The 72,089-nt window shown below is 33.9% G+C and overlaps 1 long non-coding RNA gene across 1 annotated transcript; it reads left to right on the top strand.

Moving 5' to 3' along the window:
• The first annotated feature begins 22,848 nt into the window (after positions 1–22,848).
• LOC144248886 (uncharacterized) lies at positions 22,849–42,392 on the top strand. Its single transcript, XR_013342061.1, has 3 exons — positions 22,849–22,895; positions 41,283–41,373; positions 42,298–42,392. It is a non-coding gene; the product is annotated as an uncharacterized LOC144248886 (long non-coding RNA).
• Positions 42,393–72,089: the final 29,697 nt, after the last annotated feature.

Here is a 72,089-nt window from a genome sequence, read left to right as displayed (position 1 = left end):
GAAATTTTGAGTTAGTATGTCTGAGATTTAATATTTATTTTTATTTATTAATCACACGTCTGGAGACATATTCTAGTACAAACCTCATGAAATTCAACAAGGGGAAAGATAGTGGTGTCCTGGGCTGTGTTAGCCTAAGTGTTAGTAGTAGACGGAGAGAGATGAACATTCCTGTCTATTCAGCACTGGTGAGACCACATCTGTGTCATGGTATGGACTCCTCAGTACTAGAGTGGCATGGATACACTGGAGAAAGTTCAACAAAGGGTGACTAAATTGATATAGCTTTTCTCCTTTGGGTAGGGTCTGAGAGAGATTAAGTGGTTTAGCCTAGAAAAGAGAGCCTCAGGGTGTTTAAGAGAACTGAACACACTGCTCATGTGAACCATTACTGGACCACTCATGTACAGTAAAGCCTCATGATAGGAATTCTGGATCCACCTAGGAAAAAAATAGTTATGTAGCAATTATAGAACACAGTATATAAATACTGAGCATATGGATACATTTATGGTGACAAGATACAAAGAAAAATAGTGAGGAAAGGTTTATAGAATAATAGCAACAAAATGGGATGAATTGTTTTTCCTCTCAGTACTTTGTGCTTTATTTGTTCTGTTTATCATATCCTTATACCAAAATTCTGTATTTGAAATTTCTTAATCAGGTGCTGCTTAGTCTGATAGACATTTAAAAGCTGCAGTTGGCTTAAGGGTGAGCATCCTGCTACAGAGAGGCATAATAAATTCCACTGCAAAAAGATTCATGGCTCCAAGCAGTATCTGAAGTTAAAAATTCTCGTGCAGCTCTCTGTACATCTTAAATGTACTGAAAAGCAGCTGATCAAAATATAGGAGGTTTAATGACTATGCAACAAAACCACAGGAAAGTGAAAAATCATCTTCCTTCTTTCTAATACAGTTAAGCTCTAGTTTACATGAAATTGTATCTTTTTCAATTGGAAAGATATTTTAGTGGAATAGAATAAAGGCACCACCCTGGAGAATACAAAACAATCCCAAAACACTACCAAATCCCAATCCTTCATATGAGCAATTTTAAAGCATTCGTTTTCTGGAAGGTTTGTGCCATGGGTTTACAAGGAAAGGTTTAATGTCTGTAAGAAGACAGCAGAATCTGCACAGATGGCAACAATAGGAAGATGAAAATAATTCTATGCCTGGTGAGGCAGATCTGGTTAAACTCTGCAGACAAAAATTCATATAGTGAAAAACTGTGCGAAAGGAAGAAATTTATTACACACATGCCATCTCAAGTTATGGGAATAGTCTCTACACCTCATGGATACCTGGGACTTGGAGTGCATAAAAATGGTACCTCCAGGATAACTGGGGACTAACCACCACTGAGGAAGGAGCAGGAGGATGCCACAACCACAGGGATCCATGGTTATCACTCTCTCTCTCTCCCCCCTCCCTACCTATCCTTTCCCTTCCTCCTCCCTTCCTATTTCTTTCTCTCTACCTCACATTTACTGCTAAATAAAATCCATGTTATTGACTTCGGCATGTGGTCTGTTTGCACCTTAACTCAGGAAGAGGCATCTCTTATAATTGGATCATAAGATCAAGAAAAAATAAAACTATAATAATAGTGAGATGTAAACGTTTGATGAAATCGTATCATGGCAATCTCACTTTGGCACACTTCTGTTATAACTGTCTTTTTGTCCAACATGCTTGGCCTGAGTAGAAGCAGCTGCCATGGCTTTCTTTAGCTTCACCTTTTCTGTTGGGGAGCATGATTTGTCTAGCAGCTTCTTGTTCATTTCCCAGATCTCAGAGTCCCACTTTCATAAGACTCCAAGAAAATCACAATTTCATCTCCTACGTGTTTTTAATGATATTTTATTTCCTTCTACAATAAGTTTCACATTACTGTAAGAAAGTGAAGTGAGTCAAATAGTTCCAATTAAGATGCTTTTGTTGTTTTGTCCAGTTCAGTACATGTTTCTAGAGGTGCACTGGGGTTTTTATTCAGCAAAGATTCTGAAGAGTCATCTGTTTTCTTGAGCTGACTTAATAAAGCTTTATTAAAAAAGAGCGGGGTGCCAGGGTTTTATTTAATCAATTTCTGGTTTCACCCACTAAGAGTTCATCCTTCTCTAGAGTAGCTGAATGAAAACAATCTGATTCAGCATTTCTGTGTTGGCTAGCTCATGCAATTAAAAAACAAACCAACAAACAAACCCGCCAAAAAATGTTCAATAGACCTAATGTTCAAAATATATCCTTTAGCAGTACTCAATCTAGAGACAGTCTATATTTGCAACTCTTTACCCTTAATTTCCATATTTCCTTTTACTATTTTGCAAGGTATTAGATGAATTAGCAATTAGGAAGGAGTGTTTTATTGCATGTATTGGCTTGACTAATGTGATAATGAAGACTATGTCAAAAAACAATTTAACATGTTTAGAATTACTTTTTGTAACTTTTCAACTTCAGCAGAAACAGAGTAAATGTACTGTAAAGAATACAAATCATAACAAGTTTTCTAATAAATTAATTTTATATTTAGATCTTTATCCTTTTTGTGATAGTTTTTACTTAATATTTGCTGAAAACAGAAGTTATTTTAAAATAATTTGAAATCTAGTGCTACCAATATTTTTTAAACTCCTATTAACTGGGTACTCTAATAATACTAGGAATAAATGTGTTTTATTGGTTGACTAATGTGGTATATGAGAGATTGAGTGCAAGTAAAAATACAAGGTAGGAAACCACGATATTACTGAACTCTACTGAAATTTTGTAATTTATTTCTGAAATAAAAAGCTATCTCCCAAGATGCTCACCATGGGTGACTTTAAAAATAAACAGCAACATATTGACAAAAGATTAAGAATAGTAACACTGATGTTTTGTATTTGCTTGTACATAATTTTTAAACTTGCATTTGTGTAGCATTCAAAATTTATTTAAAGTGGTCAATTTCCAACAAACCCTATTAGGAGATTCAAACACTGGAAAAAAACTCTTACAGTGTAATAGCATCCCAACAGACCAAGATAAAAAAAGTGTCATCAGCATTCAACTAAGCAGCCCATATGATGTTCTGTGAAGCTGAAAGACAAAATCTGTTTATGACTTCAGGCCATCAAGTCAAAGAAATATGTGTCCACAGTGATGATAGGAGAGGGCAGTGACTTGGTGGTGTCTCTGCTCAATGGTTGGGAGTGTTGACATTGTGTTAGCCCCTGACTGCAGGAAGAGCTGACACCCTCCTCATGCTTCCTTTTTTATTCATGTGCCTGCCAATGATTCTCATCCAGTAGTGCTGTCCTCTGACATCTATTTCAAAAACAGTGTAACCATCCAGCTACAGATAGAAATGAAGGTGGAGGTGGAAGGCAGTTTAACTAGAAAGAGGAGATTAAGTTCCTGTGTTAATAATGAAACAATATACAATGAAAGAAAAGTCATTGCTAAGAAAAACTGACTACATCAGCTGTTACAGTACAAAATAGAAACTTGGATTCTAGACTTGTCTTACAGAGTTGGTTGTACATTTTATAATGAACAGTTGTTGGATAAAATGGTGTTTATTTTGGTCTAGTGTATATTTCTTACTTTAAATTCTACATTGACTATTGAACAGTCAATGTAGAATTTAAAGAAACAATTTGGCTAGGAGAGCTTGTTTGGCTCTTCTCTGGAAGTTATCAGTGATGGAAGAGTCACAAATGATGGGCTATGAATTTCATTCCATATGGGGAACTGATGTGGAAGGAAGTTAGAACACTATGGCCCATGTTTATATGCAGAATCATAGTATCCTTTCTTATGTTGTTTTTTAATGTACTACTGCCCTCGTTTTTGTAAGAAAGATGAACAGTAAATAAATTTCATAACAGCTTATAGTCATATAAAGCTCATTTGTTCCACTTGTCACTTTACTCCATGACTTTTGCTTAAGTTTAATGTTTGTTATCTGCATTACTTCTTTTTCTTTCTCTAGGCCTAAAGAGTCACAGAAAATTTCCTTTAAAGCTGTTTCCAGCATGGAGAAATCAACAGCTTCCTATCAGGCTGAAAGACCATAATTTCTTTTCCTAATAAATTAAGAACTGTCTGGCATAACCCACTGACAACTAAAGGATTTCTAGGCTTATTAAAATTTTGGTTACACTGATAGACTGTGCTTTAAAAGCATGGACACCTTAGGTTCTGCATTGTCTTCCTTTTTTTTTTTGTTTCAAACAGCACATTGAGCAATTGAGTTCAAATACTGTGTCATTTTAATTGGTGCAGGAGAGCAATTGACTTTCAATGGCAAAATGTCAAGTGCTTCCTTTGCCTCATCAAAGCAAATTTGTCAGGAAAAGACTATCATTTCATATAAATAGCAATCAGTGCAATTAATTTGTATGTTTCAATTAGCTCATGATCTAATTATCGCATGGTCTAAGGATAACAGCTAAGGACTTCAAAGAGAAAAAATGTTTCTCCTCTCTACTTTGCTGTTTCCTATATTGTTGACTCATATTCATATACTTCAATAAATCCTCTGTGATAGTTTCTTGAACTTTTCAGCTTCATTTCACACAAACTTTCAAGTCACTTATACTGTGAACCTCAAAGCCCAGTTTTACTCAACTGCCAGAGGAATTAAACCTAGCTCAAAGTGATAGAAGAAAGGCAGATATTCCACGAAGTGTTGATTATATTTAAATTATTAATGTATTGAGAGTAAATCCCTAAGACCTCCTAGCACATTAAGAGTATTAAATAAAAACTGAAATGAGGCAGAATGGGATAGACCCAACAGAATATTAACATGTCTGCAGTGTTGTTGCTGTTGTTTTGAGATGCCAGAAGCCCATCTTTAGTATAACAGCAGACTATTCTAAACAGGAAGAGAATTTCAGATTTATTTTTCGTTTGATAAGATTCCAGGCTCGGCCTAGAAGAGGTTTTTTGGTACTTTTTCTATAGAGGGAATACTTTATTTCTGAGGCAAGAACTATATCACTGGCTCCTTTAGTTTTCAAATAATTCCTAGGAAAAGACTATAGGGCCTTGCTTCAGAATCTTTTGCTCAGTCAAGCTGAAACATATTTCTCATACTAACAGAAGCCAATACCTCATATTGTTTTCAAAATACATCTTGTTTTCAACCTTGCACCATTTCTTAAATTAATTATCAAAAAATATGCATGACTACATTGCAATGCAGAATAGTTTCTATTAATGATAGTTAGGAAAAAAATGTGAGCAAAAGATATCTTAATGCTAAAGACAGTATTTATCTCAGAATGCTAGAATTCTTAGGAAGAGTATAGGAATTAACATTTTTAAAAATTATTGCTTCATTATATAATTAAAATATTTGCTGTTTCATAATATCTTTTACCTTTTTTAGTTAGTCTTCTTTTTCCTTCTCTTTTCTTTTTATACCTTATGAAAAACAAGAAACGTGGGAAATGAGTAAAAGAAAATTGTTAGAAGTCTTACCTGACAATTTTCTATGTTAATTGGTAAAAAGTGAGTCTGTGGTAAATTCCAGCCTTCCTCAAGATGAGAAATGGGATTAAGTTATCTTGGTCAATATGATACAGAAGTTTTCCTCCTAGGCACTTCTATTGTGAACAATTGTTTCTTCTGTCTCCCGTGAATGGAGCAGACTTTTATATGGGCTAAGAGTTTGCAGATTTCTCCATGTATCCTTACTCTCAAAGAAAAGAGGCAAAAAAAAAAAATTAATAGCAGTAACTTATATTTCACGTTTACATCTTTCTGTCTGTGTCCCTGAAAGAAGTCATGCTCAAATGATCATTTTTCCTACTAAGACTGTAGACAGTCTCACATGACTGAAAAATAAAAGTAGAGGCATTTTATCCAGTTGCAGTAGTTTATGATTTGATTCAGGTCACAGCAGTCATTGAATAAATGAAAGAAATTCCACCTAACATGTACCAAACATAAGACTCTATTCTCTCAAATTAGTAGTTTTTAATGGGATTAGATTGTTGACAATGATTTTTGCACCTCCTCTATTATCAATCTATTTTTTTATTCAGTGTAACTTATTCTGCAAATGTAGACAGCATCAACAGGAAAAGAGATTTTGTTGTTCATAGTAGAACAGCATCCAGCTCACATTGTAACACTTTCTTAAGAGTGCAGAATTTAAACTTCTCTATGAAGCACCGCAACAAGAATATAATATATATATATATGTATATATATCACGAGTGTGATGTCTGCTAGAGACTTTTTCCAAAAGAATATTCTCTATTGTCTTTATGAACAAAAGAAGAAAACATTCTTTGCTGTCCTCTTTCAAACTCCCTAAGTTGTGGGCTGTAAGCTCTGTGCTGAAAAGCTTTTGCCTGCAGCCCACTTCTTTAGGCATTGAAGGGCTGATCTGGAGACTCTTTTTCATACAGTTTCCTTCTAGCTGCTTCAGGCAAATATAGAGCCACTGTTATATATTCTGTCATTCTGAGTGATTTAATTCTTCGGTGCATTAAACCAGGAGCTCAGGTTCTCCACCCTAACTGCATTTTGCTTTGGGACTTACATATGTAAAAGATACATTGTGAGATGCTTAGGATTACAATGACTTCTTTGTCTCTTTCATTTGCTTTTCTTTTTCTTACTACTACTACTAATGAATGGCTTTGCTTTTCATTTCACATTACTCTAAAATACTCCCCATATTAGGTATGGATTGTCCTGTTTCTCAGAGTAGTTGTGCCTTCTGTAGGCCTTCTGTTTTCTTTCAGGATGGTTTTGAGGAAGTATATTTTATGTCTTGTTGATCCTCTTGCTGACCCTTTTGTTTAAATATGTTCTATAGATTTAGTAAGGTTCTTCCTAATCTATTTTCAGTGTTTCACACCATTAAAAAGAAAGCAGCAGAAGTATTTAATTAGCAAACAGATACTCTATCTTCACAAATGAAATCAGTTTGCAACTCAAATCAGAAATATTTAAATCTCAGCTGGAAGTATTTACTAAGTAATGATTGATCTTTACAGTCCCTGTTGTAGACACCTGACTGGTTTTAAAGTATACTTTTGCATTCCTAGACTTTCAAATTCATTATGCAGTTAGTAATTCATAGCCATTATAGTAATAGTTTTTATTTTATCTTGTCATATTCTTGGTTTACTGGAAATCAACTGGTTGTACTTCAGCAGCATTATTGCCTCATTAGGAGAGTAAAAAAGAGAGACAGAAGTTCTCTTAGTCAGCTGTACTGTATTGACTATTTTCAGCATGCCAGAATCAGAGTTTTTAAAAAGTCAGCAGATCTTGCAACTTTCTACTTTTATACCAATGTCTAATTAAAATCAGAGATGTCTAGGAATGTATGTCTCTGAAGATGTAGAGAAACTGAAAATCCAGGACATATTGCCATTACAGTTTTCTGCAAAGGACAAAGAATTCAATCAAATGTATTATGGTTTTATTACTGTTATTTTAAAAGTCCCATCTGAAGCATCTATTTTTCTTTTCTTCAAGTGCAAGAAAATACTTTTCATCCATATCTTAAGCCTGTACTGCACACACACACACACACATGCACAAACTGCTTCTTCTCCAATTCTTCGGTAGATATAAAAAGAACCACATTGATTTATAAAAACGCATAGCACTTTGCAGTAGATGTCCTGATTGTTTCCTAAATTCATGTACTTTCACTTTCTTTCCATCTGGACTCTGAGTGAAATGACAGACACTGTATCCAAACTTTGGAGGGATCAGGAGCTCAAGGAAGACCATAGAATCAATCTCCCCTACAGCAGAGACACAGCTTAGCACATCTTTGATAGGGTAGATGCTTATCCATAGATCACTCCATCCTCCTCCACTAAACTCTCTTAGAAGAATGCAATTACATTCTCCAAGACCTAGATCATTGTTTACAGTCATTTTGTAATGAGGAAAATATAGAATTAAAAAGGTTATCTTTTATTGTGGAATCCAGTGATCTCTGACATCAATCAATCTTCTTAAAATTGTTTAGAATTTTTTTTGGCTATTCTGATGTGGAAGTTCAGTTCTAAAATAACTGCTTATGAAGGGTGGTTAAAAACCACCTTATTAATGTTCATTTTATGTTCATTTACTTCAGTGCTAACGTTGCTCATTAGCTTACATACCATTTTTTAGAGGTGAACAGAATTATCCACCTCAGTCCTGTAGTATTAAGTTTTCCTGTTCTACTAGCACTTAATTGTCTCATCCTGAAAGATTGAGGTCCCTTTTCTTATATATTCTGTTTTTAGAATGTAGGTGACCTGAATTGTCCATATCAATTTAAGTGTCATCCCACCAGGTGAGAGATATTGAAGTAAAGTTAGACAGTTATATATATTACCATCTATGCCTGAAGTAGCTCACACTCACATATTCTGAAAATAGGTTTTATTTTTTCATGCCTGCATCACATTAATGGGTTATTGTCATTCTGCTCTTAAGGGCATTAAAATTGCTGTATCTCCTCATTTCTGACTGATTTTTTTTTTTTTTTAATTTGGATAATTTTTTTTTCATATTGAATTTTCATATAGTTAGTCCACGGCTCTGCTTTAACCATAATATTCTATTATGTACTGAAGAAATGAAGTCCACTTGTTTACAAGTTGGGGCTGGAAGTATATGTGAAATTTGAATGATATGTGGAATTAAAGGGTACATGGTCACCTGAAAGATGGCAAAGACCTCTGATTTGTGAGAGAAGTCAACAAGGATTCAGCATTTAATAATAAATAAATAAGAGACAAGAAAATATGTGGCTGCTTGTGTTCATTTTTGAGTGCGTGTGAGTATACTGGCATCTCTGGAACACTTGCTAGAAATATAAACAAAACCAGCAGCAAATAAACTGAGAGAATAATTCTTCTGAGTCTTTCTGGAATCAGATAATCCAAGCAGCAGATCATTCCCAAGACACTCTCATTATGATTACTGAGACAATGTATTCTTCAATATTTACCTCTTCCATTTTTTTACAGAAAGATAATTTTCATACAGTTATATTTAGTTGCTTAAATATGGTGACATAAGCAGCCCATGATGCAAACATGACACTCTTCAAGATCACAGCAGTTTCCTAGTGTTTTGCACAAGATTTATAAATATTAAAGCTACTTAATATAAACGTTGGATATAGCACATGTAAATGCCTCTAGATGCAAACTTAGACTCTATACTTGCAGTTGCATCTTAAAACTGTCACAAATCATGAAATAATTTTAGACTTTAAAGCCATATCTTTGAAAATATACATTGAAAGGCTTTAAACAAAGATTTCCAAGCATTCTGGCTGATCAGCGTTTTGCTATTATTAAATAATGATACTTCATGATGATACTCTCAGAAATTACTGATAGCAGAATATCCACTCTTCTTTGAGTTGCTAAGGATCCATGTGCCCAAAGTGCACAAAATGAAAACTGAAGGAGCGTTAAATTAATTTTTTGTGCTTAAGAGGAAATAAAATTTTCAATTATACAACAATCTGTATAATGAAAAGAGAAGTCTCATCAATTTGACCTCAAATGTAGCTTTCTAAAAACCTTAGAGGCCATTTTAAATATACGTCAAAGACCATAACTGAAAACTTACAGAAAAATCAAAGGACATTAATGATTTATAGATTGGAGAAAATGACGAATTCTGTAAAAAGAAAATATAGGAAATAAAATTATTTTTTAACATCACTGAGGAAAAAAAAAATTTTTTTTTTTTTTTTAAAAACATGCCAAAGGATTGATAAGTACGTGTGAGAAATAAGACTGAATGTATATCATGGTAGAGCTTTTTGGTAATGGGAAATTGTTCCTGAAGTTAGACAATGTTAATTCTAAGCAAATCTAAACTATGATATCTTACTATATTTCTTATTTTATTCACACATAGTATGCTAATCAGACAAAATGACAACTTCTCACAAAATTCAATTTTTTCCTATCAATTCACTACATGTCCAAGAAAAATTAGTTCAAAATAAATATTTTTAAAAACTCAGATATTAAAATATTTTTGTATATATTTTGTGAAGTTCTATTTTTAAATAAAATTATATTTTCTGTGGTCAATTATTTTCCTAGTAAGAAAAATCTAGCTTGGAAAAAGTGAAACATGTAAGCTTTCAGTCATACCTGAAATTTATTGCAATAAAAATATAATAACCAACCAAATCACAGATAGCTATTTAACTCTTTGGTATACAAGGATCTATAGCATAAAATATTCTTGATTTTTATGACACTAAGATGTAATAATAAATGTGTCATTGATATTTGGCAGTATGCCAGACACATGGCACTTTTAAATCTCCATTTTATTCAATGTTGGAAGGTCATCATTCATTGTAATTCAATTGTTAATATTACACTGCTAATCCATAAAATCTGAAGACCAAAATTAAGTTGGGAAAATATTTCAGAGCAATTGTATGAGACCATATTGGAACACAAATTTGCTTTTCTCCTATGTAAATAGAATAAATAAGTTTTTTTGCATTCTATGGACCACAAATGACTGTATAGAAATGTTTACTTCTCACTCAACAAAGTTTTTACTATTGTGATACAGTTCTTTATTTCAGGTCTGCCAAGCATCCTATGGGTAGAAGTTTTCAACTCATTTCTTAATATAATGTGTCTACTGACCACAGTGACAATGAAAGAAAGACAATTAATTTTGCCCTGGCCCTTCTTGATTAAGAGACAATAATTCAGTAATTAATCAATTTCTGATTCCTTGGAATGTGGTCTACAAGTCTGTTTTTATTTTTTTTTTTATCCAGAGAGGTTCATGAGTCCTTCAAATCCTTTCCTCATTTTAAAGAAAAATTTAAACACTGGATATGCAGTATTATTACAATAAATATAGGTAGCATATATAATACAATTCCTTACCTCTATTGCAGTAAACAAAGCACAAATGTAGGACATTGAAACTGGTTAATTTATAACTTGTAGCTCCACAGTAGAATAGAGACAATGTGTGCACCTAATCAGAGCAGTTTCAGTCAAAATATCCTTTGAGAAACAGCTTAGCAAAGTAGCAAGTTGTTTTAAATGAAACCTAAACAAAGAAAAACGTTGCAAATTGTCAGCTTGCATCTTTCCAAAGTTATCTGTTTCTCACATTAACAACAAGGATATCTCCTGTTTCCTTTCCCCCCACCCTATGTTGAATTCAACATGGTGTAACATACCACAGAAAAAAGAAAAATTATACTATTTTTGCTACCTTTCTAATTTTTTTTATATTCAATATTTTTAAAGTCATAACTGGTTTTAGTCAATTCTATTTTCTCATTTACCTTTTTATTTTCCCACAAACAATAACTTAACAATTCAAGACTTTAAAATAATATTTCCTTTTAGCAAATGCATGTATTTAGATTCAATTTTTATTTTCAGAAATGGGAAACAGTATTTTGGAAACAGTTTTTGGGGATACTATTGGCATATCTTTTACTGGAAAAAAAAAAAAAGTGATTAAATGGATTTGCTTGTCATGAATAAGACAGTCAGAAACTCTCTAAAATTCTAAGGATAGCTCTGCCCAAATAGATACCTTTTATCCCAAAAAGACACCTTCAGTTTTTCCTATAGACTCAGCATTTGTCTTAAACTATGATGCACTCTACATGCAATCCCTTATCTCCTAGTCATCTTAACACAATTAATATTGTCTATGAACATGAAAACATAATTTTCACTAGTAGAGTTTTTTAGTATAATGCAAGAATGGTTATGATGAGAATTTAAATGCATGTAAGTTATAACATATTTTGAATTAGCTAACTAGCCATAGCACATTAACATCCACTACCTGCTCTTTTCTATCTTCCTCCACTTTTTAGTGGTTCCATTCTAGAAACATCTACCTTTATTACAGAGGAGGAAAGGAGATGAGACATTTCATTAAAAATTCTCGGAATTTATTTTGAAATCTAGCCAGTGTAGTTAAAGCTGATAGATATCACACTGAATCCACTTCGTTGAAGGCATTTGCCAGCAGAGAGGGATAGGGATCAGAAGCAGTTAGCCAGAAAAATAGAAGGAAGTGTAACTTGCTCATTTGTAACAGCTGGATGTGTAAGCCTGTATCTGTCAAAGTCTTAATGAAACCTAGACTAATAGCCAAAGAGCTCGAAGCCAGAAAGATGCCCTGTTAAATTAAAGGTCAGTCTTATCTCACACAGCAATTTAAGCTAATTAAATACAAAGTAGTAGTCCTAGATTATAGCTAACGGAAAGAATTGGTGTATCTATTTTAGGATGAGATTTCCCTTTGCTTTTTACCTCTTTATTAATTTCTTATATGGAATACCTTAACTGCTTAAATTTAAAAGTTAACTTTTAGGTCCCAAATTATGCAACATAAATATTAGCCGTTATGATTGGAAAAAAAAAAAAAAAATCCTATCCAGATCTGAAAGAAAGGTAGATTTCAGTAAGACTTATCTTCCCAAGGTGATTTTGCATGAAGCTTGAAATTCTAAGTAAAAATTAAATATAATTGAATAACATAACTGAATCATTTAGTATAGCATGAATCTGTAACTTATAGAAAGAAATCTCTCCTGATTAAGTTCTTTTGAGAAGAATGTAAGTATGAGCCCATAGAAACTACTACAATGTTATCTGATTTGCAGCGTTGATCTTGGCAGGATCAATGAATAAAAACTCTTCAGGTTTATTAAGCAGAACCAAAACAAATCCCCAAATAACACCCCCTGAGCCCCCCAGAATTATCTTTATTCCCTTTTTATGAAGTATAGTGTTTTCTTAAAGGACTTCCAATCCTAACCTGAGTGTAAAGAGTAAACTTCACAAAATTGCCCACTGTTTCTCTACTAGGTAGAGGCAGACAGTGTGAAGCCTTTAGCAATAGTTATTGCTGAGAATCACAGAATCATACAATAATTTACCCTGGAAAATATCCTTAATATCTTTGAGACATCAAAATGTATTTGTTTTCTCCTTTTACCCTATGAAGTTAGTTATTCTTTTAAAGAAGCAATCCAAAAAATCTTTATTGTATCCAATAGCTTCACAACCAGGTACTGAGCAGAACTTGAGAAAGTTGAAGAGTTTGTGCTATTTCTGCTGCTTTTCCTTGGTAGTAAGACATTTCCTCATTGTTTAACCTTTGTATCTGCAAATATTGTTACCTGGAATAAATATAGGTGATACAAACATCTGAAATATATCTGACTTATTTGACCATTCCACTATTAGTGAAAAGGCAACAGATATACATGTTATTCCTCTGGATCCTTCTGGAAACTCACTAAGACATACATGATATTTGAGAAGAAGCTGCTTCACCAGATATCTTAGTAAAAATTTTCTGAGATTTATGTAAAAGATTGGAGTTTACATGTAAGGTAGGATTACACAATCTTAATACTAGGACTTTCTTGCCCATAAATCCTAAAAGGTCACAGAAACAGAACAGTGCCGACCTCTTAGCCTATTTGCCACTGAAGATATATGATAGCAGCCAAATTAGAATGACAGATTCAATACTGTCAATAGTTTACAGTATTAGACTGATATTTTTTGATAAAATTATTGCTATTACTGAAATTAAGTCTTTCTGGGCACTGAGTTACAAGAAGCTTTTTTAATAATTCTCAGATCTTTCGATGCATATTGCCAACAAGTAACAGTGCCTTTGGTGTTTACAGTATTTATGGTACACAAACAACTTGTCAAACTTTTTCTATTTTGCTGTGCATTATATTTAAGGCCACCAGTAAGACCTACAGTATCAGCAACTTCATTCCAGCTGAAACTTTGCCATTCCTGGCTGTGTTTGACTTCTAAGACTAACTTGTTCACCCCAAACAAAATCTGGGGTAATACAAATATACCTGCTCCACCCTTGTCAAGCAAGACTAACAGCTTTCATACTTTCTAGTAGCTAATAATTCTGAAATCTACTTTGAATAATTTAGAAAATCTAGTTGCTATTAGCAAAAAAAAAAAAAACAAACCAAAAAAAAAAAAAAAAAACCCGAAGGAAATATGTAAGCGAACACATGGCAGGAAAGTCTCTAGGTCGTGTGGTTTAGAGGTTTAGATAAAAGTCAGTTGTTCAACTGCTCCTTTTCACATTTTGTTAACAAAATGCTTCACATATATGGTCAAACTAGACAATATGTTTGTATTCTACATTAGTTCAGGGCTCTGATTGCCTTCCTCCAAGGAACCAAACTCCAAGGTTTTTCCCTCAAGCCCAGGTTAGCAGCCTGAGAAGCGTCTGTCTGGTATTTTGTGTACACCTGTCAAAAGCTGAGTAAAAAGAGCTGCAGAATGATCCCACTCAAGCTCTGTGGACAGCTAAAAACCTGACCAAGCATTCCAATGGCAGTAGAGACAGATGAGTCTGCTGTTCTACACAGGAAAATCAGTAGGAGATTCAGTTAGAATCTCTGAGACCATGAGAGATACTGAACATGCATAAGTTGAACTGATAGTTGTACAGCCTTGAGCCAAACAGGAGGGAGGAATTTTGTTTCTGTCAGAATTATATTCTTTGGGAGTAGCATAGTAAACCTCTGGTTTTCAGAAGGGAATAACGTTTTTTTCTTCCAACTGCTGCTTCTTCTGTTTTTGATTGAAAATAACTTATTACCTATTTTCAGAAGCAAGAATTGATTCAGGGATTTTATGTTATGCAGTGGTTCTCTTAAACAAAATTATAGAAAAACTCTTATGATGTTCTGTCTTCTGCATGTCCTTTTTCTTGCAGCAAGAAATGAAATTGTGTTTAAATGGCTTGAAGAGTCACAGAACATTTAAATGCCATTTTTTTCCTGCTCCCGGCAGTTAAAATCAGAACTTGATTATTTTATTTTGCTGTGTTTTAGTTACATAGAATTTCTGTAATTTTTCACTTCCCCCAAGTTTAACTAAAACAGAAATTGTTGTTGTTGTTGTTTTTAGAAGACGTAAAACTATTTCTTTTTTATTCAGGATTTTGTGTCTTGACCATTTTCCCAGTCTGTTGTGCTGAAGTTGTTCTTACACCCTTTTGCATGCCCACTACTGTGTGCACCTAACTGAATTTCGACCATGTTAAATGACTCTTTTATTTGATTTGATGTTGATTGAGTTTTAAAGGGATGTATCTTAAAAATAATGATTGCCCCATTTCCCTTGAGCAATTGTTAACAATGTAATAGCTTAACTAGGGAATATAACTATTGTAACACCCTGACTTTTTATAATTTGTGAAGCAAGGTTAGAATATTTTAAACCATTTATTCAAAGTGTTTGTAGAAAGCCACTTTCAAATTTTAAAGCATATTATTATGTTTTGTGAACAACTATTCCTAGCTTTCAATTCAAACACTATGTTTAAACCTAACAGGAAAAAAATAGTCAGTAGTTTGGGAAAACAGGCTGTGCAACTCAGATCAGGGAATGTCTCAGTGAGAGTTTTTATGTATGTGCTTTTGTATATCTGCTTTTCACAGTAGTTGCAACACTTGAGAAGTAATCTCTAAGACACAAAGTATGTCTCAGCTTGGTCAGTGAAGAGAAGAATGGACTAGGACTTGATTCAACAAAATATTGCTGCTTTTCCTAGAGGTATCTACTAACATACTTCTTACTATATATATATATACCAGATAACATGGAAATAAAAAAATTATTTACATCAGCCCTTCCAAACATTACCTGGTTGCATCAAAACATATCCTTATCATACTGAGGCCAGGACATATGTGAAAGATTTGGTACCTTTCAGAAAATAACAGTCCAGAATATATGTTTTGGTCTATTCTGCCCCCTTTGTGATATTCATACTTTGCAATGCTTAGAAGCACAAGCAGCAGCTCCTTTCTTAGGTGTGTAAATGATCTGATAGAACAGAAGAATCAGTAACTCTCCTCCAACCTGCTATTTGCTGATTATTGTGTTATTTGTTTGTTTGAACTTGGCTTTTATTCGTTTCACTTGATGGTCCCTGTATCCTGTACTGGGAGGATTTATGTACTTGAACATCTGCACTGAAATTAACTATCTGAATTTATGTATTCCTTGGAGCTCCAGCCAATGCAGCCTTTTTTCTTTGCCTGCTGACAGTATTTTACATTTGTAAATGCATACCAACCTGAACATTAAAATAGAACTGATAAATCTTTCCCTCTAACTGAAAAAGAAATCTAGGAAGTTTAGCTCAACTCCAGAGATCTTCATTACAAACAAATTAGATATGTACAGTAAGTGGAATCACACTTACTGACCAAGTTACTCTCCTCTGAAGAAATTATTAATTTCACTATCACCAGTGTCTAAAGACATTCATTTGATGGAGTGTCAGCAGTAAAATTGTCAGTTATAACTGATATTTTGTAGGTTCTGAATATATTCAGTCTCTTTTAGTCATAAGATATTATGAAAGGGGTGATAAGTATATATTTAGATGGTTCAGATACTCTCTTGTAATGTCCATTTTTCTAAGGCCACAGGATTTCCTAAGTGGAATACATCTTCTTGCATTTTGGGATAATCATATCTTCTAATGCCCAAGGGCTTAGGATCTTTACACTTTTTGCCTCCACCATTTCACATAAAGGCATGTTTCATTATAAAATAATGTATTTACTTTTTTTAATATAATAATTTCACCTGCTTTCACAGTTTTTTTTTCATTTCCCTGACTTCATGCATTGGAATATTAAAAGATAGTCCATGTTTGCCCTCTTTTTAATTTGTGATTTTATAAAACTCTTTCAGAACATGTACTGAATACTATACTCGAGATGAAGTTCTTTCATGTATTTCTACAGTAATAATTAATCAAAAAGAGGAGAGCAGCAAAAAATAATCTAGTTTAGCTTTTCATTAAAATATTTTCCTTTTTTTTATAAGAAATAATTGCCCATTTAATTTTATTAAGATTACATGTATTAGTTTTTCAGCATGTTTTTAATCAACAGTCAAGAACACTCATAATTGTTAAGACATCCTGCAACAATTCACAGCCAGCTCTTACAACCTATGTGCACCAAGAAATTAAAGAGTTGTGATTGGAGTGCTTAGAAGACTGAAAAATCAGGTCAGTCTCAAACTGTTAAAACAACACTTCACTAGTTTGACATTAATTAACATCACATGTTGATAATAATTAGTTATTGCACATTGTCAATCATTATTACTGCGTACTGAAAGCAATTCTCTCTTAACAATCATGCTGCACCAGATGCTAATATGCAAAATCACAAAGATAATGCAGTGCAGTCAGCAGTAGTGGCTGCAGACTGTGATGATTGTATTCACTGAGCTCAATATGTTCTCCACCCGGGGTCCTCTCCCTGCTTCCACCTCCCCATACCCTAATTCTCCTACCCACGTATGCTTGGCTACTTCTAGTGTTTTTTAAAGTCAAACCTGTCCTTATCCAGCTCTATGGCATGCACACAAAACCTCAAAAGGTCTTCAGTCCAACCTCCTTCTGAGAAAAGGGTCAGATCCGAGTTTGCACCGGAAAGTTCTTGCAAACCTTTGATCCAGCACAACATCCCTGGGCAATCTGCACCACTGCTCACCTGAGCGGAAAAGCTCTTGACCAGCATGGATTTGTTTTGGTTCCCAGAGCCTCGCCGCTGTCAGCCTCTGCTCTGGCAGGACCACGAGAAAATCACCCAGGATAATGAGCTACTTGCTGCCAAGTTCACACAGACAGTTCCCATAACAAACTGCTAACAAAAGGCATGCCTGGACCTTACAGTGTCAGGCACAGGTACTATAAGGCCTGTGGGATGTCAGTAGTAGTGATGATATTAACTTTTTGGGTCACTGGGTAAGAAAAGTATCTCAAATTATGCAATTGTTGTTAATATTTTAGTTTAAAATAAGCTGAATATAAAATCTGCCCACTCAGCTTCATCTTTCATGGGTAAACAGGCCTCCATATCTGTCTAGATAAATGTATTTATTCTCTTGAAATATTTTAATCTATTTAATTAATTTTCAAAGTGTTTTGAAAATATAAGGCACAGTATAAGCATCAACACAGAATCTTATGGAATGAAGCCACTAGTGGCATCCTATTGTACATAATAATCTTAACTATAACTTAATAGTAAATTAGTTTCTGCAAACTTCAGGAAAAGATATTTTCTGTAAGTCTAAGCATACTGTAAGAACCTAGTGGAAGGTAGCTGTATGTTTAACTACTTCAAAACCCTTAATTTTGTTATGCTTTAAACAGCAATCTCTGAAAGAGTCATTAATGTTAGTTCCTATTGCATGTTTTTCCACATATAAAATAATTTTACTCATGTCTTAATTATTATAATTCCTATTAATTTTACGTATATTATGGAAGGACTTATTTTTGTAAGGACTTCTTTAGTTTCTTGCTTGTCTATGGGGGTTTTGCACAATTTTAAGTTCTATGTTTCTCCTGGGTCTTCACACCTTCCCATCTCATATCTCATTGTATCTGCACAGTTCCTGTGGTGATTAATTACATTTTTATATTTCTCTCAGGTTTTTATTTTGCAATCAACTTTGGAAGAAGAGAAAAAATAATATGCTAGCCACAGACATTTATGCTTGGGTTTGTCTATTTATAAAATAAACTGAAATCCAGAGTTTCTTTCATCTCTTAGCTTGATGTTGGTTTCTAATTGCACTGAAATATAACACAAGAATTTAATTGTGGATTTCAAGAAAAGGAGAGAGTGATATACAACTTTTAAATCACTGATACTTAAACTTTTATTGTCTTTTTCTGTGAGTCTATATTGCTATCCAGCTCAATATTGCAATTCAGAAAACATAGAGACTAATGTCAATGATGAAATTCCAAGTGATCAAGGAACCTCTTTTTTTCTCCCAATATATATTTTTCCCCCAATAGGTTTTTTTCGTATTTATATATATTTATATATTATTTATTCTTCCATGTACTTAAATTTTATAATTTTTTTCTCTAAGTAAATAATATTGTACAAGAAAAAGCAGGAATATTAGTATAATATTTCTGGTATTAGAATAACACATCCAGAACAGAATTACAGAGAGAGATTATATGAAATTTATTCTGTTTAGGAAATGTCTTCTTTTTGGTAAAAAAAAAAAAAAAAAAAAAAAAAAAAATCAACCTTTCTACTATATTTGATTATCTCTTTGTTTCCTGAAATAGACACTGTTATATGGATTAAGGTTTGAAAAGAAATTCAAGGATGAAGGTATTACATAAACCATAATCAGAGTGAGTTTCTGTGTATTGTGCTGTGTTGGCATATCATAGTTTGTATCAATTCTAAGTTAACTTTGATGAGTTTTCAGAACATTTTCTTATAGTCAAGTTGCATTAAAAGACACAGGTATTCTTACCGTTGCTTTCTAGTTTCAAAATTCAAATTACTATGGTGTATTAGCATTTAATATACTGATAATTATTGGCTGCTGATTTGATATGCTGACTACTAGATGTTAATTTCTTAACAGCTTTCTTCTTTTTCTCCCAGTTATAAATCAATTTGTTTATTCTCTCTGGAAAAGTAGATGGCTGGAAATAGTCATACAAATCCTACCTAGAACTACATAATTTTGCAGTAGACCATACAAAAAAAATATTGCTTTTTTTCCTATGTGGTTATATGAAAAATTCTCCAAAACAAAGAACACTCTCCTAGTTTTCTTGTGAATACAAATCTTTATATGTCTAAAAGACTTTTCACTGTGCATTTATGCTATCAGAATACTTAGGGCTGTAAAGTTCAGCTCTTCTTCATGACAGCAATTTCCTCTCTTAAGCTAAGATGGGCATTTCAGGCATTACTTCACCACCAATCGTTGGAGTCATACATGGTATATCAGGTGTCAATTTACTGAAAAACAAAGTAATCAAATTAGCTGATATCTTACTTAGCAAGCACAAAATATTGATTTAAATATTAAGATGATATTTGCACAGGAAGAGAAAGATCTGATCTCTAAGTGTGACTCTGAAGATATTAAAAACTTCATTTTTTCTCTCTAAGCAGCACAAAGAAATCTGTCATTTGACTTCATCTACTATCAAGGAGTTACTCAAGACCCGTTATCTCATTACTTCATCATGCTAGACCTAAATGTAAAGTTTAAAATTAAGCCTCAACATGGGGATAACAATGTCACACTACCACTTTCACCAACAAACTGCATTGTCTGCCCACATTTATGTAGCTTCACCAGAAGATGTAAGTGCACAGCTAAATTAGACTGCAGTAATCATTGTAATAATATGTTGAGAGGAGGTATCTGTGGATCAAAGCCCAGGGAAAACACAGATTGTTTTGTCAAGGTGAATTTGCACTATTCGTCTTTTTGGCATTAGGTTCTGAGGTGAAGTGACCCTTCATAAATAAAGGAAAGCTGCAGGCCTCCACCTTCAAATGCTGCTTCAGTCTGTGAATATTAATCTTTCCTTAATACCTCTACAAATGAGAAGAGCAGTTTTATAAGAACTTTCATTATTTGACATTTCCTCTTGGCTCGCTAAGGCAGTGAATTTTTCGGCAATAGTTATAATATTTAGTGCTTAAAAAGAAACCAAACTAGTTTCCTTCACTCAGTACATAGAGAATTTGAGTTCACAACCTGAGTTTAGAAATTTCATTTCCCATGTACGTTGTAAATGTCAGGCATGTCAGTAATGTGCTTGACACACTTAAATTGCTATTTCTCTCAAATGCTTTCTTCTATTGCAAAAAAATACCATTCCTGTAATATATTTCCTTATTATTTCTTTGATCACTTATGCTCTCAGCTCTGACTTTGATAACAAATGGCAGGTGTTGTGGCTTTTTCTGCACTGTGATACTGTCAGACTGGAGAGAATTTTGTACAAAGCAGCACATTTGCCTTTATTTAGTAGTGTTGATACACTACCTGTTTCATTTTTTGTAGTTATGTGAAAGCATAATGGGAAATTCAAGTGTATTGTCTTGTATGCAGTGTTTCAGAAGGTAAAAACTGAGTCTTCATATGAATAACCCAGGAAAATTAATGAAAGACATGCTGGAAAAAATGATCTGAAAATATTTAGTGGGAAAGAATGATGTCAAATATTAAAATAAAAAACCCCAAAGCAACAGAAACAAACAAACCTTGAACAAAAACAGATAAATAAATAAGACTGCTTTGTATAAGATATAGACAACTGAAGTTATGGTATCACAGACCTGAAACTGAGGAGTGTGAAGCTTTGAATTGCATTTCAGTGGCAAGGTTTTTATCAAAATATAAGAAAAATAAAAGGCAATATTGCTATTGTCTTACTTGTGGGAACCAGGAATCAAAGCAGTATTTTATTTATTATATATATATTTATTTCCATTCTGCATTCGTTCTGGTTTGGTACTCTTCATCTGTCTCAGACACATTTCAATAAAAAAAAAAAAGGTCTCCGGTTTGTGTTCAGGTGCTGTTAAGTATTGCACAACAGCCTTGGTTTTCTATAGTTTTTAAGATACCACAAACAGATTACTAGTGAAACAAAGGACAAGTTATAGCAGATGAATATAATTAAATAGTAAAGTAACAAGGATATTTATAATGAAGATAACTCTTAAAAAATTTAATATAAGTCGGACAATTACCAAAATCAGATACCATGGGAGATATGAAGGAAGCCTTGCAGCAAGTACAGCAAGTGTTGTCTTCCCCTTGACAACAGAAAGTCAGGATCAGTCCTTGGACATGAAACCAAGGACTGTGGGCTGGCTTGCATCCAGGCTGCTCAATACCAGCTGCATTAGGATAAAAACAGTACATTCATTATTTGTATCATTTGGGTCCCCTGACATGCCTCTGCAAGGTTGTCTTGTATCTTTTACAAGAAATGGGATACAAGAAAGGGGTGTGCTGTACATGAACAAAGTGCAGTTTTTTACCTGATTTTGGGAGGCAAAGTTTCAGTCTGGATTTGTAGCAAGGTGGAGCAGGGGGAGCAAAATTGTCAGAATAGAATAGAATAGAATAGAATAGAATAGAATAGAATAGAATAGAATAGAATAGAATAATTTCCTTGGGAGGACCTAAATCCACTGGGATTGAGTGTTGATTTCAGTCAGCAAAGTAAGATCCAAACCCTTATCTTCTTTCCTGGCTGGCTGTTTATTTAGCAACATAGATGTACTCATTATATTTATTTACTTTCCTCCTATGGAATATGGTGGGTTGACCCGGGCCAGCTGCCAGACCCTGTCAGGGGATAAAATGGACTTATAAAACCCCTGGGTTGACATAAAGACAAGGAGTTCACTTATAGCAGCTCCAAAGAAGATTGACAATCTGTATTCCAGTCAAAATTCTTTGTATGTTCAGAAAGGATACACTTTCCACATAATTTATAAATTAGCATTAAAAACCATTGGTTATGTCCTCAGAAGTTCTAATAGAACATGAGACTGAACTCAGGCTTTATCCAGTCTTATCTGTGCAGGATGGCTCTAAGGTATATCTTAGCAAGTGGCTCCATGAACAGTCCACACAAAGCAATCTTTGAGTTCCCATTTCTTCAGCACCATAACACATTTATGTCTATTTGTACTCTTGCCATGCCAGCAGCAAATATTGTCTTAACATGCTGCATTTCACCTCGTAAGGGAATAAGAAAACTTATGAAGTTCCTTTCTTGCAAAGAGAGGAACTCCAGGGCTCAATTAGTTCAAGAGCCAAGGTAAATTCAGTGCATTCAGATCAGAAAACTGGAAAGAATTCTTAGATGTTGTAACTTTGATGTATTCTCACCCTAGGAAGAGATTCAGCCAGGATGAACAGGCCAAACTTATCTCTCACACCTGAGTACTGAGATATGATTGTGACAAACCCTAATGGAGAATTTCTGAAAGATGGCAAGTCCTGCTTTATAAGTGAGGCTGTAAGTAGGTCCATTATCATAACATGTGAATTATTATTTGTCCTTGGAATGTGCCTGAAAAAACCATGATTTATAGTCTCGTACTTTCTAACTGAAAAGGTTCAGAATTGGTGTCTTGAAGAAAATTGCATATAATTGCAGCTCTTTTATTATTTTCTTTAGCATTTTTGATTGCTCTTTTTAGCATGATGGATAATTCAAACTTAGTAATTTTATTACAATTTTAAAATTTTAGTCTTGAAATGAATCTGTTTAGGCTGATAGACCAGAAATATTTAATGAAGTTTGGACAAATATTCACATGATTTATGCTGCATACTTGGATCTTCCTAAAGTGTATTTTTACAGCATTGCAATGCTTTATTAGTTTTAAGGCCCTGTAGAGGTGCATCATTCTGAAGGAGATTTGCAAAAAAAAAAAAAAGAAAATACTCTTTTTATTTCATCATATTGAAGTGTAAATAGGAAGCTATTAACTGTAATCAAGACATTTTTTCCTGTGTTTAAAAATTAATTCAATCAAACTAGCTGTCCGGAATATATTATTCTCTGATTATCTGTGTGTAGAGAGGTGTTAATAAAAGCTTTATTTTCTTTGCCTTTACATTTTCTTTTTTCCTTAGGTTTTCTTTCTTTGTGTGATTGAAAAGGCATTGTTTCTTGTACCTCAAAGAACAAATTAAAGAGACTTTCATTATTAAAACAATGAAGTTACATACCTGCTAGTTAAGAGCTTTAGATAGCTTTACAAAATTACTTTGTTCTTTCTCTAGACAAAACTTTTTGTTGTTTTATCTCTTTTAAAACCTTTTTATATACTCTCACATCATGTTTGTCGTTGCCTTAACACATAAACAACTCTCTGAAATTACTTTCTAGATTATGCTTTCAATAGTAACCCAAGCTAAGGAGTAGGAGCATTTTAAATTATGCTAAGCATAGCCATCTGACCATAGTCTGATTCAAATCTGTGTTGGGACATTTTTAGGACACACTGTCCTTATGATATCCTCTCTCCCTCCACCAGTTTTATACTAAGCTCCAAAGCAGTCTCAGAGGATAAACTTCTGAACTGCAGCTTCTTTTAAGGACATAAGGCAAGTCCTGATGAGTTTACTCAGAGCCTGTGTCAGAGTCTAATACTTTACTCTTCCTATTTAAAATCTGTCTGACTTGGGGTAACATTTACCTCACCAGTTGATCCACTCAGCTGTTGATAATGGTTTACCTACAGCAGAAGTGACCCTCTGGTCCCCTTTATGCTGAAATTAAGTCATCTTTGCACTGCTATGTAAGATGAACAGGCATATCAACACACTTGCTCATATGAACCTTCTTCCTCTGTTGGGTTTTCCTCAGTGAATCCCATTCCAACCCTAGGGGTTTGGTTGTAATAACCTGCTATTGACACTGAAAATTCCCCTGGTCTTTTCTATTCCCTTTTCCATTACCCTCACTAGGACTCATTTTTCCTTATCCTTGTTGTGTTTCTATATTTGGCTATATAGTTATTTTGTAGTTCAGTAACATATTTTTCATAAGTATATCAAGATTCAAAATCACCAGATAGTTCAGGAAAGGGCCTCAATCTGCTTTTCTAGGCCAATAATTTTGGACAAAAAAATTTTCTTGATTCACAACTTTTTTGAGGATTATATTGAACTGTCTGCTTCCTGACTAAAAACCAATATGGAATATATTAATATTTTAACGGTGAAAAAACAAAAATATATCATGGTGAATTATGTGTACCTAAAATATGATTTTTACTTGTCATTGTGTAGCACAGTATTAATTCTAATTGCCATAATTTCTTAATTTCTTAATTAACTTCTTAACAAATGCACTTAACTAATAACCTAAAATTAAGGTAACGTATTAATATTTAAATTCAATATTAATTTTACATTTAACATGATTTGCCTAACTTAAAATAAAAATACCTATGTTAAATTCCATTATCATAATTCTAGACTATGTTGTATTTAAGTCACGGAACTGTTCCAATGCCCTGAGGCATACATTTATGTTTGGGACTAGATAATCTCCAGAGGTGCTTTCCAACCCTAACCACTCTCTGATTATATGATTTTGTTTTAAATGTACTTTTCCAGTGATTCTTAATAACGTTTATATTTGTTACTTTGTTTTTCAGTATCTGAACTGAAACTACTATTCAAAGATAATTCATGATTATTCCATTTAATTGGAATTACATGTTATGGGAGGCATAGACCATTCTCATCACTTGACTGTGAAAGTACATCCTGTACTATGTAAAGCAGTAAAGCTCACATCTGTTAGACAGGGCTCATTCTTGCACTCAATTAAACTGAAAAAACATTTATACAATGATGGGGTGGGAGATTGTTTGTTTCTCTCAATCACTGGAATTGGGATCATGGCTAGAATTATAGATCATGTATCCCTGAGAAAAAGAAAAAATAAATAAGATTAGAGCTATGCACTTTTAGGACAGGATGATTTTTCTGAATTATTCCCTTCATTCCTGCTAAAATGCTATTGAAACCTTAACATTTTCAGCGCTTAGAAGGTAGAATCCCTCTTTTGTATAGCCAATAGGTCTCTTATGGTTGCTACTGTTTCTTCACTTTGAGTGAAAATCAGATTGCTATATCCAATCTAACTTTCCTCAGTCCCATTTTCTTAATAGCCGATGTTCAATCAGTTTATGTGATTATTTATTCATAGGGTCCAAGGTAAAGAGTAATCATCTAATAAATTCTTCAGCTCTTCTTTTTGCATAGCAATTAAAGGAAATGAGGTTTTTCATTTAAAATGTATGGAATATGTAATGTTCAGTGACACAAATCAACTGAAACACTAGCTGAGTTTTCTTGAAAACACTGCTCTTGAATTCCTCTTACTTGGCCATTATGTTTCATATATTCTCTTCACGTATGTATCAGTTGATGTAAATCCAAGTTTTATCTATATAGACTAAAATATTCCTTCAAATGAAAGTGTCAGCACTTACTGCATCTCAGCTCCTGTATTTTCCTGACTTGCAATTTTATTTAATATGTCCTACTTTATGTCTCCATTGTCATGTACAGCTTGAGAGGGCATTTATGTATGAAAGAATATTCAAAATAGAAGTAACTCCTTAATAATTTGTCATTCTCAGCATTTCTTGTGGTTTTATACATATGAAAAATGCAAACAAGCATTAATTAATATTGTACAGTTAATGAAGAAATTAGAATCTAAAACCAAAATACTTTTCTTAATTGGTTACCAAAATTTAATGGTACTTTTAAAGTCTTTAAGCCCCAGATAAAATGGGGACAATTTCAAGTATATTGTGGAAAATACAAATGCATGAAAATGACATTGTCCTATCATATAAACAGAAGGTTTGTGCTTTAGAGGGAAAGCTGATCTGAAATCTTTCTAGTACAGTGCTCATTCTATTGACTAGATTAAACTGTTCTAGGGCTTTTCAAGATTTAGAAAAGCAAGGAAAGGCAATTTAAAGCAAAATATTTCTAGAAGTGTTTTTAGTAAATTTGAAGTTATTTTTTCCCATACATTTAATCTCTAGTGGTTATTTTTTTTAATTCCACATCAAAATTTGTACTGCTTTCAGTCCAAACTATTCTGTGATTCTATATTTCTATGATTAAAACATTATTGTACAAGGAGTCTTTTCTGTCATTTCCCTATGCTGTTCTTGCCTTCATCCTTCTCTTAGGTTAGAACTACTTCTTGTAGACTGTACGGTGAACCTAGTTTTTGCTTGAGCATGAAAGATTAATTTATTCTCTTTTTTTGTTTATTTGCAGCTATCTTCTACTCTGATTCATCATGCAGTCTTATAAGGACTTACATTGCTGTAATGGTGTAAGACAGTAAATGATAAAACTGAGTCACCAGAATGAAAAGAGGGCTGGGAACTTTGTTTTTTTGGTTTATGTGTATGCTGAACTCCAGCTTAGAGTACTGAAAACAATATGATTTTATTGCCACAGCATTTCAGTAGCATTTCTGAGATTCGAAGCATATTAATAGTGGTTTCTTGCCTGTGTTAAGTGCTACCAAATTGAAATATCCTTTATAGTGTAGGTCTTGACCACAGAAATGCAGAATGTGGTACTTGGTAACCATGTTATGCAACCTTCTTTGTTAATTTATTTCACACTCATTTAAAATCTGTTAGATTTCTTCTAATTTTTTCTTATGGAAATTATTATTTTAAGCTTATCAACTTTCAACTTATTTTAAAACATATTTATAATGAAATTGTACTAATTTGTTCTTTTATTGGTACTGTTCAATAGCTTTGAGTACTCCTGCTTCTTAGTGACATCCTCTTTGTGATGCATTTGAGAAACATTTGGTTTCAACCTTTTTCTTTTTCTTCTTCTTCTTGTGCTTCTTCTCTATTTTTTGTAGTAGAATAAACTACATGGTATCCTGAAGTAAAACAGGTTTTCTATGATACTCCTTATTCTTTACATCAGTTTGAGCTCATTTTCCTGGAATGAGGATCATCAAACTGACACACAGGACTTCAGTTTGAATAGGCTCTCAGACAAGGTCTGTGAGCTCTATTCCTGTTGAACATAACCCTCCTGATGCATTCTGACATTGTAACTCCCAGTTTTGTGCCATCTATAAATTTCATTACCTTGTGCTTGGTTTTGATTCTGATGTTAGAGAAAGATTAATCTTTGAATAAATTTTTAGTCAGATTGACAGAAATTTCCTCAAGATTAATTGTTCCTCTTTTCAGAGACATTTACTGTTGTCTTTTCTTTACTATGGCCTTGCATATCACATCTTTCATCACTTTGCAGCTGTTTTCTTTTAATCCATAACTGTTTAAGAAAAGAAAGAAGCCCAAATCAGCTAACCAAACTATTTCTAAACTGTCACTTTTGACTAATATTTATACCTATATATATGGACAATAGAATTAATTAAATCTATATATTTGTAATTCTTGAAATGCAGATTTAGCTAACAAGATGCAATTTTACTCATGTTAATGCAATTGCCAATTATAATCTGATTTAAGAAAAACACAGCTCTCTGTGTTCTCTTTTTTATGTGTCTAAAAGGAGATGTTGCCAATATTCTGACCACATTTGCAGAACATTAACTTGCTTAGTCTTGAGCAGGCAGAATATAATAATTATGTCATGCCTACTGAGTGCCTTGTTTTTCCTAAATTGAATGGCATATATATCACACAGAATTGTTTAGAGTCAAGGGGGAGTTGCAGCTGGGAAAGGCTTTGACACAAACATGGGAGATTACAGTTATTTTACACCAACAGAAGGAAATGCAGATCTCGATGGATAAAAACTCCATCTTCAATTTGCAAACAAAATAAGTGAGCCTAATAAGATGTTGACTATTTCAGCTGTGAAATAGAGCCAATAAGGGTATGGGTTTTTTATGGACCAGATAACTCTGGAGGTTTTAGACACTTATGTATAACAATTTTTTTGTTTGCTTTATCAAAAAGTAATAGTTCTACAAGACACTGTAATCGAGATATAGTTACCTTCTATTTCCTCAAGGGACAAAAAATATGCAGCACAATTTTGCTAAAATCTTGTGCCAACATACTGCTTCTTTTCTCCCATATTGTTACTCTATTATTCTCCATAGGGAGCCTTCAGACCTCATGCTACAGTGGCAGTGGGACATCCATTTATTAATGCAATGCTGCTCAGTCTGTTTCTTCAAGCATAGGCCAAGTAAAAGCTCTCTGTCATGCTGTGCAACTGGCTGTTCTACCCCTACCTCTAAAAAAGTGTCAAAGGAAGAAAAAGTGAGCATGAGAGCAACAAAAACAATAGAATAATCAGAGGTATGAAAATCATGATTACTGAAAAAGGACTAAGAAACTATCTTGCCCATTCCAAGAAAGAATGAAACAAGAAACTAACATCAGTGATGAGTATCGAGTGTTCACCAAGTTCCTCAGGCATTTCTGAATGCAGTGTATTAGACTAATATAGATGAAGGATTTAGGATTATGAAACAAGAACTGCAGCATTTATACCCCAGTTCCTAAACTCTAGTGAGGCAACTCATACCATCTAAGTTAGATGCAAAGATGGAATGAAAAAAATCAATAATCTCTGAAAAAGGTAGAGGGCACCAGCAGTAAAGCTCTCATTATGGGGAGAACTACTTTTACTACTACTACTTTTACCATAAGGTTCTACAAAAACTGGAACTATCTGTTGTTACCTTGCTAATAGATGCATTGAAAATCAATCAATTAATTGTGGTAGTCAACACAGGATTAAAAAATAAGTCCTTCAAGAGACAAAGGTTGGTGCCTTTGTCACTAGACCATGAAGCTCCAAATCATGTTCAGAACCCTTACTAGAGATGTGGGGATGATTAGGAAACCCTGCTGGTCTTTCTGGGATCTTAGCTTTCTGCATCCTTTTAAAGTACAAATTTTAGAATATCCACTAACAGTTTTGCCCAGATTAATCCTTAACAAAACTAGTGAACTGAAGTGTATTTGCAAATGACTGGGCTTTTTGGTTTGTGGGTTTGTTTTATTTTTGTTTTCATTTTTGTTTTTGTTTTGTTGGGGGTTTTTAAATTGTTTTCTTGTTTATTTTTGTTGGTTTTGTTTTTTTGGGTTTTTTTTTGCTTGTTTGTTTGCTTGCTTTTTTGCCTATATATTGTTTTTAGTTTAAAAGGTTATACAGTAACAGATTGCTATCTACATGAATATATACTTCTGCCTGGACTTTTAGTTTGGTTTTTCTTGTTTTAGTTTTCTGCTTCAAATAAATTTCACCCTAAATTCTTATAACGATAATGATAGTGGTGAAAAAATCATCTCTTTTGAGCATCTGTCTGAGACATAACTGGCTTGTGTATTACAACATTTTTAGTTTAAGGAATTAGAAATATACTGAAACAAAGGAGTATTATTTTCATTTTGTTCCTTTTTTTCTGAAACATTATGTATAAGCACATGCTACTTTAGTTCTTGCTAGAGATGAATGGTTGATCACTTACCTTTGCATTGAAACTGAATTCTTCTCACTATTGCAAAGACAGGGTATAAGGCCAGCCTATAAATAGCTTTTCAAGGAGCTGTCTCAGTATCTCAGCAAAGATATGGAGAAATCATTCTTCTGTAACGAATGGAAGGATTATGAAAAGAACTTTAGCTACATCATTCCAGCAAAATTTCCTGTCATAGCCTAAGCTCAGGACCACTATGCGCTGTGTGATAAAAAACAGTTATCATGATGTTCCTACATGTGGAGATAATGTTGAACTACTGGCCAAGGACTAGCAAACATGTCTGAAAGCACATGCCGATCTTCTTATGACACACGTCCCACAAGCATTACTGATAGCCAACACCTGCTCTGAGATGCTGGAGGCCAAAAGTCCTGGTTTAACCTGAGTGCATTATAATCGAAAGAGGCAGCAAAGATATAACAGACAAATGGATGCAAGTTAGATGGTTTGAAAGGCAAGGCAGTAGAAGAACACAGAGTAAAGAAATAAAATGGAAGTCAAAAAATATCCATGTGGAAAGAAAAAAGAAATCTAACAAGAATATAACCAGAATAAGCTTAATAATCCAAAGAATATATCCTATTCAAAAGTCCTGTGCACATTATCATCTGCTATCTAAGGTATTTTGACTCACATAAAATATTTTTCTCTTAGAACAAGAGCATGGAAGCTTTCCTTCATGCTAATACTTTTGGAATATTATTCACCAACTGGAGCCAAAAGATATTTCTTATTCATCCTGGATAAAAGATGAGAACAACTTAGTTGTTCTCTTCTGTCTGCTATGTTGTTTTTTTTTTTTCACCTGGACACTTGTGGTTGCACATTGAGACATTTAGAGCTAAAATGAGTTCTTCAGTCTAACAAAAATAAAGATTGAAGTCAGACTTCTGAAAAGCAGATGTTTTGTTCCTTCTTTTGATGTATGTATAGTTTTACCCTCCAACAAAAATGAGTGTTAATTGACAGACCTATGTGTATGGAATATATAGCAAACATTTAAATATTATCTAAATTATACACATGCTTACATCTAAATATACTAATATATATTTGCATACATATTCACATACATAGATTCCCATGCATGCATCATTCTTTCTCATATAGAATTACACGAAAAAACTTATATATATATCTGTGACTCAATATTGTTAACAATCACATCTACACATTAGACAGCATTTACAAACATCAATTCTCCTCTCTGTTTATAAATATATAAAAAGCTAATTTTCTCATAATTTTAAAGTAAAACATTGCCATATGAATTATTTATAAAACTAAGTATTTTACAATTTCAAAGTCATTCTAGAAAACTCCCACCGATAAAGGACCAGATAATGAATCCCTGACTGAAAATGGCAACCAGATCTTCACATGAGCTCATACTAACAGATTTTATTTATGTAAGCATGATTGATTATTCTCAATGATCTCACAACATAACAACGAAGTAAATAGATTCAGTTTTTTAGAATCTAACATGTGATTTAATAATTAGTAAGCAGTTTCATGGCACTAGTATGAATGTTTATATGAGTAACTTGGCTGGACCAAACTTCTTATATTAAGAAATACTGCCAAGATTCAGTTGAATGACAGCCTGAAATATTAATGTGTTTAGCACTTAACATGTGTGCAGTGTTTTATACCAAGTTAATTTTCAGATTCAGGAAGACACAATCTGAAAATGAGGACACACTTCCCTGTGAGCTGAATGTAAGCTAAAATGCTGCACTTGAAAAATGCAATAGAAACTTCAGAGGTAGTTCTGAAAAGTGCTCTGTAGCACTTCTCACTGCAATATGGCCACAATGTTTTAATGACAGAGTTTGACACATATATTTATTGGAATCACAAAGATATTAGATAACAATTATTAACTTCAGTAAAATCAGAAAGGCAGTATAACCTTGTAGTGGCTATGGTGCTAAGAGGAATTCAAGTAACTAGACACTCATTTAGAGACAGAGATTTTAAAATCTAGTAAATTTTACCTTTGACTTATCATAAATCTAAGCTTTTAGCGTGCTTATATATTATCTCTGAAATTCATTTTGCAATGAATGGCTCTTTGACGTCCTTTTCTTTTAGGTAGGTCTGTATATGTTGTGCACTTTGTACTGTTTAAGTATGAGGCCATATACTTTTTATTGGGTTTCACTTCCAGTAAATCTATTTATGAGACACTATTTGATTTAGGTGTTATTTTCTAGTACATATAAGGTAAGTTGTAAATATTTTTAAGGTCTTTTGAATGCTTTTATTTAAACTCATTCAACATTGGATCAAATCTATCATCATAAACTGACTCACAAATGTTTTTAGCAGTAAAACTTATAAGGAAGTGACTCTTTCACTTCCTCAGAATTCAAGTGATTGTTTTACTTATCATACCATCTGCAATGTGTCTGGTTGGTATCTGACTCTGATCAGAGACAACAAAGCACAAAATCCCTCCATAATTAATTTTCCTTCCCTGTTTGACACTTTTTCCACCAATAAAAAAAAAAAAAAATCAGCTTTCTGTCTATTATACACTATTGATACAAGATTGAAATTTCATATAGATTTTAAAGTTTTCATAAGCAGGAATCTTCATCTGTGAAAATAATTTATTCTGTATATTGCAGTTTTCCAGGATATTTTCCACCAAGCCTTATCAGCATTGTTATGCACCCCAAAATACAGAGAATATCTAATAAAGTTAAATCTTTTTGCTACAGTTTTAGCATTTTTATCCAGTCAGGAAATAAATCTCACTAATAACATCACTGAACATCTAAACTTAGCAAGTAGTTTGATTCTGTTACCAAAACATAAGTGTCCACTGCCAGCAGTCATGCACCAGAACATCCTGTCATTTGTCCAGCTGCTACTCAGAACAAATTTTGTTTGTAGTGCTACCCTTTTTTATATAACCGTATAACATTAAATTGTTTTGAGAAGAAGCAAGAGATAAATAAATAGATCTCCTCGCCAAGAATTCTAGCTCTTTTACTTTTTTAAAATTGATTTTACTGAACTAAACTCAAAGACTCCAGGATTTCATGTCCAAATTAGTCTTGATAACTATATAATATAAAACATGCCATAGATCTGTGAGTAAATAAAAGAGAAGTTATGAAGCTTGTGTAAGCTTTTACACCATGCCAGCTTCAAGGCATCAGTCTTTAATCAACATTATCTATGTGTGAAATGATGAAATTTTATTTTGTCATTTTTCTCTTCCTCCTAATAATTCTCTAGGATCTTACCTGAATTTGACTCAGAAAAAGTTTCAGCATTCATTCTAAATCAGATGCAGAAAAGAGAGAAATCTCCAAGCACATTTCAGATGTTCCCAAAGAAGAATTTAAAAATATATTTCCAAAGCAAAATACTTTCTGTGTGGGCTGCTGGTGTACAACACAATCAGTCTGCTTTCTGATTCGTCCCTTTGCTTTATTATTGTGTGACATGTTGATTCTGAGGCTGAAAGGCTCACTCTTTTAAATTGCTAGTGATAGAATTATTATCAGAAACCCTATCATTTGATACAATGTCTTACTGGACACAGAATTACATTCAAATTAAAGCTCTCAAGGAAGCTATGTGCACAGCCTAATAACAGCAACTTAAGGGCAATGGACTGAATACTTTTACATTGTGTCAGAAAAAGAAAGAGGTCAAAACCCAGAATTTTTTACTGCAGGAAATATTAAAATGTAAGCAATCAAAACCCTGTCTTGGAGTTTGCAGCCCCAATAGGCAAGAGTAGTTCCTGAGAGAAAGACAGAATATAAAAAAATCTAGGGAGATCCTTCTGATGATTTAGCATCACAATTTTTGTCACTTCATAATTTCAGTTTGCAAATGTCCTGAGTATTTGGACTTCTGGACTGAACAACAATACTTGGGTAAATATTAATTATATAATTAAGTAAACACAATCATACTTCTGGCTTTTCTTTAACCAGACTGTCCATATGCATTTTGATGGCATCAAAATGTGGGACTAAAATTTAGGAGTTAGTTATTGTATACCATTAAGGTCTCTGTAAAATGTGTTCACTTTTAAAAATTCTACAGGTCTTCACAATTATAAGGACTGTTGGAAACCCATGCACCCTGGTCAGAAATCAGAATATTCTTTTTCATGTTTGCTAAAGATACATGAATTAAAAAGAGGCTCATATGAAGCCTTAGCTTATGTTAATTGTAAATGATACTGCTATTAGATGTATTTTCAACTTATCAACACTGAAGAAAACAGTCAGAAGGCAATGGTTTTATTCTCTTGTTTATACCTTAAGAAAAAAGATACAAAATTGGTAAATTGGATACATTGATGCCCTGCATTTTCTCTTCCTATGATAGCTTGTCAAACACCCTCTCCTTCCTCTATGATTTATTATTCCCATATGGTAAAACTTGATTGGCTTCTCCAGAAGAAAATTAGAAGCTTGTACACAGTCTTTGAGACATGCTGATGAATCCAAGGGAAATTCTAGATTTCAGACTAACACAAATATGATTAATCTGTTTGTGAAAGCAAGAACATGTGACCAGCAGCTCTGTTTATCACCATTATAAAGAAGTTTCTGAGCAGCAGTTCATATGATTCAAATTACTATGTATCAAATAGACTTCAGGATACATGGATAGAATTAAATCTATGTCTGCATTCATTATCCACCTTCTGAATAAGTGCTTTTTTCTTTTTCCTTGCCTTTACAATAGTAGAAATAAGAAAAAAATTCTTTCCTGACCTTGAGGTAGTAGCTTACCAAAGCCTGGCTAACCAACATATTTGAGGAGCATGTAGAGGACTATTAAGGGGATTTTCTTTAACATCTCTTCAGTAGCTGACAAGGCCCAAATAAATATGTCTTTGGAATTTCCTTATGACAATGAAATGAAATAAAATCCCTTACTCTGTATTCAACTTTGCTTTCCAGAAAAAAACAGTAGGCTAATATTCAGACTATGTAAGAGGGAAATATATTCTAGAGTAAAGAAATTAAAAGAAACAACATATTTTGTACCATATCCTAGAAAGAAATTTGTATTTGTTAGTTTGTCAGAAATGGCAGGAGATTTAGATTCACTTATAATACTAGATAGTGAATTATGAAGTTGTGGCCAAAGATACCTTTCATTTTTGAAAGTTGCATATTTTTTAAGGTATTCTTGTTCACATGTTCTTTTCAAAAATAAAGCTACTTTGGCTACTGATTTTTTTCCCATTTCAAAATTAGGTAAAAATACACAGTTTTTATCTACTCTTAATTGTGCTGACATCTGCAAGAGTGATCCTAAAGACAGATACTGAATAATGAAGTGTGCCCTAAGGAGAAGTGCAGATATTTGATTTAGGAAATCAAGAGTCTCTAGATTTTTTATTATTTTCTGTTCTGGGAAGATGGGGCTAGACTTAACAGAGTGCTTTCCAATATTTCCAGTGAAGAATTTTTCATAAGGTAAGTATGAGTTTCCTATTTCAAGGAATCACAGGCATTGCTCAAGAACAGAATACTAATTGCTTTCATGCAATGTGTACAGTCAGGGATTAAGGATTTAAAGCAAATCAGAAAGTTAGCCAAACAGCTAGTCTAGGTAACACAAAGAGAGACATCTGTTTACGGCAATTTATTAATTTATGGCAGGCATTTGATTTTCTGCCTGCCTCTATTAATAGTTTGTCACAATAAGAACACAGATATTTCTTAAGATATTATTTTTTACTGAGAAAGCATGTATAGCCAGAGTGTTTCTCTTTGACAGTTCATAATTTTCTTGATACTCCAACTGTACTTAGTAAAAGTTTTGCAAAATGCTTTGAGCAGTCTGAAAAGTTAAACATTTTTGAAGTGCTCTGTGTTTTGTAGTTTGGTCTTGTTCCCATTTGTACGCTTAGTGCATATAGTGGATCAATGTACTGTAGAATTATTCTTTCAAGGTTATACTGGCCTTTCTGAAGTGTGTCTACAGATGGGTACAGGTGTACTTTATTTCTCTCTGTACTTCATATTGACAGTGTTCAAGTGAATAACTAAAACTGCATAACTCTTACAATTCTTCTATGCCCATTTTGCAAAGTCATGGCTCCAGTACAAGTAGAAATTCAAGATGTCCCACTTCAAGTCATCCCATTCAAAACTTTTGACTTTGAATTACCCTTTTATTGTCATCCTTTGCGTTCAACAAGAAATTTAATTAATATTACTAGTGGATACTGTCTACTTCACATTTGCAACAACTTGACATCAGTGTTCGTTGTGTTGGTAAAATCGGTTGCCTCTTGCTTGTTTCAGAACATTAAGATTTAAGAAGTTTCATATGAAAGTACCATGTAGAACATCCTATCATGAGCATGTTAATAATAAAAGCTCATTTCCTTTTTTATACAAAATTATATGACAATCTATTTATTTATGTTAACATTCTTCTTTTTTACAATCACAGAATCACAAAGCATGCTGATTTGGAAGAGACCCACAAGAAGCACCAAGTCCAGCTTCTGGTTCTGCACACCATTTCCAAGAGCCACATGATGTTCCCAAGGGCATTGTTCAAACACTTCTTGACCTCTGTCAGGCTGGTGCTGAGACCACTTCCCTGGGGAACTGTTCCAGTGTCCAAACACCCTCTGGGTGAAGAACCTAAACCTCCCCTGACAGGCCATTCCCTTGAGTCCTGTCATTGGTCACCAAAGATGAGATCAATGTCTGCCCTTCCTCTTCCCCTCAGAGGGAATTTGCAGACTGCAATGAGGGTTCCCCTCAGTCTCCTCCAGGCTGAACAGATGAAGTGACCTCAGCCACTCCTCATGTAGCTTCCTCTACAGACTCTTTACCATTTTTGTTGCCTTCCTTTGGACTCTTCCCTAATAGCTTAATATTATTTTTATACTGTGGCACCTAAAACCACACACAGCACTCAACAGGAGTCTGCACAAGTGCAGGGCAAGCGGGACAATCCCCTCCCTTGCCTGGCTGGCCATGCTGTGCCTGATACATCGCTGGACACAGTTAGACCTCCTGGCTGCCAGAGGACTGCTGACTCATATTCTACACAGTGAATGATGTAATTAAGCATTTATTGACAAAAAGAAAAAGAAAAAAATCCTTCCCAAACTGTGTAGTTCAAAAGCGACCTAGCAATTAGATTTCAAGCTGCTCAATCTTCTAATTAAATCTGTGCTTTTTTTTTTTTTACCAATGAAAGCCTCCTTAATATGTCTTTGATTTGCTATAATTTTTGTTTATCTGTGTAAAGGGATGGTGTCAGCAACAGGGTAAATCAAAATCTTAATAATTTCTTCTCTCATTCTCTTGAGTTTGCAGGTACAGTTACAATTCATTACCTTGAAAATCATAATTTGATTTAAAAAATCAAAATATAAAAAAGGAAGAGTCTCAAACCAATCAAGTATGAACATTCAGTTATATTGAGGTTAATGGGTCATTTAGTGTAAGGGTCAATGTTTTTTAGTCTAAAAGGAAAGCAATGCTTTATTTTTTCCCCCTGTAATCTACCCATTGCTAAGCTGCCTCTACTGTGTAAAAGCACTGCATTTCAATGCAGTGATATTTTATTTTATTCTTGTAGCAAACCTATGTAAGAAATACAGATACAGGAAACATAAGCATTCATCTTTAAAATTGATGCCAAAAGAAATCCTGGGCTACAGAGCAACTAAAATTGCAGGAGACAGACAGATTTTTTTCTCACTATATTCTTTAAGGAAAAGATCAAATTGGACTCTTTTATTTCTCTTCTCTATGTCTACCTTTTATTGGCAGAAAGAAGAGGGATACAGGCAGATAGAAGGTTACAGAATATTTTTATTGCTTCTTTAGCTCACTTGTAAAGCTGGTAAAGGAGTAAATCTCTGCTGAGTGATTTCACAGCTCAGCATGACCATCATGTAGGAAGGCAGAGAAAATGTTTTTACTGGGTTTTTTTGGGGGTTTTTTTAATGCTATAGGCAGAGATCCAAAAAAGACAAAGGCTCTCAAGTGGTTAAGCACAAGGGGGAATCACCAGCTCGTAATCAAAATACTGAATGACACTGAGGCAACAGTGTACAAGAAAAGTAACTTAATTCCCTACATAGGAAAGAGAACTAAGTTTCTGACTATTTATTAGAGAAATTGTGAGCTACAATGCAAAAGTAGTGACTTTGTTCTGGTGATTTAGAAATAATTGTTTGCCTAACCTAAGGCTTTATGCAGATCTCACAGGATTCCAGCACTCTCTTTATGTTTTTTTTGTCTTGGTATTGCCCTTAGAGATTTACATATTTGAATTTTTAATCTAGCTATATTTTTACTTTAGTTTGAACTTTAACTCATAAAATCATAACTTCAAGGTAGGAGTCAGTGGTTTTATTCAGCTGGCCTGAATGCTGGAAGGTTTACAACATGTTCAACATAATCTGCATTACATCTGTTCAGCAAAAACAACTGATATTTCCTTGACCAGAAATCCAAGTACACAGCTTCACAAAGATCCTGCTGCACATGCATGGTTCTGGTATATATGCATAGAAGGTCTGATTCAGTATATGTTGGACTAATTCTGCAATTGGCAGCTATGACTTGTATATATTCAAAAAATCCCAAGCATTAGCCTTACTGCATGTGCAGCTTGATTCCACATTCATGAAGAGTGAATTGTCTGGTATAAATCTAAATTGTTCTTCATATGTTGGATGAAAATTTATTATCGAGATTTTTATGTATAAGTAAGATTTATAAGTATTTTCAAAATGTTAATTGAAATAATTTTTATTTATAAGAATGTTGCTGTACTTCAGACATACCAGCCTTTTAATATTCAAGAGACTTTTTCCTGCACTTTGAGCTACAAAACTTTCACATTATCAGATATATATCTTCTGATTAGCACTTAATTCTCTTTCTCACTGTGTTACAGATCATGACAGAATAATGAAAGTAATATGAAAAGCAGTTCTGCATATATTTTCCATAAAGAGATAATCATCTAAGTAACTGAATAATTCAAGAATAATGGAAGGTTGCTTGAGTCTTGACAGGAACTAGTTATCTTTCTTCCTGAAAAGGAGGAACAGGATAGTAGCAATCCCAAAAAACAGAGTTGTAGTCCCTAATTGTATCTATAAACTAGGTCATCCATTACTAAATATCTGAACTCGTATAGTATTACTTGCTGACACATCCCAGGTAGCAGGAATTTTATTGTGTCTTAGTTGTCTACCATACAGCTGAGCTAGTCACCCTGGGTTCTCTTTATAGTCAATAGAGAAAAAGAGGCACTATTTAGGGAGAAATCCACCTGACCTATTTCTGACACCTACTTTAAGATGAAATGAATCATGCCCTAGAAGTGCTTATTTCTCTTCACTGAGCAGAGATGGAGCATAGAAAGACTAGCTCACCTGTAGAGACACACACTGAAGAGGTCTGAGAGGAGCCTTATCATTTGATTCTGCTCCTTACTTTAATCAGTAAATGACTAGTTCTACAAAAGAAGAAGAGCTTTCAAAATATGATTGAAAACCTTGCACTTCTGAGTGTTCTGCTAACTGGTGCCATATGCAATTCTCAGTAAGAACAGTGATTTCAGTTAGATGGAATGGAAAATGAACTTGAAACCAAATGTTTTCCTACACCGCGGAGACTTTCTGATCATGAAGTTTTGAACTAAACAGAAATTACATCAAATACTTACACATTCTTCTTTAGCTCTTACTTTCATCGAGCATATGACAAACCTGGTTTTGCTCTAATGAAATATCTGATCTAAATATTTTGAAAATATTTTTTAAAGAAAAAATAATGATAAACATGAACACTCTATTGATACCTTTTTTCTTTCCCTATATCAGAAGTAGTTTGACAGATTCAACTTAAATTTGTACATTGCTTTGAGTATTTCACACTAGAGATTTAAAAAACAGAGAAAGTTCATAGTTTATTCCCTAGCACTAATTTTGTCATATCTTCACTGAAAAAGTTTTTTATCTTCTTCTGAAAAAAATACAACAAACTCAAACTTTCTACAAATACAATAAGACTTAGTAGCACTAATTCTCCATTTTTTAACATTTTCCCTATAAAGAAGATACACATAGAAGATCATATAAATATTTTTTTAAGTGCCATTATTATGTTTTTTGGTAAACTTTCACTTATTTTACAATGGGGAGATGAAGGAAGCATGTTGTTTTTTATAAACTTCTTGAATTTCCTTTTTATTTTTTTCTTACTATCTTTTAATATTTATCTGTTGGTGACTCACTGCTTGACCTATTCTAATATTCAAAAGCCAATCCCTCAATCCTTTAGGTATTGTACTGTAGCTGTTACACTGGAAAGCAAATTTCAAGGTATATCATTGAAATCTATAGAGACTCTAAGTGCAAAAAACCAGATGAATGATCATTGATATTTTGTAAATTAATCCTTTCTATAATAGATAGCCATTATACTCTTAGTAAATTTTTCATGTTCTCTACATGCACTTCAACAGCTGCACTAGAAACGATACAAGAACTCTGGTTACTGTTAACAGATAAGAGCTGATTTTGAGTTTCTCATTAGTTTAAGTATGATTAAAAGAGCTAAATGTTTGGGCCACTCAGATATTTTAAATGCACATAGTTTTCCTAATAAATTTAAAGAAAAGGTCAGTCAGTTTCAATTTGAACATACATGCTTCTTTTAGTATTTTTTTCCCACATGCATATTCATTCCAACTGTTATAGTTCAGTCAAATATTTGTAGCAGGATTTGGAATTGGTAATTATTTGAATATGATTGTTTTCCAGACAACACATGTATTCATAACCAGAGTTACTAGTAGAGTTATGCTTAATTTAAGAAAAGGAAATGACAAAGAATATATAATCTAAAACTCCCCTAAATTATTCCTAATATATGACAAATTTACTATAGAGCTTTCAGATATTTATGTTTTTCAACTATGCCAATAGTGTAAAGAGTATTATTGCACTGATTTCAGAGATAGAAAATAGCACTTACTTAACAAAAAAAATCCATTACAAAAAAAATTGATCTTTGTAAACAACCAAAAGCCTAAAAATATTTTTTTTCTCTTATCACATATTGTATCACATCTAGTTGCAAAATTTAGATCATTGAATTATTTTTGTAGATGACATAGGTACTGACATTAAGTCTTCATTGGCTATGCTGGCTACATCACCATTGAATATAAAGATTAGGTATGTAATTCATATATAAATAATTATGTTCAGCCATCAACATTAAAGGCTCTACATCTTTGGAGCTGAATGCCATTCCTTAATAAATGGATGTTTAGATTGTATTAAACTGTACCCTTCCTCTCTTTGTTTCAAAGGCTAATTCATGACAATGATAATAATCTGCAATGTGGCTGACTCACCTGTAGTTCCCTGAATATTCCTTCTTGATCCTCTGGAAGACAGGAGGTATGTATGTTTTTTTCTAGTCCTCTCAAACCAGATCATTATGTCACCATGTTGCCATTATTTTTTATGGATAATCACAGGTGAACTCACAGTGATATCAGCTGGCTGATGTCAGCTCCTTCATGCTACCAAATCCCATAGATCTGTGTGTGTCCAGTTTATTTTTTAAATGGTAAAACTTTCCAGGTTCAGACTTTTTCACAGGTTTAAGGAACAAGGGATCATTGAAAGTCAGTCTTAACAATAAAGATCATGATAAAAAAGATATTGAATATCTCAGCCTTTCCTATGCCCTTTGTTGCCATGCACTCTGCACCACTTAATAACAAGCTCACATTTTCTAGGTCTTTCTTTTGCTGATGATTTATCTATAGAAGCCCTTTTTTGATATTAATGGATCTTGCCAGATGCAGATTCAAGTGAGTTTTGTTGTATCAGGTATATCAACAGCAAAAGCAAGACTTATCCTGGACTGCACAACCTTCCCAATAGGATAAGGAACTTGTGCCAGTAACCATGACAACAAGTTTTCTTTCTTGGACTGCACCATCCTTCCCAAAGAATAGAAAATTAATGTAGTTCATCAAATTTCATATATATATGTGATTAAAATGCTTTTCGGCCTGAGTCCCTCTACTCTCTGCACTGTTATTTTTTCTTAAACTGTAATACATTTGTAACATCATTACCTTTATCTCTTTATAGAAGGAATGAGAAGGGTACAAACATTTTTGGGACATTTTTCAGCATTTTCGACCATACATAGCATGAATGATGTTCCAATTGACTGTATTATAAGGTGCAAAAAATTATGCCTAGTCTAGAACTGTCTGGTTAATATCTACATATGCTACATTAGAAATATTGCGTGCTTTAAGCTTCATTCACCTGCCCATGTTAGCTGGTGTTTGTCATTACCTGCAGGCAAGTCAGTTGAGCTCCAGATGCCAGAAAAAATGACACAAGATGAACTTTTATTGAGATGAACTACTAAGCAAGAAGTAATGAGATAAAATAATAATTTTAAAATACAAATCTTTCAAACTATCTGTTTTACCAGGTCTTCATTGCTTCATTTTGGTAAGTGCAAGTCTATTTTTAACCTAAAAAAACATTTCCTATTTTTTTATTTTTGGTTTTTTATTTTGTTTACTATATCTAAGCATTGAAGTAGAACATTGACTGCTAACGTGTTTTGAAGGTTATGTTCAGTTTCCTTGTTGTAAAAATGAAACCTCCAAAGTCAGAATAAGGTCTCTCTGACCACAGAATTAAAAAATATATAACAAAAACCTGAAAACAAGGTAATATATCAGTTGAGTTACTGGTCAGGCATATGAAAGCATATATATGACCCCTTAAGTGTATTATATTTGCAGGACAAATATGAGCAGGTAGATTGCTTTATATTCAAATGGAACAATTATTTTGTTTCATTTAATTTAAATTTTGGTATAAATAAATATTCCTTTTTACATCCACAGCAATAAAGTCATATTTTAAAAACTTATTTACTTTCGTGTTTCCTATTCCTTATTTAGGCTGTTTTTGCATTGTTGTTTTTTTGGTTTTTTGGTTTTCTTTTTTTTGCCTCTCAGTTCTGTCTGAAAAGAAATAAGATTTGGAATCTCTAGCCTGTTGAGAAAAATAGATCTGTGCAAGAATTGAAGTAATATTGAGCAGTTTAATAAGTATTTCATATTAGAGAGTAGTATATTTTTATGATATGCACTGGACAAGGACTATAATGTAGCATGTATGAGCTGTTTGTAGTACTAATTATTATTCATAAGCCAATTAGAAGGGGGAGAGAATTGCTATTCAACATTAGTATTCCATTAAAATGATAGGAGTACCTCTAAACTTGAATAGAATAAACTAATCTAGCCCATAGATCATAATTATTTTTTCTTAAATAAAGTAATTATTTATGGGCATATATTAAAATATTTCTACTTTAGTAATATTAAAAATACATAACATAATACGTTACCTGAATTTGAGGTAAGTAGATAAATAACCAAAAAACTCCTAAACTAAATGTGTTCCTAGTGAATATACTAATAATTCAGACATTTAAAATTAAATAACTGCTTCTACCTAACTGGTGAACATTGCCTCATAGTGCCAGACAGATTAACTACTTCCAGAAAAACCTAGAAAGAAATAAATATTGTGTTTATAAAAGAAAAAAGGAACTTGTACGCTAAAAAGCTCAAAAAATATCTTTCCAGCTTTTGCTTCAAATCTCTCTGCTCAGTTACCTATTCACCACTGTCAGTAACTGTGGTTTGCCTGACAGGCTTACAAATTTTATTTTCTTTCAACTCTTCCTTCACCAGTATCCACACTGATACAAACTCCTGACACTTCTCTCTTTACAATATCTCAGCCTTTCCACTCAATATGCTGACAGCATTGGTGCCTTTTGGTGTTCCCTCTTTTTAGCTGCTTTGCCCCCATGCCTCTTTGATCTTTTACCATCTTTCTGCTCTCCCTACCAAGAAATAAGCAAGAAAACTAAGTTAATCTGTTTTCCCTGCCCTTTGGATACACTATTTTATAAATATCTTCAGCATCTTCCAGAGTTAATATTTTTATCTTCTTTGTCAGGCTTCTATTGCTTAAACCTTTTCCTTATTATTTCAATAATATTTTCCTTGTTTAACATTTCTTGCTTAATCACTTCTTGGTAGTACTTGGTACATTTTATTGTCTCATTTTCACTCTGTGTCTCAAAATTCTACAACTTAGTCCTCTTCTCACTTTCTTTTTATCATGATTTTTGTGTATCTTTTAGTTTTGAACATAGATTCTTGGATAGACCCGGTCTATTAATATACAACTCTGTGGCTGGTGTTACCACAACAATTAGGGTTTTTTCAATGCTAGGACTGTCTTCATCGCACCAGGTCTACTGGCACCAGATAGCATTCAACTTTCTCATCTTTATGGAAGGTACTTTAGGTCATTTAAGTCCAACTCCCTGCATTTAGTCAAAGCAGCATCTCCTAGAGCAGGTTATACAGGAATACGTCCAGGTGGATTTCAAATGTCTCCAGAGAGGGAGATTGCATGACTTCCTTGGGCAGCCTCTTCCTTTACTACATTCATTGTTGTGCACATCCAGTGTAAAGCAGCTCTCCCTCATGCTGAGGTGGAACTTCTGTGTTTTAGTCTCCTGTATCCCTTCTTGTATTGCGTGTGTAGAGATTCCTCCCTTGAGTGGAAGGAATAATAACCCTCAAGGTTATTCCCCAGGGCTGAGCAAAAGAGGTTTGCCCAAGGTCTTTGGTATGGGTGAATAACATCAATCTCTACTTAATAATTGGCTTTACCAGGTTTGATACAATTTCTTTAATAGAATTGCTTCAATATTGCTTTATAGTGCACTATATATAATAGTTGTTATAGCACTCATATTGTGTAATAAATAGTTCTGATTAAAATATTGTCTTTTATCATTATCATAATACAAACAGATTGCTCAGAGAAGTAGTAAATGCACCATCACTAGAAACATTTATGATCAGATTGGACAGCAATCTGAACAACTTGATCTAATTGAAGATGTCCTTCTCCTTGCAGAGGGTTAGACCAGACGATTTTAAAAGGTCTCATCCAACCCAAACTATTCTGTGATTTTATTATTCTACGATTCTATTTCCCTTTCCTCTAATCTTCATTCTTCTCTGTTATATATGAAGATATACACATTTCTTTCTCTTTTCCAATTTTATTCTTGCTGCTTGAACAGAAAAATGCACAGAATTCAGGTGAGGGAGCAAAAGCAAGAGAGGTGAGACAGTGATGGTGCTGTCACAACCTCTTGACATCATGAGTACTCAGATGTTAGTGAACAGGGCTCAGCTAAGCTTTAAAGTAAGAAAAAACTCTCATAATTTATTCAGTACTTTTGATCTGTGTGCTGGCTGTTTTAATTATGAAAAAAACCCTAGGTTTTCTGTTGTACAGGTATTTAATTTTTTTTTGCAAAAATGCACAGACATACTTGCTGAATTGCACAATACCCAGCCATTCAGCACACCTCCTTCAGTGACATTTTGCCTGGATATACTCATTATCACCATAGTAACTGAAACCCTTCTTTCACCCAATTCTACATGCCTTCTTTTTCTCTCATCCTTCCTCCTACTTCTGAGGAAGAATTTATATGAAAAAGCTGTTATATTATAGGAACAGTTACACGTTGTGTATTCAAAGTAATTGACATATTTTTACTCACTTCCCAAATTTAGGATAAGATGATTTTTAACTTTTTACATATGTGTGATCAATAACCACTTGTCTAACTATTTACCAATATTTTGTGATTGGTTTTAAACTGAAAGATGTTGTCTGGCAGATTAGACAGCCACATCTCAAGAAGAGATTATCAGCACAAAATACTGAGTTCTACAAAAGAAGTGGACAGCAGAAATTATTCTCAACCAGCAGATGGGAATGGGCTGAAGTGAAAAGGAAGCTATCTGGTCAATTACCAGTGAATTACACAAAGAAGTGCATTCACATATTAATCTAAGATAATATTATTAATAACAATAAAAATATATTCCAAAGTTCAAGAACATTCAGACATATTAGTCTCAAGTGGACCTTTTTCTGGATTTTCCATCACTTCAGTGTGATGCATAGACATTCTGAACACTGGCAAACTTTTTATTTTAGTAATTATTTTCTCATGTGGTCCTTAATCATGTGAATGTATTTAGACATTTCTCCCAGGATGAATAATTTTAATTTATTAAAAACTCTCAAACTAGATGAATTACATAGAGAAATATATGTCCAAGGAGAAGATCTTTTTACTACTGTTCACTATTTATCAGTAAGTGTCTTCCTGACACTGAAACACAGAGTCCTGCCCCCAGGAAAACTGCTTCGATGGAAGATTATTTAGAGAGACTACTTTGAAGTATTCCACCTGAGGCAAAGCTGATTAAACACTCTCTTGGGATATCTTGAATTTCCATGAGAACCTGCATGTCATTGATTGCCTGATATTAGTCACGAAGCCAAAGGAAATAGCAGGAAACAGTGATCAGATCTTTCACAAAAGTTTGAAGCACAACTTGAAAAACAAAGTTATTTGTCAAATGTTGAATACATTGGCCTGTGTCAAAAGTCATGGCACAGTGGTTTTTGTACCCAGACTGAGATGGCTTAAGGCTACTAAGGCTCAATTTATGATGCCTGAGAAGGTGGAATATGAATAGAAAACTTAGGGGGTTCAGATAATATTTTTTCTAGGTCACATCCATTGTTCTTCCAGCCATCTGATTGGGTCATATCAGAAGGCTATTAACCGTTTTACTTGTTAACATTAACAATGTTACTTTTCCCTATGATAGCTACCCCTATCTAATCCAGATCTGTCAAGAGCTGAGCTAGTATCCCTGCCCATGTCTTGTCTAGCTATTCAACGATTTGTGAGCTGCTCCCTATTCCATTACTGAAGTACTTCCCTGGTTTGCACCAGCCCCTGTTCAGTCAACCCACCTTGACTAAAAATCCCAATTTTGTCACTCTCTCATGTCTTCTCTTTGCTGGCTGAAGCTTTGGGATAAACTACATGAAACATAGTTTCATAATGGTGGCTGGAGGTTCCTAGCATGTCCAATTAAGATTCAAGCTGGAGTTAGGCAAAATTAATTAGTTGGCTAATTTATTGACTTATTTATCATTAATAACAAGTAAACAGACAAACCAAGCCAAAACAAAAACACTGAAAGAAAGAAATCTTGTAGTTATATTAGACATCTATATTATGATGGCACATGGAAATGTGGGGTTTTTTTCTGAGTATTTCTCAAAGGAAATCTGGCTGACTTTTTACTGAGACATCTATCTCTTAGGCAGCAAAAACAAAACTGATAATTAAAATTACTTCTTTACTTTTGGGATTGCCATGGGTTAAGCCCAACTGGCAATTAAGCAATGTGGACCCAAATGCTCACACTCCTCCCCACCTCTCCCATCTCCTTTTGGTGAAACAGGGCAGAGAATCAAAAGTAAAAGTTTTAAATTGAGACAAAAACAGTTGATTTGAAATAAAACAAAATATAATTATATCAGTAAATAAAAATAATGAAAATAAAGTGAAAAATCAAAACAAGTGATGCACAGTACAATTCCTCACCACCCACTGAGGGATACCAAACCCTGTCCCCAAATCCTGATTGGCCCCTCGGGTCAACTCCCCTCCTTTATGTACTGAACATGACTTTGTATGGTGTGCAATAAACCTTTGGCCAGTTCAGTTCTGTCCCAGCTATGCTTCCTCCTGGTTTTTTGTCCATTTTGATAACATTATCTTGCTTCATCATGGCAATGGTTTACCTTGCTTAATTAGTCCCTAGAGAAAATCATTACAGGTAGCTGACAGTTTGCTGTGTCTGACTTTTGAGATTATGCCAGCATTCATTGTTCTTGAGAGTGGTAGAATGAAGTTTTTTTCCTCCTAGATAGTAAAGCACTAAATCGCTAAAGGTACTTGCATATTTATAGGTATATTTTTTGCATATGGGGATATTATTTTTTTCCTTTGCATTCTTCTGCCTATTCTGGATAAGAGATTCTTCTGCATTTTTATATGCTTCTGAATAGTAATTTGTACAAAATGATTCTTAGCAATATAGGTAACAAAAAAAATCCATAGTTTTGGGTGATACCATTTTTCTTTCAGGAAACTATGATCCTTGTAGTTTTAGACATATTTTATTGTGATTCCATAAGTTGGGCAGACACCAAAAATACAACTTATGTGTGGAAATAACTATGTCTATTAAGGGCTGGGTTTAGCAGTCCATGTTCAGAATCTTTTATGTGTTTCAAGTAATGTATTTTGATCAGAGAATGAAAGCAGTGTGAATACATACAGGTGAAACTTTAAGGATTCAATACATTTAAGATTTTTATCTCCAACACATTTTTCCTTCAAAATGGATCAGATTTAAAAATTATTTCTTTTTTAAGATATAAAATGTTCCTCTTTCCCCCTCACCTTGGCTAAGTATTTTAAAGATCCACATAATCTGAAGAAAAATACTGAGTCTCTTCAGTTGCCCTGATATATTACAGTCTGAAGAACAATAGTGTTTATGTTGCCTTATATTATTTTTATTTAAATACACATTTTATTTAATTACACTATTCAGATTCACTGCATTATCTTGTGTTTCTCTCATGAAAGCACAGAAGAGAAAGAATGACATTCTCAAAATTGTGGAATTGTAAAAAGAAATTAAAATATTTTAGAATTGTTATATTAAAATAATATTTCAAATTTTATTTTGAATCTCTGAACATTCCTTATTGGTTAAGAAATAATGAAAATCCTATGAAATACAGCACTTATGAAACCTAAAAACCCTCTTTTGTAATAAATATCCTTCAGTGTTTTAAGTTTTCCACTCTTCCCTTCATCTCCCTAACTTAAGTAAAATACTGCATTTAATTGGATAAAGAAGAGAATATAAAGTATTCACTATTCAGTTATGAATGGCCTAATGTTTAGTCAACTATTATTATAACTATTATATAATCAGTGATCTTTCTAAAGAAAATGCAGCATTTAAAAAAGCCTAGAATGTAATCAGACAGCTCGTCTGATTGGTGACATAGAGCTAACAATAAATATGGAAATATATAGAGAGAAGCTTAGAAGACCATGCATTTTCTTAAAGTAAATCTGTAGACCTTCATTGCTTTCATTTGCACTCTCTGAAGATGCTCCACTTTCACATTTCCACATCATGAGTCTATTCTATTCTGATGTTATCTAAAGTTTGGATCTCCCAGATTGCACAAGGCAGACTGTATGTGGGTGGGTTTTTTTTGTTGTTTTGTTTTGGTTTTGTTGTTTTGTTTTTTTTTCTTTAACTTTTCTCAGATTACAGAATTCCAGAATCTTCTGAGTTGGAATGGACCCATAAGTCCCATCAAGTCCAAGTCTGAGGTGAATGGCCCACCCATACAGGGATCAAACCCATGATATTGGCATTATGAATACAGGTCATTAAATACTCTACAATAAAAGGGTGGTAGCATCAACGGCTTTGGCATCAGGAGAACCAACTCTATTTCCCAGCAGTTTATACTTTTTGCAAATATTATTTTTTCTGATTAATTGGGACCTATTTCCCATGTTCTATTGACTTTCCCCCCATGGCATAGTTGGATTTATTAAATTCTAGTATGGAAAAAAAACCAAATAAGCCACAAATCCAACAACCAAACAAGCAAAACACCTCACACTCAATCCATAATTTAGAATATTTCTAACAGTACTCCAAATAATTTTATTAACATCATTCATCAGGAGAACTGGGTTCTCAATAAAGACTCAACTTTATCTTCTATATTTCTATAAGTAAATTAACTCACACTCCACCAGAAAAATCGTTTAATTGACTTTGTTAGCCAGGTGTCTACATAGGCTACTTCTGCCTCCTTGAGAATTTCAGAAATTGTTTTGAGCTGATTAAGATACTTAGGAACATATGTATTGGTCCTGCATTGCACCGTTCTTCCTAAATATAACTGAACATAGTTTACTTTTCAAAAGGAACAAGGCAAATTTAATTGCCATACTGACTTTACGAAAAATAAGAGCAATTGCTATTTAGGAACACGGAATTTTCAATTTAGTTAGGCCATAGTACAAGTCCTTCAGCATATAGGCTGAACTTGTAATTTCATCTTCACAGGTCCAGTGATATGTCAGCTTCGTGCCATAGTGTTAGAGGTTTTCCCAAACAACTGGACATGAAGATTTACATGATCGTTACACTTTCTAAATTATAATGTCATAATAGTCCACAGGCACAAAATTTCATATGCATTTAGATTTAGTGCATCATGGAGCTGTACTGCTCCCTCACATCCTTTGTGCAACAATGTTCTGATATATGTTTAAACTAAAAACAATATAAAATATAAAATTCCACCTTATTTAAATTATTAAACATTCAGCTTCAATTTATTTCAATTCCAGATATGGAAATACCAGTCAATTCCCTACAATAACTAATGGTGGGAAAATTAGTCATGCATAGAACTGTAATCTTACTGGTGTTAAAAGTCTGTCTGAGTTAATGAATACAGCTCTGATGATGAGATTCAGGAATAGTTGAAAAGAGAGTAGAAAAATAAACATTGCATATACGTGGTTTATGATTTGCTATACTAACTGCAATGTTTTGAATGAGAATGAGGATAATTCTGAAAGTTGATCTCTTCACCAAACCTAAAATTTAATATTTGCAATTTTTTCAGTGACAAATTATGGTAACTAAAGCTAAGAAGACCTTGTAGGATATGTTATATTTACCCATATGCTGAATACAGATAGGTAGATAACATTGTTGTATCACTTCTTTCATTTTTCAGAATCACATCAAAATTAAACTATACAACTCTAATAGAAACAGCTGAATGCATGTCTCTAACCACAAACTAATTTTTATCAGAATATAAAGCTTTAAAATTATTAATTCAGTTCACAGGCATTGATTCAACATTTTTTCAGCCATTCTACTTGGCATAATGAATTGAATTTTTTTTTTTTAATTTATGAGACTGAGCAATTGAAAATCAGGTGAAACTTTGCCGAAACACTTAAAGTTTTCTTGGCTCCAAGTGAAATATTAAAAAACCATAGGGATGTGATTCTGAGCCTTAGAAGAGATACTCTGTTTTAAACTATCTAAGGAATCTAGTCACTTATGTATTTGTCCAAACTATAATAAAACAGAAATAGCTTCAAAATGAACATTTGGCCAACTTTTCCAGCACTGCATAGTACACTATAAAAAATCTCTATCTCAGTTGCTGGTCCTTAGAGCTTTGTTACATGAACTTTTGTTGTTTCAATTTGTAACAATATTATCGTGCAATAAGATAATAAGCACCACCTGTGGTGCTGGTCACCCCTCTGTAGTATATTCTGGAATGCTATATTTGCAAGAATATATTTTGCTATTCCATTATAAATGTAAATATGTTTGTCTAGCTATGGGTTAAGCTTTTTTTTTTTTTTTTTTTTTTTTTTTTTTTTTTTTTTGTTACAGGTGGAAGATTCATATTCTGTTGATTTCAGATAGGAGAGTGGATTCTTCATTTTGTGCTCCTTTGAAAAGTTTGGGTTTAGTCCTTTTATCCTCAGGCATTCCTTTAGTCCTACAGGCATAAAGAGATAAAAATGAGGGCACAATAATACAGAATACCAAAAGATAAATTCTCATCCCTTTTTTCTAAAATTATAGGATCGTAAGTCCCTATGCTATCCTTTCGTGTTTTTCATTATAATGAAACTGACCTTTCTGAATAGAAGGGTGTCTTTCTTTGTGTGTAATATCTAATACAAAGGTAAAAATAATTAGGAATCATTTTTGGCATTGGAATTCATGGCCACGGCACTCCAGGAAGGGGCCAAGTAAGAATCCATGTGTTTTTCAATACAAGTATTGTTCTGGAAGCTTGAAATATAATTGAAGAGGACAACTGGAAAGTTAATTTATCTTGCAGCTTTATGGCACTTCTTTTTTAAGAAATTCATGTATAAAATTATAACTAAGTTGATGTCACTTGTATTTTTAGAGGAAAAAAGTGTTGATTAAGGGTAACTAAGGCCTATTTATAAGACATTCTGTAAATCTTTAGATTTCTGAGCCCCAAAGGACAAGTTCTATGGAATGGCCATTGCCTAAAGAGAAGTTGAACTGTGGGCTTGGATGATGTGTGATAGATAAGGCTGTCTTCCCGTGTTGTATTTCTTTACTGCTATACAAAAAAAAAAAGGATGAGGAATTAATACAATGACGATCCATACTGCACAATTATCCTCTTCCTTTCTGTCCTGGGAACTGCTCCAATTCTCTTTCTACTAGGGCCACTTATTATCAAGAGAGATGCCCATAATTAATGCAGCTAATTAATTAATGTGGCTCCCACTGCAGAGGGAGTGATTCAGTATCCATTCCTATTTAGATAAATAGGCAGATGAGTGGATGAATAGAAAGATAGCTAGCTAGCTAGATGATGATGATGATGATATATAGATAGATAGATAGATAGATAGATAGATAGATAGACAGATAGATCGACAGATAGATGATCAATAATGTACTTCCTACAAGCTCCAGCACTTTAATTTATGGAGAGTTACATTGAATGTGCAACTAAATCTGATAGTGACTCAATACCATTGGCATTCCTAGACAATGCAGGTTAATTCCCTCTATTAGATTTCTCTGAATGTGCCTGTGTCAGTAAATCACAATGCTAGTCACACAAGACAGTCCTGCTATGGGACTGGGCCTTGAGTTCTGAACCACATGCAGTTTGAGACCCAGGACCACCAGTCTGAATTTAAAAAATAAAAACTTTCACCTTTTCAACACAAACACTGGGAAGAAATTAAATAATTAACAGAATTCTACATGGTATCTGTTTTTTAAAGTTTGCCTCAAGATAAAAAAATAAAAGATGGATCAAAAAAATATTAAATCTTCCAAAAATACAGTGAAGTACTATTTCAGGCCAGTATGGAGATTCACAATATGATATAATATTCAAGGAAATATATAGTAGCTATGGAGTCTTATTTGAACATTTCTATCAACCTGCACTTAGAGGGAAAAAAGAAAAGCTAAGAACAGAAAATAAAAAGTGAAATCTTAGGAAGCAGAAGATAAAATGCATTTATCAAGCCTCTTGGTTCTATCTAGATCAAGTGATAAAAGATCTTTTTTTTAAGAGGTACCTTGGCTTACCTTACAAATAAATACAGGCTTAATAGGAGTACTGAGTGAAATCTAGAATATGAGAACCCATCAGGATGATTGGTTAGATTTACATGATTTCACATTCCAAGCATTCTCCCAGGAGACATTTCATAGAAGTATAATTAACCAGGAAATGTAACAGATCAACTGGTTTAGAACTTAGTCACAAGAGCAAATCCATCCCTGTCTTTGTCATATTTGTAAAAAATACTAGGATGTATTTTCTTTATTAATATTTTTTCTTTCTCTTTTTTTTTCTCAGAAAAAGATTTTAACTAGCAATTATTTATTTAAATTAGACTTTATTTGAATTCGTTATTTGAATTATACTTTTTATATAGTTTTGCTCCTAAAAGAAGGTCCAGACTTTTCCAAATGTTTGATAGGACTGTCTGACAGCAACAAATTTTCCTGGACTGCAGTTAAATAATGTATAGAGAATGAAACTATCAAGAATCATCATTCTTTAATGTCAGGATGAGTGATAGATGTTTCATTGCTCCACAATGAAGCATCAACATGCATTATAATATTTCATTTTTGACTTAGCAGTCCTTGATTCTCTTATCTCTTTCTTTCTGCACAGGAGTTATTACAACCAAGAGATTGGTTTATCCTTATTATACCTTTACAGAAAGTATTACAAGACAATTTGTAAAACTGTACCTCAAATGAAACTGTTATTTTAGTTTGTTATTTCTCTGTATTTTTTTTTTGATATTTTATATTAAATTAGTATCAAATGCCTCTCTAATAAATATTAACTTTCCTCTATTAAGAATGCTGACATCAGCAAGTGTCCTAGAGACTGTCTCCAGATTTTGTTATCAGAAAAATGAGGCACACTTTGAAAAATGAGCACCAAGACATCCAGTTGAAGGCTCATTTTTGCTGAAAAGGAAACTAAGCAGACTATGCTCAGCTCAGACTGTAGCCCCAAGAAGTTTTCTGCGAACTTTGATTTTTTTTTTCTGAAAAACTTATGCATTAATTCATTCTTCACAAAATTTTTAGTTGAAGCAGTAAAAAGTAAGCTCTTAGAAATTAGGGAATAAATCTCCTTTCATGTTATACTCCAAATCTTGCTACAGGCCAAAAGCAAACTCAGTTAATATTAAAAAAAAAGTAAAATTAATTTATTCTTAGTGCAACTGAAATATTAACATGATAAACAAAGATTTATTAGTACTCCATATCTACTTATTGCAGGAAAGTAAGGAAAAAAATTAAATACTAATATACAATCCTTTTTCTGGCATTATGCTGATCCTTCTGCTGCCCTTGGCTTCAGTCACAGGAGTAACTACAGTGAGGTATATGATTTTGGTGTTTTCTTTTTTTTTTTTTTTTTTTTTTTTTTTTCATTTTAGGATCTTTATTTTCATTTTATGTGATATTTCATTCACATAGTTTTATTTTACTTACTTGTTAACTGACTTCACACCTGGCTCCACATTCACTGATCTCCAAGTCCATGTTACATTCAATTTTTTTCTATATTTCATACATATATATATGATTCATTAGATTCTTGTTCTTCATGCTTGTTATCCTCAAATTTGTTTTGATCTGCATAGGTCAGCAGTTCTCCAGCTATTCTCAAGATTTCCATTGTCAGGATATGCCCTTGCTGTAATCATGCAGCAGCTATACATTTCTCCCTTATGGAAAGTCCTCAGCATAGTGGGAATACCTTTCCACATGTCAAGGCCCCTACTGTCATCTGAAATTTATCCATACTCACCCGTAGATCAGGACTAGTGAGCAAAGATCTCTGGCTCTGTATCTCAGCTGCCAGTAGCTGCATACTGAGTAAAATAGTACATTGTTTTGTGCTGTGGATTTTTACAGTAATTTCTTCAACCATTCAGGCCATTTCCTCATGGATGGGATTGATGGTTAATTCAATTTTATTAAAAGACAGTAATTTAATTTTTTTTTTCCTTATCTTGAATTCTATTCCATACCTTTTTCCCAAAAAATATTTCCTATACACAAATGCATTCTCAAGCTGCGACATGGAAAATTACCACTTAAGTACCCCAATTTGTATCTGTTCAGGTAGCCACTTTGCTGCTTGTTTTGCCATAGAACAGAGGGGAAACCCTGTACACCAGCTGCATGTATTGAAGGTGGGGAGAAACTGTGTTGCAGGGTGTATCCATTGCCAAGTCCATATGAATACTGTGTACTTTGGAAGATCTTCAGCTTCTTTCCTTCTTGTATGACTCCCGTTGAAACTGGAGGGATTGGTGTAAACTGGATGCTAAATGGTTGTACTAGACTGAGAAATCCTGAGGCATATGTAATGTGGGCTAACCTGGGCTTTGTTAATGTCTGGGCCAGTCATGGCCCTTATCTCCAGCCCCATTCTCCTCTTTACTTAAACAGGTCAGGTAAAGGTCTACTAAATCCTATACATATGGGTATAAACCCTGAGAAAATAAAGTAGCTTCTACAGAGATGTTAATTCATGTACATTTGGAGGAACAAAGACTTTTTCTTTTATTTGCTGCTCAGTAGTTGTGATCAACATCATGTGATCAATGTTCATGTCAATGTACATTTGTGCAATGCATTTCACTTTGTATTCTTTTAGATTTTTTTTACTTTTAATCTTTTCACAAAACTTTTTTTGTTGTTAACTCCTTCACCTCTAATTGAGTGTGAACTAGAATTAATAAATCAGCTGCACATGAAATTACATGGTCCTGGTTGACTTTTGGTATTTTTCATGTGAGCAGATAACACCAGCACCACAGGTATCTAGGTCATTGTGAAATCCTTGAGTAACTCAAGGAAAGCAGAGCCACTGACCGTTAAATGTAAAGAGAAGCTTGACCTAACAAGTCCTTGAAATGTGATTAGAAAGAAAAAAATTGTAATTTTTTTCCCCCTCACATTGCCTTAGAAGATGCTTCTTTCAGAACCTTTGTCATTTTTTGCTACAACACCATTTAGTCATTGCAAGACAATGTCCATAGATAACAATAATCATACTCGAGCAGTGTTGTAAAACAAATGGATAATACCTTGACAGAATAAAGTCTGACACTTGCTAAGCATCAGCCTCTGGGGCATGTGGTCTGAATCAAAATATTTCACAGATCTGGGCTTTGAGACATTAAATAACTTGAGCATTTTTATGAGTTCCTCAGAGTGGCTTAACTCTTCACTGTATTTTTTTCAATAATCTTGCTTGAAGGTGCAATTGCTATTGTGGCAATCATCTACTATTGTGAATAATCTCTTAGGTTTGTATGGGACTATACCAGTGCCTAAAATTATCCGTGTGTTTAAATGCATATTTGGTTTGGGCCTATGCAAATAAAATCATACAGTTTGCAACTCCATGATTGAAAGATGATTCGATGACAGGAAATAACAGAAAGAAAGTAGGAAAACAGAGGCTCTGAAAACCAAGTACTTCTGGGAAAAAAAAAAAAAAAAGAAAAAAGAACTGTGAAGGAGAATGTTATGAAATTGGAAAGCAGCTGATAATTGAAATGAGTGTTGTGGTAACATAATAATATAATTCCAGAAATTAGTGACAAGGTGCTAATAGTTGGGATAGGAAGGAGTCAGTCCTTTGAGGAATTAACTCTCATTACAAATTTTTTTAAGTAGAAGAATACTTTTCTTAGCAGAAGTGTAGGAAATATGTCAAGCCAGAAGGGTTTTTAAAGGCAGCTTTGGCATCATAGAAAAAGGACAGAATACTCACAAACTGTTAATAGTTTCCCAGTGTTACAGAGAGAACAAAATTTTGCTGCCACAATAATCAGAAACTGAGGCTAAGGCTGCTATTCAGAAAAGAATGTGCTGGGATCACTATGAAAATAAATGAGGCAAATACAGGGAATCTTATCTCTAATAAAATCCATATACTCATTCCCTTTTCTAAATGCAAAGGCATTGAACAGGGTTTTCCAGGGTGCTGGAATAGGCAATGGGCTTAGCAGTTGCATGGTCCTTCTGCTGCTTCCATCCATCCATTGCCCTAGGCGATCATCTGTTTTTCCTATGCTTGGATGCAGATGTGAGGTGAATTTTCTAAGAAATCTTTCACAAACTACCATTGAAATCAGTAGATTTATAGCAATTTACATTATATTAAAATCTATATCCCTGCATATATTGTTCTTGAAATGGAAAATGACAGCTGAAAATGCTGTTATGCTGTCTCCTGTAATGTATATGCTAGTGTATGAAACTCTTGTGCTTGCATTCAAATGTAGTTACATATGTCTGTAATTCCATGTTTGGACATGCTCTTGTGTTCAGGAACACTGTTAAGGATTCACAAGGTAAATTATAGCAAGGTCTTTGTCTATCAAAAACATTTGGGTAGTTTTAAACACGCCTACACACATTTTGATACGTGCATTTTAAAAGTGCAAGTGTTCAGGGAACATTAGTCACACAAACTTGTTTTTAAAGAGCCTATATATCACTTTGGAAGCATAAATACACTGTTAAGTACAGGAGAATTCACCCATGTAAATCAATATACTTATGCTACTACATGTTGAAATTCAGTATTTTCATTGGAAGACATATAGTACAAGACTTAACCCTTTAAGCAACTATAGAAAACACAGTATATACTAGGATCACATTTTATCAAGGGTAGAAAAGCAAATCTGACTTTCTTTTTAGAATCAGCTTTTCATGTATAAGGCTCTTCTTTGTGTTCACTGAAGGTAAATAGCATGAAAAATATTTGGTAATTTTTGTCTAGATATCTGTTATAGTCTGTGTGACTTGCAGAAATATGTACCTTAGTACCCATCTACATGTATTTTTGAAGCAGCTGTAAAATACTATCCAACTTATGTGTAGCAGGCTATCCAAGGCATAAAGAAAATTTTCCTCTTGTTGAGTTCTTTTTAAGGTGAAAATGTCAAAACACTGACTGCTTTGATGACCCATGATGAGAAAAATCTCTCTCCCTTATTGGAATTTGAACAAACTTAACATATATGCTCCTATAGAAGGCTGAATCACTAGACTAGTTAAAGAATAATTATTTTTTCATGGAAAGTCAGAAAGATTTTACAATGAACAAGTTGCCCTAGCAACTCTGGCACAAAGCAGTTGAGGTCAGTTAGTTCTTACAGCTATATACACTGTTATTTTAGAATGGTGTCAGCAGCTCTATAACTCAGGTTCTTCTTTAATTTCTGGCAGAAACTGTTATTCTCAGGGGTTATTAGCAATTTGACTGTTTGGAATTGCATCCAAGGCTTGAACCAAACATTTGGCATACATGTTATTAGAGACGCTTATTTTTTGTTACATGAAAACATTCAAATTAATAAGTTTTCTTCAGTTCTAAGGAAAAATTAAGAAATAGACAATGATTTCTGATAATTTTTCAAAAGTTATAAAAAATAAATAGCTTTCTCTTCCATTGTTGGATAACAGTGGGGATTTTTGCAACTTCTTGAAAGTATGCATACTTCATCACATTCAGAAACACTTCAAAATCACATAATCATTCAATTATTTTAATTTATGGTTAGATGAGAATTTTCAATACCTCTGAAAATTATCTGACTCCATAATCACTTACACATATATTTTTGCTTTCTTTTCTTATTAAATAGAACTTAATATATTTTAGCAACAATGACAAACAAGATAATCAAGACATGGGGGATATACAATATAAATAAAATACATAAATACTTAAAACAGGTTCAACTTTGAAAGTTAGCTATTAAGCAAACAAGCCTTTGAAACTTACAAAAGCAGTTTTTGACCTAATAAAAGATTCCTAATTAAAGACCTAATAAAAAGAACCTAATAAAAGAAGACTTTAAATTATTACATAAACTGTACTATCTCACCTTATAATTCTAGCTGGAACTAAACGATATCTAAATTAATATTAAAAAATTAGGTAAAACCTAATAAATTCTTCAAGGCAAATTATTGGTTTACATATTGTCTCAAAGATCTTGGATTAGTTTGGAGCAAATAGGTCTGTTTCTTAGCATCCAGTTATATATATACAATATTATTGAAAAGCAACAGTGAAAACTGATAAGAAAAGAATGCCAAGCAATGAACAGGCAGAAATATATTGAAATAATAATACCGCCTATCCTCATTTTCAAGTGGGAACCAGAATCTCACACCCTCCTTATAGTTTTCCTGACTTTATAGCTCTACTTTCAAGCAGTTGTGATATCAGAACTAGGTCCTAAAGAACCATTTAAAAAATTAGGAAAATATTCAATATCCTAAACTGTATATACTTTCCTTTGCTTCTTTTCAGGTGCTTATAAGTCATGTACTGGTTTTAAATGCTAAAAAGCTAATTTATAACTTAGTATGCAAGGAAAGATTAATTTAGTTTAGAACTACACCTTGCCCAAGTCTCTAAATGGCTTCTCTAACACAAGCACCATTTCAACTTATTCTGGTTTTTATCTTCACAGGATTTACTTTAACCTGATAAAAAATTAGTGAGTTGCTCATTACGTCTCTGCATATAATGTACATGTATATATACAATCAGAGGTTCACACACATACACACATATTCATACAGAGCCTACAGATAAGACTTTCAAAGTGGTTACTTTCATGAAAAAAGTGAAGTAGACTAAAAATGGAAAAAAATCATAAAATCATATAAAACAGGAAGTTGAAAGAGACTTCCAAAGGTCACCTACTCTCACATCCTGCTCAAAGAAGGAGCAACTTCAATATTAGCTCAGGCCTTATCTAGGTGAGTTTTGAACATCTTCAAATTCTGCAAGCTTTTGAAGTAAGCTGTCCCAGTGCTTAACCTCTCACTGGGAAGAATATCTGTATCCAGTAGGAATTTTCCTTTTTTGCAGCCAAAGGACTTTTTGCCTCTTGTGCCTTTGCGGTTCATGTATGACAAGTGTCTGACTCCATCAGCTCTACAGCACCTCTTTAAGTTGTTGTAGAATAATGTGAGCTCCCTGCTCAAGCTTTCTCTTCCTCTGGCTGTACAAGTCCTGCTCTGCCAGCCTCTCTTCACACATTTTATGCTTCTGACCCCTGAGCACCTTGGTATCCCTTGTCTGGAGTCTCTCCCATTCACCGACATTTTCCTGTACCTGGGAGTTCAGGCAATCTCACAAGGGTCAAACAGAGCAGAATATTAATTTCCTTGACCTGGTGGTTATATTCTTGCTCAAACAGCCCAGTTAGTCTTTTTGCAGCCAGAGTACACTGCTAGCTCCTGGTCAACTTATTCTACATGAGAACTTCCAGGCTTTTTTCCATTAAAAACTTTCTGTTCAAAGAGCTCTGAGACTATGCTGAGACATGGGGTTATTTTGAGTCAGGAAGACCTTTGCATTTTTTCTGCTGCAGAACTTAATGAGTTGTCTGTTTGGCATATTCTTACACTTTGTTGAGGTCTTTATGTATGGCAACGTGGCCCCCAACCCACAATCATCTCCCCTTGATTTAGCATCACCCACGAAATTGCAGCTGGTGCATTCCATCCCTTTATCCAAGTGATTTATGAAGACAGGAAGGATGATACCTGAAACTCAAGAAATTGCTGTAAAATGTAATTTGTATTTTCCTCTTAATTTTATTTGCAAAATGGTGAATACAAAATTTCAAAGTTATGGGAAGAATAATGCCAATATTAACTTCTCTCTGTTGAGAAGATTCTCAGGGTAAGACAGTTAAATCGTAATAATATGAAATTATCACTGAAGCAGAAGACTAACAGTAGTTTGTTTTAACAGAGTTCTTTTGAGAATGCCTGAACACTGCTATGCCTTCAGGTTTTGAGGACAGAAAATAATAAACCACTCTTACAAATAATGAAGGCCAAATAGTAAGCAAATTATTTAGAAGTCAACTTAGCATATTTCATCATGGAAGCTTTATTTGCATTTGAATTCATTCTGTTTCTCTGCTGTATATACAATAATTTATCTTCACCTGAAAGCTGAATCTTTTCTTAGAGGTAGGATATCTAGCAGTTTTGATGATAAATGCATAGAACAAAAAGAAGCAATGAACACAATGCTCTATGTCTGCCAACTCCGTTCATCTCTCTATAATTTTATAAACTGATTAAAACAGCTTTTTGCAAAAATGTAGAGAAATTTTATTTTTTTATATCATTGTTCATTTTGTTTTGCTACTACCATGATTAATGATTTATGCTTCAAGCAAAAAACACCTTTGTTGTCAGTGTTCAGTCTTAATGCTTTTGATTTTCTTTGGTAAGAGTGAACATCCGACATAAAGAATAGGAAACTCATGTCTTGAATAAATATACCTCTTGGATGAACCCTTCCCCTACTCTTTTTCTTCCACATGTAGTATAAATACATTTCGGTGTCTTTTTCTTCTCTTCTTATTTTACTGTGTAATCTTGCTTTTTCTTCAGTGTCAGCTCTGCTCTATCTTACTGATCTTTCTCTATTTATCTAGTAAGACTTGCTTAGTCTTCTTAATAGAATCTCTATACCCTTTATCTTCACCTTTACTCTCACTGGGAAGCTTCAATTCTCTTTTATCTTCTCAAAACTCAGAGGAGTTCAGTCACCCTGGAACCTGTCTTTGTTCATCTCTGCAGCTTGTTGAAGACTTTGTGGTATTCAGGTGGGAAAGGACAGGTACCCTCAGCTTCATTTAGCTTTAAAATAAATAATTAATATGCAGAGTTCTGCCTTTCTCTGGGGATTTTTTTCTTCCACTCTAGATAGAAAATTTCTCAAATCTAAATGCATATTTGGTCTTGAACTCAAAATATTAGAGGACTGCAATCTGATGACCCTGGTAGACAGTGTTATGGTAAGGGCGTTTTTTTTCTTATACTGTAAATTGTGTCCTGTTTCTGAGATATGATGCCTGTACCACAGCATAAAAGACAAATGTAGTGAATTTTTTTTCTACAGATTTTTTGCAGTTTTCTTGATGTATTTTACAAAGAGATAATGGGTTAAAAGACATTCTTTTTAAGAGAACAGTTTCTTTAGATTAAGCTTCACTTAAAGCACTTGCTTTGTGATTAATATATGATATGAAAAGTCCGTTTCCAGTAAAAATATTGAAATTTCAGAAGTCTCTCAGGATGATTAAAACAAAAATATGAGATTAAATGTGTGAGGTGGGAAATTACAGTTTTCACTTAAGTTCTAATTTAGATTTTGTGGAGAACAAATAGGATGGACTCTTCCTTAAATTTATCCATTTTAAAATAAGAAGATGGTCATTTAGGTTACCCATCTGTTCTCCTAAAATCTTTCTGTAGTTAAGTGTGGGTACAGATGCACGTAAATTATTCTTTCTATTGTGTTAGAAATAGGAATCAAAAAAGGTGGGCTTTTATTTTAGCTCTTTGATAAATCCAGAAGTCCTACTTCATTACAAACCAGTTTTAAATGCAGTGAGTGTTCCTCTAATTAACTAAATTGTAAAGAATTCATAAATATCTATCTTAGATTTAAAATAGATTAATTTTGTACTCTATAGGTCTATAGAACAGTGCTGTTTTTTTGGATGTTTTCAATATCCTTGTGTGAATCAGCACATGCAGGTGACTTGATGGTGACAAAAAAAACCCACAGCTGAAATGAAAAGAGTAAATTAATCTAATTGCCTCACTGACTGGAGAATCTTGCAACAGCACTGGGAGACAGTGAGACACACAAAATAAGGACGCAGGCCCCGTCAGGCTCAGTTCAATCCTAGCGGGTGGCAGGGCTGCTGTTGGCACCCATTTATAAAAGGCTTATGCATGCACAGCTTACCATCATGCTGTGATCAGCCTTGTGCTTTTTATGATCTTTGCTTTGATGCTTCTCCCAACAGGGAGTTCAAACAGCCTGGGAGAGGGCCTCCAAGTCTCTGTAAACACCTGTTACTCCTACACAGAAATCCTACTTCTTAAAACAGACCAAGGATACACAGCAGCAGGCATAATATATGATTTCCTACACTGATATTCTCCAGGCCTTGTCATTCCCAACTGCAAGGTCACCTGAGTGAGTCTACTCCCTCCTCTCTGTTCATCATTCAACCCTTTCCTCCCAACAATCCCCTCTTTTCTCAATAAAAATATCTGAAATATTGATAAATATGTGTCAAAAAGTGGGGCACTGCTTTCTTTTAAAGAAAAAATGCAAGGAGAATACACTAAACAGAGTAGCAAAATGCAATGAGCAGTGCCAATTTCCAGGACAAATATCAGACAAGTAAAATGAATTTGGACCATTGCAGTATTGCATGGATTTCAGAAGTATCAAAAAGCATTAAGAACTAAATCTCTGAAGTAGAGGAAGTGGGTGTCATTGGTTAAGAAATTTTGAGTTCTGTAACAAGTCCATTAGAGGAAGCAGACAACTTTGGTGAAATCAGAATACACAAACAAGACATTTTGTTTTAAATCATATAATCTGTAACATTTTTATTTTTTAGATTTGCAACAAGTATAGTCACATTTAATCTACTTGAAAGTGTTTTAGTAAATCCTAAGTTTACCTCTCTAAAAATGTGAGGGGAATTTCATTCAGATCTTACAGAGGGAAATATTTTAGAAAAATTAATGTATGAAATTTTCTACATTTGGGATGGTTATCTAGAATATGTTTATAGTAAGTGAAGTGAAATTCATCTCTTTCTAAAATAGCTTATCTTGTGGATTAACCTTGCTAGGCAGCTAAGATCCACACAGCCACTTACTCCTCCACAGCAGGATGGTAGAAAGAGTCAGAAGAGTAAAAGTGAGAAAATTGTAGGTTGAGATAAAGACAGGTTAGTAGGGAAAGCAAAAGCTGTGTGCACAGGGAAGGAAAATAAGCAATTCATTCATCACTTTCCATCATCAGGCAGGTGTTCAGCCATCTCCAGGAGAAGTAATGGTTACTTGGGAAGACAAATGACATCACTCTGAAGACCCCTTTCCTTCCTTCTTATTCCCCTGGCTTTGTACACTGCCCATGATACCACATGGTATAGGAAATCCCGTTGGCCATTTGGGGTCAGCTGTCCCACCCAGATATGCTCCCAACATCTTGTGCACTCTGGACTCCTTATTGATGGGGTGGCATGAGGAGCAGAAAAGGCCTTTACTCAGCGAAAACAGTGTTCAGAAATTGTGAGAACATCTCTTTGTTATCGATGTTGTTTGCAGCACAAATCCAAAACGTTACCTCTCTTTAGCCTCTATAAGGGAAACAAACTCTATCCCAGCCAAAACTAGTACAGATGATTAAATTGTCACATAAGCTGAAAATATTTGTATCAATTCAGTGGCTACAAAGGAGTTTCCAGACATTCCCTCAGATGTAGACATAAACAGCATAGATACATAAAATTATATTACATTAATTCCACCCATAATGTCTAGCCATCAAACTTCCTCATTAACCAATGGAGACAAGCAATTACATCTAAAATTAAATTAATCTCATTCTAAAATAGGTGTCTAAGACAGGTAAGATAAATTATACCCTGATGGTGTAAAGTATTTGCTTCATATTATTTATTCAACTTTCATTTAAACAAGGGCATGAATCCTGACTTATAAATTAATAAAAAAGCCCAATAAAACCAAAGCAACCTCTCTCACAAAAAAAAATCTAAACAAACAACAACAACAACAAAAAAAAAACCCTGCAAAATATATTTTTCTTAATAATTTTTTTTTTCACTAGTAGGAATTGAAAAAACCCATATTTCACATTTTCATGTCAAAGGGGGTATTTCCTTCAACCATTTGTGTTTGATTTAGGCTATCAGTACCCCAGGAAAGCCAAGCCACTTGTGCCCTATCAGTCTGTCAGCACCCCACTATGGGGACTCTTCACCGAGCAGTCCTGCTGGATCAAAGGGTTGTTCAGTGGACTTGTTCCTGGTCACACACTACAAGTGAGACCCCCTCCAAAGTCTCCACTTTTACCCTAACCTGTTACCCACTGCCAACCACTGCCAGCACTCCTGAAGGTCTCAAAGTAAGAGATCACGGAATCACACTCTTTGTTAATAAAATTGTGGCAGGTTAAGATTTGAGGACTGCCAGTGACAATATCTGACTAGTGTTACAACCTACCCCTGAAGCGGGCAACTGAGGCTCTTATCAATAGATCTCTTGGGGCAGATTAGTGAAAAAAAAACACTGAATGATCAGTGTTTATACACATATGTGTGTACATGTGGCAAGTTCATTTTTGAAAAAAAAATGGTTGCAAGTTGGAAAGGAATAAATAGCTGTTTTGGTTTTCTTCATATAAATATGATATAAAAGTACAAAAATACCACATAAGAAAATCTATAGGTGAAATGAAGAAAAAGGAAGAAAAATTAAGGATAAGAGTAGATACCAGAGGGGAAAGATATAACCAGCCCATGCATCCAGAGACAAGACTTGATTGGTGCAATGTAGAAGCACATTGGTCAAAGTAATAGGGCCAGTCTTGGTCCATTAATGGTAGGGAAAGTTCAATGAGTTAAGATAGGTTCAGGTTCTGGTGAAAATGCCCAAGCCTCTCCCCTGGAGGGGAGTTTTGCACCTGAGCCTTATCAGGAGGGAGAACATTAGCATGATAAAAAGCATTATCTCACTTTGTAGGACCTGCTTCTTAGGGGTCTCTTCCCTTATCTGTCTCACACCCAGCTTGTTGCTAAACAAAGGTCAGTCTGTCCTGATCATCCTCCAGCAGGGCTGCTCATGCCTCCTGCACCTAGGTTGTTCTTGTGCAGACCAGAGGCTTTGACACCATACACCCAAAGCTCTCCTCCTCCTCATCAGTTAGGGGGTGCAAACCTGGCCTCAGCAAAGCTTGGGCCTTTTGTTCATGGCTGATGGATTGAGTCATTAGCCTTCAGCATTTCAATCTCTCACAATTAGAAGAACCAATTCAAAGTGGTACACTAACAAACTGCAATCTAAGTTTTGTCTCCCTTAGATTGTGTGTAGGAAGTCATCCATACTGATTTCAATCTCTCTTTATTACAATGTAATTTTACACCCAGACTTTTCCCACACACAGCTACAAAAGTACTTTAAAATAGTGACAATATTGTCACCATTAAATCTGATTTGCACTGTAAGGGGGATCTGCATTTTTCTATAATCTGTGATTTGGATTTTTCAGAGAAAATGTTGAGTTGGTTTAATTTTTTTAAATAGTGTTTTATTTAGTTAGTTCAGTATTTCTCTATTTTAATTAAAATAAAGACTTTACCATTTTTTAATTTTAAATTTTCCTCATGTAATTCAAAATTATTCTGCCTCTTTTTCATAATTTGAAGGATAGATTTCATGATTTCTGAAAAACATAGCATTTTTGTAAAGGTGTTTTAAGGTCTTGAGTTGAAGTGATTGGAAACGTTATTTATTAAAAACTGGAATTTGACTCATCAAGTTATAAATTACTTTTGAACTTCATGAGGTTATTTCCTAAAAATCTTTAATTTTTTTTTTTTTTTTAATCTCATAACAAGCGAAAACCAAGAGAATTTTGATCTCTGTCTCTTCCTTTTTATGTTGCCTGTGATTGGTGATGTCATCTTCTGTGTGTGTGGCTGTTGAACAAATTGCTCAGTGTTCGATCATAAAATCAGAAAAGAACACCATAGCATAAGAATAGACATCAGAGGTTGATTCAAAGGTCCATCTAACTTAGAACGCTGCCTCTAAAACTAGATGACAACAGAAAAAAAGGATCATAATAGAAAGAGATTATTAGGATAAGATAAACTCTCGGTAATTCTTCTCAGAAAGTTTCCAGCTAACAACAATCTGTGTCTGAGAAACTTGCCAACAAAGTTTTCTAAGTTTTTGGTATCTCTTGATGGTTTTCCTTTGCTCAGAGTAGTCCATTTTCTCTTGAATATCTGTCAAGCTTTTTAAACTCATCAGAATGCTGTGTCTAGAAGATATACAACTGAAGATTTCATTTATAAAAATATTCCTCCTTATGTTGATTCTGTATCTACCACCTGCTAGTTTCATTCATTTGTATTTTGAGAGAGATAATAAACACCTGTTGTCCTCATGCCATTCACAGTTTCAAAGATATCCATTTTCATTTATTCTATCATTCATTTATTTTATTTAACCTTTGCCACAAATCCTTGGTCATACTTGCTCTTCTATGCACTTTTTCCAGATATGTGTATTTTTTCAGTTATAGAAACAGAGGAACGAGACTGTATCCACTCTCAGTAATCAGAACACAGATTACCACAAATACATGTAGTGGCATAGAAATATTCTCCAAGTCTTTTCAATATAATTTCTATTATTCTACTTGATATTCTTGACTGCTTCTGAGCATGGATTCTTCTTCAGATTTTCCATTCCAGGAACATGCATTTTCACTGGTGTTGAAGAAAAAGGTGTGCATTCCAACATATAAAATTTAGGACTGAGTACTGAATTCTGGTGTTTTAATGATACTTTCTGAATTAAGTCATCAGAAAATCTGAAGACTATCAGTTTGAGAGCTAGGGTAAACCTTTTCTGTTATAAAATCCCTTCTTAATTGATAATAGAAGTGTAGTAATATAATTGCATATCAACATTTCAGGAAATTTAGAGATTATTTTGCTAATTGGAATGTAATTATTGTAGCCTACAGAGATTGAGAAATTGCTTTCCCAGGGTATCATCTTGTAATTTATTAAGATTTTATTTTTTAATAAGAAGAAAATAAAGATCTATAGGAACAAAATGTTAAATTATGTAAAAATAGATTTTACTTAAAATTAATATTTTAGGCAATAATTTCATATGTATCAAGTAATAATCACTATTGATCTATATTTTATTGTGAAAACTGAAAATTTAATGCTGAATGTGTTCAACTTGAAGTGAAGGTATTTACAGATCATAGTGAAATGAACCAATCAAGAAGCTGATCAGTGTAGTTTCTTAATTTTTAATAACATCAACATTTTATTGCAGAAATAATCACTTCATTGTAAAAACCAAATAATATATAATTTTAAAGTTAGAAGAAGTAAGTAGTAGAGCTAGCCTCCTTTCCTTATTCACCTCTAGAATACACTTATTTTGTCCCTTTTCTGTTGGTGATTTGGATGGATGGATGGATGGATGGATGGATGGATGGATGGATGGAGTAAAAGGCTGATTGATTTACATTTCTATTTGAGATTTCTGTGGAAACCTGAAAAATATTCATTAACAAACATGATTTTTGTATCACTTTCATAAAATTTACTCATCAGGAGAGACACAAAAGAGATTGGTTTGTGAAAAGCATGAGGGTACCTATCTAAGCAAAATGGTTGTTATTTTTGAGTCCTGCAATGGACATTTACTGAGGTTGAATGCTGCCAAAAGTGGGTCTTTAAAATGAGTATGCACAAATATATTTGCATTTACATTTCTAAATATAATTTTATCACAACTGTGATCTTTATATGACATGAAATTTTGTTAGCATTCTTTTATATCAACATTGCTTTTCTTCCCAAAAACATGATGTGGCATTTAAACAGTCTTGCAATCAAAGATATCACGATAACAGATATTTAACTTAAAATTATGCTTGGAAAACTGAAATGCACTACTTCTTTCTGGTTTTGTGCCTGTAGAGGTACTTGGATTCTCCTTTTAAACAGAGTTCTAACATTGCAGAAATGAAGTTTCATGATTGTATGGAAAATTTCACAATTATTAGAGACATCAAAAAAGTCCAATGTTTTCAAAACATAAATCTCACAATTTCAGCTTGCTAAAGATGTGAAAAAGAAATATTTCACTTTTGTCTGTAATTTGTGTCAGTCAAGCTTCTTCTCAAAAGTCTGGAAACCTTTAGGAATTTAATTTCTAATTTGTGATGTACATGTACAATCTTTTAGAAGTACAAAGAATCCTCTACAGAGAAAATTAACTTGGTGAAAGAAGAAGTTTAGGAGTTGTATTTGGAAATTTTGACCCAATTACACTTTATAAGATTTTTGCATTTTATTACAACATACAATTATTGCCTTCACCAAGGCAATACAAGATTTGTTCCCAGTATTATCATGTACTTTCTTTGTGACTCTTAAAAAAACAAAAGGACTGTGGACCATAGTTTCTCCATCTGTAAAATAAGATAACTTTCTAAAAAGAATATTAGTCAACAGTAATCAGTGTTTTTGAGAGCCTCTGACAAAAACACTAAACAATAGCAAAGAAGAACTATTTCAATTATAACTAAACATTAATTTTAAAAAATCTGCTTTCCAGTCAGGCTGAAAACTTGATGCATTTGTTAATCAGATTTATTTTGAACAGTAGTAAAAAGCAGAATCCAATCTAAACATTTTCTTACTAATAAAATGCACGTGACAAGTTCGTGTTATGCATCCTGACACTTCAATTATTTGAAAATTATGTGATCTATCACTAGACAGAATATCTTGCATAGTTCACCTTTTAATAGACTTGTTTTGATTCCTTTAATATTACTTGTAATTAGGAGTGCAATGCTGAATTATAAAAATATTAAGCAAACATAAAAGCTACTGACTGGAACATTTTATGATGGAGAAAATAACTCTGAGCTTTCAGAAAACCATCTTAAATTTCTCTAGTCTAATGCCAAATGATGAAGTACTTTGTTAATGGAATGTCAAATTATGGATACCTATTATATAATTTATATAAGATTCTGGACATAGAAAATGGTTTGGGGTTTTTTTCCTATTCACTTGAAACTGACTGCAATTAGCTGAAAATAGCTGATGATACTGCAAAATGTTTGAATTTGGAAATAAACATTTGTGGCTTTCTAATCGAGTAACTATGGAATCAAAATATCACAGAATAGTTGAGATTGGAAGGGACTTCTAGAGGTCATCTACCCCAAACCCCCATTGCAGGTAGGTCACATAGAGGCAGTTGCTGATGACCATACCCAGAAAGCTTTTGACTGTTTCTAAGAATGGGCACCCCACAGTGTCTGTGGGCAACATGTACCTGGTCATCCTGGCCATAAGAAAAGGCACCACCTGATGATCAGAGGGAACTTCCCATATTTCACTTTGTACCCACTGCTTCTGGTCCTGTCATCACCACTGAAAATGGCCTTGCACCATCCCCTTTGTGCGGCGGCTCCCTGCCACGGCCTCGGGCAGGTGGGATGAGCTGCTGGCACTGCCCGTGTGAGGCCGGGCGGCCACCACGAGAGAGGCACACCAGGGAACGGCGTCTGCCACCCTGGTGGTGCTGAGTGCTGTGGTGTGGGTTGTGCAGCTTTGGTAGCCCCACATGCTGAGAGGAGGTGAAGGGATGAGAGAAGGACACTTGTGTGTGAGCCCAAAAAAGTTTTTATATTCCCCAGGTGGGGCAAGAACAAAGGTGCTCTCTGAGTGGGTGCAGGGACAAATGTTGGGGAAATCAAAGGTTACAGCAACTTAAATAGGGAGAGGGTGGACAGGGGTGCAAACCTGTCTTGCCCAATGGGGATAAGCCAGAGAGGGATGGTATAAATTATAAAAACCAATGATAACATAACAGGGGTGGACACTGTGTCAGGGGACAAATAGAAAAGCTAAACTGGGGTGATTGATACAGAACTTTCTCAAAGAAACTGGGGGTGGTTACAGGACTGACAACTGAAGGGGGTGAACAAACTCTGGCTGATGGAACCAAATAAGGAGAAATCAGGGAGAGGTGAGAAGATTGGCAGACAACTGGGGAGCCAAGTGGCAGGAACTTTCAGGGTAAACAACTTGGATCAAACCAACAGTGAGGGGAAAAATGGGGGAGTAAATAGCCCCCATTTAGGCATTGATAAGATCCCCCTAGCTTTTCTGTGGAGAGAAACAAAGGGGGCCTTCCAAGGAGTTCTAGGAAAAAAAAAAGAAAAACTAGGATAAGTTACCTTTTTCTGCAGCTACATTCTTTAACTCAAATATATTTTTTCCAAATGAACTGCAGAATTTATCATAACTCAGTCTGTCACTTCTGAGGTAAGTCCTGACATATCACTGTAACTACATCATTTTCTATATGTGGGATCAGCAAAAATAAGATTTCCTTTAATTACAGGATGTGAAAGGTCATTTTAATCCACCATTGTTCTCTTTCCCCTCTTTCCTTCTCTCCTTCTCCTGCAAGCTTCCCTTGACTCTGAAGCTAGGCCATACTTCTCATCCCTGTCCTCATATTCTAGACATGTAGTACGGCCTTTCCTCCTCTACAAGATGTTCTGTGGGCAACTGCGGCATGTGTCCTCACTAAGGATCAGAAGTTGAAGGATATTCCTAAAGGAATTGAGTTAAGAAAACAAGCATATGTTGTGAAGTACAAAAATTATTTATTATTACCACTGAAAAATCATCAGAAAAACAGCAAATACATAATGTACTGTTGCCAAAAATATGATAAATTCAGTAGCTTCACCTCAAGAAGCAAGGGCATGGCTGAAGTCACTTTAATTGCCTAGCATAGATGAAACCTTTGGGGTCAATACAAACAAGGCATTGAAAATGCACAGGGAAGCAGAAAATGTGATCAACCTTATACAGAATGGACTGAAGTCATCACTACCAGGTTACAAAACTCAGTGCTGAGAGAACAGTGTCTTTGGTCAATGTCCTGAAGGACAGCGATTCCCTTGGGGAAATCGAGTAGTGGATTGGTGCACAATGTCACAGATGCCTTGATCTTTGTAATGCTAAGGACCCTTCTATTCATGATTCAGTGGGTTTTTTTTCATTTACATCCAAATGACCCTTTGCCTAAACTGTTGTGGCTGTATTTTTCTGTAACTTTTGTGGTTTTCCCTTGTTCCTTCCATGCACATTTATGAGTAGCTGTCTAGTAAAATAAATTAGTTGAACCTATTAAACTTTCTCCCAACAAGGTGTTTTCTGCTGATTTTTAAAAGATGCCAATATCTTTTTATGTCTACTAAAATGTTTTGAAAAATAAAACAGT

Source organism: Lonchura striata, chromosome 2 (genome assembly GCF_046129695.1).
Source record: "Lonchura striata isolate bLonStr1 chromosome 2, bLonStr1.mat, whole genome shotgun sequence".
Taxonomy (NCBI): Eukaryota; Metazoa; Chordata; class Aves; order Passeriformes; family Estrildidae; genus Lonchura; species Lonchura striata.
Note: the sequence above shows the minus strand (reverse complement) of the source record. Positions and strands in the feature narration are given on the sequence as shown.